Raw genomic sequence first — 64,672 nt, forward strand, 5'->3', positions numbered from 1 at the left:
TAGTAGCACAGAAGCAGCTGTGATTGCCCTAATATTTGTCCTCATAGAGTCATTTTTAAATTGAAAGCACACCTGGGACGATTCAGTTCCAGAAGAGGCTCGACCTGAGCCTGGGATGTTGACAACCCCAGAGTAACCTGAGCTACAGCATTGCCTTTAACAAAGTAAGAAAAAGTAAAATGAAGAGAGTCATAGATTTTTTTAGAAAATGTAAAGCAATATGGATAGATTCAAACCTTAAATAAAATACCAGCAGCCATGCAGCTTTCCCTCTTCGTGAGAACAGATGTGGAAAGCTATTATTATAATTTGCAAATAATGTTACCCCCCTTATGTGTGTCATTGGAGCTTTTTTATGACATGGCTTCAGCTAGACAGTTTCTTACCTAACACTGTTACTCTGTTTTTATTTAGACGTAGTTGTTAGGTGATAGTTTTCCATGTATAGGTTCTATTAATAAATAGCCATTAGTTACACAGCTAGTTATCTCTCAAAAAATTAGTATTTTGAAATTGTGAAGACATCTCCTAGGTTAGAATATTTGCCAAAAGTTAAGCCCAGGAGCAAGGACAGATCCCTGCAGGTATGCCATACACCTTGCAGCGATGACCATTATTAATACAAATCACTTCAATTAATATTGACATGTGTGATAATTAATAGTATGGTGGTTGATAAACAAGACCTCACTCATTTTATCCAGGCATTTGTTAATCACCTGCCTGACGCTGCAGCTGACCGGTGAGGACACACTCCTGCTCTAAGAACGTTGTGGGTTTTGTGTGCTTTCCAGTTTACTAGGGATTGGCTGTACCTTGAAAATAGCAGTATTTCTGAGCCATGGGATATAAAGTTTTGTGTCTACCTGCATCACAGCTGGGATATAGTATGCATCAGTCCACGCACAATAAGGTAAGTATTATCTGCCGTGCGGTGCTACAGTAAATTCTCACATTATTTGCTGATCTTTTTTTTTTTCTTTCCTTCTCTCCCCTATTCCCCCCCCCCCCCCCGACATCTGACAGCACTGGCAGCTTCCACAGTGCTCTGTAACAGCAAGCACACTGCGACACTGTTGCAGGGGTTCCCTACAGCAGAGCTTTCCCAGTGCCATTGATCAAGCCACAAGCACTAGCTAAGTAATGCAAGGTTGCTCTAATTCCCTGACTCATCTCCTGTTCCCCCTGGAAATCCTAAACGTGGTTCTGGAAACTAAACTGCAGTTCTCTGGCTGCAGCAGGGTGAAATAACTTTGATTGCTGAGTCACCACATTGACCCTCACAGCTCAAATTTCTGTTTATGGTTAGCAATAGTAAAAAATGCTCATTGTAATCTTATCACGGTTGAGGTACTAACTGGACACTCCCTGGAAATGCATTCAGCCTGGCTTTCGGCTCAGAGCTCAGATTCCCCAAATCAATATTTGCGTAATGTTTACAAAAACACCTTTCGTTTTAAGTAGCCTTGAATTATTATATTCTTGAGGTCCTTTTTTTATGCATATGTCATCTTAGAGCTAATCAGCATTCTGCTCTTGCATTTGCAAGTGCTGAGAAAGTCAGGTCTTAAAAAGCCATAACTCCTCGACAATTTCTGCCCGTCAATACCTCGTACAAGCTGTTTGGGTGTAGTAAGTAGTGTGGAAGAAAACCGAAGATCAAATTATTCTCAGGTATGAATTAAATCTATTGCTTTGTAGCCGCTGACAAGTCTCCTTGCTCTGCATGATGAAATTCTCCTCATTATGTACTGCATGCTTTTACAAATGCTGCTGTCCTTCTGAGCATGATATATGTTTCTCCGATAGAAATCTGTGTTTTACTACAGTGGCATCACTATGTAACACTTCTGATAATGTTAGCTATGAGTCCCACCGGTTTAGATGCAAACCTTTTGTTCCAGTCCGTGATGTGGCGTGGAATGTATTTGAAGTGTGCCTGACTGCAGAGACAAATGGAAGAGTAGAAACACTCGCGTGCTACAGTTTGTTTCTAGAATTGGTCTTGACAAGTCAGCATAAAATGCATCGTGTCAATGAGATTGCCCTAATGCTCTTTCATTAGGAAAAATGATTCCTCTCGGACGCGGGGCAAACAGGAGTTGAGTGGGGATGCCTCCACCACCCCTTCAAGCTGGCTAATAGAGAAAAGTCTGCCTGCAATTCAAAGCAAATTATGAAAACAGATCAATGTGAATAAAAATGAAGGAAGAGGAGACTCACATCAGAGAATGAAAAGGCATGTGACCAGTTTAAAATACGAATGGGCTTCTGTTAAAAGAGCTCTCTTCAGTGACCTTCTTTCCTGCCATGTGACCAAATTCTTCAATCAGGCACTGTAAAGGAATGCTTAAATTGTCTTTATTTTCACTTCAGATCTGGCCACGTTAGCATGTACTTGCTGTATTCATTTATTGCCCAAATAATCTCACTTTCTGCTGAAATCAAAGGGAGTTTTCTTGTAACCCCTCTCCTGGTTCTGCTCTGGGCTGCAGTGGTGGTGCCTGCAACCTTTTACAATTCCGAGGGGCTGTGGCCAGCCAGCTCCCTGTTATCAGGCCCATCTGGGAAGGGAGCAACTCATTTTAAAGCCAGCAAGTTGCTCTGGAAAAAAGCTGGTCTTCTCCGCAAGGTCCTGGGCTGAAGGGCAAACGCCTCTGAAAACAGCCAGCCCTGGGGTGAGCAGAGGGACCCTCTGTTTGGAGTTTATATTTAACCAAGCCAAACGTCCTAAAACAGGCGTGGAGAGGTAGCAAGGTGGGTACCTGCATCTATGCAGCCTCTTTAATTTATCAAAATCCCTGCTGAATCACAGACCCAGACCTGGAGGCAGCATTCACTCGGTTGCACCCGGTGCCAAATGCAGCAGTATGGTAACTCCTTCTTCTCCACTCCCCCCACTTAGACTTCCAAGGTTCACAGAAGAATTTCTGACGTGCTTCAACATTGAACAAAGCAATCTCTGATCTTAAGGGGGAAAAAAAAAAAAGGTTCAGTTTAATACAAGCAACTGGCAAAGATTCAAATTGCATCTTATTTTAGCCAAAGCAGTTCACCAATCCTGAGGAAAGATGTGAATTTTCATCTCCAGTCAGATGCCTAATTATTCATTTCTCCTTATCTTGCTTTTAAAATCTTGCCAAGGCTGCGCCCATCCCTATATCTCTAGGCATTTGAATACCACTCAAGAAGCATCTGAACTCTTTGACGGCAGGCCTGTTTTCAAGTCACCAGGTAACCTCTCAGAAACCCCTGCAGATGACGGTGTGCTGACAAAGCACACCTCTTGCTGGAACGATGCTGCCTCTTACCTGTAGAGGTACCACTCCCTCCACCATACCTGAAAGGATCTCTGGGACTGTCAGCCTGGTCTCACGGACAGGAGCGTGCCCTTTTCTAGGGGATGCTTAAGCAGAGCTGCTGTGTGTGACAAATAGTATCCCCTTTTTTGCTCTAGGCAGGGCCCAAGATTGACTCCTCAATCTGGTACTGACTACACAGTAGGGGCTCCCTCCAATTGCTGAGTCTAATTAAAGTGAACAGGAAAGAGGGTAAAACATGCAGGTTGTGCAGCATAAAATCAGACTTTTCAAAAATTCCGGTTTTGTTTTCCTCCCAGATTTGTTCCAACTTCCTCATCTTCCATTCCCTCCCCACCCACGTTTTCTGCAAAGACCCCTTTCAGAGGTGCACCGTAAACTTGTTTTCTTCAGAGCTTGATTTCAGCCTCGCTGAAGTCCCTGTCAGTTTTGAAGAAGGATGTGAGAGGATCACATCTGAGCCCCAGAGGAAGGACAACGCTTTGGCTTCTGGCAGGGCATCAATTATAAAGCCAGAAGAGACTTTTTTATGTGCCACTTGCAATTAGAGGAGTGACCTGAGTGATGGATAACTCTTGTGCAGGCTTTCCACAGGGGACAGTTTCACCCAGGTAAGGGTTAGCCCCACCAGGAGAGACTGATGGCATCTTGTCTGGCCTGGGAAAAGTGCTATGCAAGCCACAGGATCAGTTTCTTAGCATATCATGTAAGAGGACACTATGGTTTCCTGCATCATCTCCCACTTTCAGATCTACTTATACTGTATCGCTTATAAAAGTGATTATTGTTCATTACCCTTGGCTTCAAAAATGGCCTCCTGCCACTTTGGACTACAGGACATGTTGAGAATTAAATTTATTTCAGTTCCCTCTCTTTTGTTGGTGGCTTTGTGCAGGGGCTTCAGGTTTGGACGAGGAAAGCTTAAATGAAATTTGGATTGGCTAATGCAGAACCAAAGTGTCTTTTTTAACCTTACAGACCTTTCTGAAACACAGCATTTTGTGTGATCCCTGGAGAACATGTGACACCAAAGCCCCTCTCTGAAGAGCCTGGCTGCGTTTCTCTTATGCTTTAGACAGAGCAGGCATCAGTGACATTGATACATAATTTAGTCACCACCTTCAGGGTACGTTAAATTAGCAAATTCTCTAATTTGCTAGGAATTCACATAGATGAACTGATGATTAAATAGGTGATTGAACTGAAGAACCCAAATGTTGCTAATTTAAATGCCATCTATGTCTAGACCACTCTCCTTGTTACATTCTAATTGACCTAATTATTGCCAAAACCACTCTTTTTGTCATTTCTTTTGCATTGAGATCATTCTGTATGGGGGCTGGATGTGGGAGGAGGGCTGTTCTGGTGTATTCCAACAGCAGAGAGTATTTTAAGCAGCGACTGTGGATAGCAGCAGCAGTGACTGGTTATGAAGCTGGAGAGCTTCACATAGACCCGGGGAGAAGATTGTGGGCTACCTGTTTAAACTTCTCCACTGCAAAACCACATCCATTTTTATGATGTCTTAAGAATGAACACATCTCCAAAGAGGTCTTCTCATTTTTAGTGGAGTTTCAATATTAGTGCTCAGACATTCGATTGAGTTACTGCCATTTGACAAGCTAGTGCTTGTCAGCCCAACTGAGCTGGGCAACTCTTACAACCGTGTGCATGCTTGGTCTCTTGTGAAGGCAGTGGAATGGCACTTCTTGTGGTGGGGAAAGCAAAACTGAAATAGCACACGGTTGCTGTAGGGAGCTATTGTTATTGCTTGTAGGAGCAAGTACGCGCGGAGTTACCACATCTCAGCTAACATGAGGTAGCTTGTTTGCTTGCAGTAACTGGATCGTGTATCTGAGCCCTGCAGAGACCTGGGTTTCCCTCACATAGTAGCATTATCTTTAATTTAATAGTAGCGAGGACATCAGCTGTTGGATGAAGGAAAGCTGAATGTTAAAACACCATTCGAGTCCTCTAGAACCTCTATCTTTAATGTCAGAAAAACACCCAGACTGCCTGTAGATACTCTGCGTGGAGAATCCACCATGGACATTGGTAAGCCGTTGCAGTGGTTCCTCGTCTGCCCTAAAAACATGCTCTACACATTCAGACTGAACTGAAAATGTTTCACCTTCCAGCTCCTGGTCCTGTTTTACTTTTGGCTGTTGGATGATCACCAAAAGTTACGTACAATCTTCAATGCAGCCAGAATGGCTGTAATTACGTTCAACTCTTCTACACTGCTCTGGCAGATATCAACATGTGTGACCAAAGCAGTCTCTTGTTTCCCTCATTTAGAGAGAGAAACTGAAGTGAGGGAAAGAAAAAATGACTTGCCCAGGGTCATACACAAAATCAGTGATGGTGCAAGTAAGAGAACCTGGATGGCCTGGTTCAGGGATTGTCTCATGAGGCAGCAACATTTTAACCAAAGTTCACACTATCTTTAGCCTGTCCTTCACTGACTTTAGCTGAATTACCCCTGGCTCAGGTCTGGTGGCTGAGAGAAAAGAATGAGGCTTAAGATGCATAAAAATGCATTTTGTTATCTCTGGTGGGTGCTTTGATTTTTCTCAGCTTTCTGTAGTTGGAGACGTGTCAGTCAGATGCTGTGCCAGATGTTTCCCACAAACTGTCACATAAATGAAATAGCTGGAGTGAGGTAGGAACGTACCCGACTGCCGACCGGCTGCCAGCGTCCGCTGACTGCGTTCGGCAAACCACGGCTCTGCTCTCCTTCCAGTCAACCTCAGGCCACCTGCCCGTCCAAGAGACCCAGAGCGGGTGGTGATGGCCACAACATCTGGGAGAAGACAACCTTAAGTGGCCACCCTGGACCAGGCTGCCCCTTTCCTTCACTCCCAAACATTCAGGACCCCTCAGCAGGGGCTGGTTGGTGTGGGACTCATGTAGGGGCAGCGCTAAAGACCTGGGCAGAAGGGCAGTGGCACAACCATGAGGAGGAAATAGCCCAAAGCTTGTTGGCATGAATGGTCCTGCTCCAAAACCCTTCCGACAAGTTCCCCGGTAAAGTTTTTTTTCCAAATCTGGAGTGCCAGGCGGGTGTTCCCTTCAGATAGGACTACACCTGGGTCTGGGGCTTTATAGGAGGTTTTCAGCTTATGGAGCACTGGATGTTTTCTGTTGCATCAGGCCACCAGAAATTTGTCGTGTATTCTTTTCTCAAATTAAGTGCATAAAAAGATGGTGCAGGCAGCCAAGTCTCACACAGATCCGGCCGCGTGCTGCCAAATCTTTAGACGCCGACACTGACCGATGCAACCGGCAGCAAAAAGCTGCTCGCTAAATCCAGCAACCTCCTCTGGAGGTGGTGCACGATGTGCAGATGCAGAACGTCCCACCTCCCCTGCGTACCACCGGCCAGAGGATCCCCAGCCTGGTCCCAAATTTCCTGATCCCACCGTGCTACACCGATAGCAGGCAAATGGGTCTTTTCCTTTCCTCGAGACAGGCTCTCCCTTCCCACCCTCGGATCCCTCAGTTCTTGTGGATTTCATCCAAGAAATAAACCCTTTCTTAGCAAATTTAGAGATAAAAATCGGTGTAACAGCAGCTCTGCCCTTCCAGTGCCTTGTGCATTATTATTCGCTGCACCTTCGGATGTATCTTAGGATGTTTGTGATTTAGGAAATCAACCGTCACCTGAAACAATATCCTACATAAACCCTCCGACCGCATCAATGATCTCTCCTCTGCCCATCACAGACTCCCCTCCCTCTTCTGGTTCTTCAGGGAGCTCTTCAGACTTTTCCAGGTTTTCTGTGTTAGTCCTCTGTCATTTGCTATGATCAACTTGCAGATAAATTCATGAGGCATTTGCAGATAACTTTTTCTTTTTTTTTTTTTTTTTTTACTTATAACATGATTTTTCACTTATGATTTTCCCCAAACCTGGGAACTAAAGTTCTTTTTGTGTGCACAGTATTTTTCTCTGAACAATATTTCTGCATGCAATTAAAAACCCCTGATTCTGTACATTTTATAAATAAAGCCTCTAGACTTATATTTAGATTACAATGATCTCTTGGGCATGAACTGTCTTTCCAGTCTCTATTTATGAAGCACACAACACAATAGTAACAATAAAAACAATGTCATCTAGTTGCATTCAGACAGTAAAGATCTATTATCAGCTATATCTGGATATCCTCCTTTCATCAGCGGCATGTGAAAAAAAAACTTCCATGAAAATTTCTTACTGGGAAAAAAAAAAAAAGATTTCCAACAAAGAGAAATATTCTTGGGAAATTTCAGTTTTATTCGTTTTGTTGTTGTTTTCACTGGAAAATGGGCACCTTAAATGCCTCGCAAAAAGTTATGTTCAAACAAAACTTAGGGGTTTGGCTCGTTGAGGTAAAAAACCCATAATTTTTGGTTTCAGCCCAAAACTACTAACAACAGAGGATGTTTTCTAATTAAAAATCAAAATTTCCTCTTGCTATTCTTTTGTTTTTCAACCAAAACTGCCGAGCAACACTTTATTGCCAACTCTAGCACAAATAACCTCTCTTCTGGTTTTGACAACTTCCTTGGGATTATGTTGCTCTATTTCAAGTTCTTCCTTGTTTTCTTTCCTCTACCTTAATGCCAGCGTTGGCACCGAAGCTTCCCTTAATGATGACATATGTTCCTCACTCATTCAGAATATGATCTAACTCTTTATATAGAGCATCTGTTTATTTATCTGTGGGACATGTGGCTCGAACATAAACTTGAATGAGCTGTGGGAAAGGCCAATTTTAAATATGAAAATAGACTAGCATTGGTGTACTTACAGACACTCGCAGCTCCCTAATCTGATTACTAGTCACAGAAAATGCTTAGACATTCTCATGACAATTAGTATAAACATTATTCTTTCCACTGGAAAAAAATATTATCATAGCTGGACAAATAAACTGACCCGCAACTTGAAAATGAATGTCATTTCAAAATTGCCTTTGAAGGCATAATTCAGTAGTGGTGCTTAATATTCTCAGCTGTCATCAACCGTGCAGTAATTAGTTTCAGTTCTAATGAATATTTATTTATATGAACAAGGTATAAGCATTGCAAATATCATATGTATTTGACCACAGTTTATGATGATGATATTGTATGATTGCATGTATGTATTCATTATTATTACATGAATATTTTATAGATCAGTGTAAAATGTAATTACATCCTAGTATGTTTGCTTAATGTCAGTGTCAACAGTTTGATCGAGATTAGCATAAGATCAAGTCATTTTCTCAATACGGATCCAAGTTTCTCATCTCTGGTATCAGGATCAAGATTTTGGGGATTATAAATCATAGCAAGGTGCTCAGGGTACTTGATGTTTTCTACAGCTTGAATCACTTGATAGACAACTTCTCAACTCAAAGGCAAACATAGAAGAGGGGGGAAAATCATGTTTAGTTTTCTTGAATGTTTTATCCTAGAAGAATCAAAGAGACAGAGCGTTTAGTTGAGTGTGATGCAAAGATCTGCAGTCCATTTAAAGACATTTATCCATCGTTCTTGCTAGTTTCAGGAAGAGTCCTAAATACAATAAATTTTTGTATCCTGCTGTCAGTAAGAATAAGATATTGTTTCATCGCATGCTAACACCTAAACTCTCTATTACATCAGTTGTTTAAAAATTTCCCATTTGCCTGAAATGTTGGAAGTTCTCCGTAATCAAAAATATCCCCTAAAAATTAAAGATCAGAGAGAAAATAAAGCACTGCTTTCTATTTTTGTCAGTGTTTACTTTGTTCCATTGTTCGCGTGTCATACACGAAGCCATTTCAGTTTCCTCTATCGAGACAGTTTCTCTTGCAGTTTCAGCGTGTTTCTCGCAAAGCAAGTTGGCAGAGAAAATGTGTTTTAAAAATCGGAAAATGTGATTGTGAAACCACAAACTTGTGTTTTGTACAGATGAGAGGTGAAGATGGTCAGAGAGCTACTGCATAGAAATCCCTTTAATCTAAGTTTGGAATTGACAAGTCTTACTAAAGATGAAACTCTTCACTTTTATACTCATACCAGCCTTCGTATCAGAACCTGTGTACATATGTGTGTGGGAGATGATTTCTCAATATTATTCAGCTACATAATTTCCCTTTTTTCTTGTGATTCCCCATTTTCAGCACCTTTCATTTGCTAGTACTGCTGCCCCAGATTGTCGATCATTTCTGAACTACTTCTGCTGAGATCCTAAATCATGAAGATTTCACTTGATTAATCCGCCAGCGCTGCAACGCCCAGGCAGCACTGTGGGGCTCGGCTGAGGTCCGTTGCTGGCTTGGTCCATTTTGATGTTGCTCAGGATTTGGGCGTTTTTGTAATGTTGATGGGATGGAGGGGAGCGTGAGGTGGGAAAGAAACCCTTTCCACGGAGAGGTTCACAAACAACTTGGTTTTCTGAGCCTCTTAATTGTGAAGTGCGTGCTGATATTTTCTGCTAGTTGCTCTTGACGATCTCTGAATGATGTATATGGTTTTGCTTATGACTTGGCATTTACTTGCCTTCCTTGCATGTAAGGTAGAACCTCACGTGTTCTGCAAGGGGCATATTGCCACCAGCAAAACCTGCCGATGCTGCTCCGGGTCCCATTCCCCTGAGCTTTAGAGACCCAGACCATGCATGGATTTCATGAGATGTGGGTAGCAGAGGCGTGGGAAGGGCTCCTGAGGTTCCAAGTGCTGAGAAACCCCGTGGAGGGAGTCATCTGATGGTCAGAAATCTCTTTTGAGGCTGAGTGGTGTGCTCTCTTGGAAGAACTGATAGATTTTTGTTGCTTTTAGGAAATTATTTGGTTTGGAAAAGTTCTGGAAAAGGAGGCAGGATTTGTCTTTGCCTGAAGTCCTTCTAAATCGTGTTGGCTCATGAGTTGAGATGGCTTCCAAGTGTTTGGACTGAAACCACCAGCCAAGGTGACGGTACGCACAGAGTTTGTCACAACATAATGTGCACAGTGCCGGGCACAGGCTTCGTAACACATTGAGTTATGGTAAGAGAGTGCCCAGACCCAGCGTCTCTGATATTTCCCTCTAAAAGGCCACCAGCTACCAAAGCCTTGAAAGATGCTTGGCGGAGGGGTGACAAGAGCCACAAGCTTTCCGGGCACTGCTGATTTTGGGGCTGTGTAGCACTCTGTGTTTCATGTCACGTGGGCTCTTTTTCTTGGTGTAACAGGTTGATTTCAGCACTTCGCCACCTTGCTTCTATCAGCCGTTCCCGTAATTGCCGCATAGCCAGCACTGTTGTAACTTTAGCTGCTAAGCCTTCGGCTCTTCTCGGTTTTAATCTTCCTATCCTTTTCCCTGTTTCAAATAGCAAAGGTCTGTCCTCGCAAAGAGTGGTCCTTTTCTCATTGCGCTACTGCTTGTTCTGCAGCTGAATCTTTCCCTGATGCTTCCCTGGTGCTTTGCATCTAAGGCACAACACAAAGACATGCAATGCAATGTGCTCCCTCCTTATTATTATAGATTGATGTTGAAAGGAGTGCTGCATCTAAGATTTTAATCAAGAAACTGCAGCAAGTTTATGAGCAATATATATCTCTCTTAATTTGGCCAGCAATGAAAATATGGTTGGCAGGGGGAAAAAAAGAGAACTCCTTCTCTCTCACCAATGTACTTTCCAACATGAAAAAAAGGATTTTGAATAAAGTGGCAATATGGATGCATTTGAAACTGTGAAATGTGATTCTTAATTGCTCATGATTGTCTCTCCAACAACTGGTAGGTTAACCACGGCAGGCTGACAGCCTGTACTAACTGACAATCAATATTGTCGAAGCGCAGAACCTTTGCCTGCGAGACACAAAAACATTTCATTTTCAAACACTACAGGACATCTGCTTCTGGAGAGAAAAAGTTGCTGCTTCTCGGCAATATGCACCGACTTGTAACTTATTCTTCCTCCTTGCTCGGAGGAAACAAAAGTCTTCTTTATACCATATCCTTTCCACTAATCTGGCAGCTATCCAGTGTGGGTTTAAACAGATGTTCTGGAAAAAAATATGGCATATACAAATGAGATGGAATCCAGCAACTCAGTCATGGATTATTACAGATATAAAATACGAAGGGCTAAATTCTTCCCAGATACACATCCTATATAATATTGGCACTAGATGTAAGAACAGCACACAAATAAATCATTAATACCCTCATTATAATAATTATTATATATTTAGCACAAAGACCCCAGGCTGGCTCAAACCCTTCGCATTAAATACTGTACAGATGCACGTTCAGGCTGAGGAGTTTATTCAAATGGCTGCATGCACCAAAGATTTAGATATATAAGTAACTTTACTTATGCATGTTTACAGGATTAAGCCCCACATGTGATTATATTATTGGCAACAACGGGCATTTCTTACTTTCCATGCTGCAGCCTTTGAATAAATCACACAATAATGAATGATTTGATGTTAAAAGGAAAGAATTTGAGTCTTGCTGCGTGTAAGTCTACTAAGCCTTAGGGCTGCCACAGGGTTAGAAGCTCAGTGGTAGAAATCATACGGACACACACTTCATAAATATATATTACACACAAGGCAATGAAACTGATAAAATTATCTTTTTAAATGCTGAAATGCATCATATGGTCTCCTGATGAGAAGGGCAACCACCTAAGCCCTGAGCTCTGGTAACGCTCCCGGGACAACCTGTAAAAGCTGGGAAGCAGAGCTTGTACCGTGCGACGGGCCAGCCACAAGGGGGGAACAAGGGATGCCAGCAACTTTGGGAAAGGCACAAAGAAATTGTTTTCAGCTTTTACTGATATCGTAGAGGGAATATGGTCTGATGGACAGAATAATATCAAAGAGCAAGTGTACCTGCATGGTACGTGCAGACCCCAGTCTTCCCATGCTTCTGGGTGAATCCTTGTCTCCCATATTCAGCCTGAGCTCCTGGCGGCTGGGACCATGCCTACCATAACCTGCTTTTCTCCAAAGCTTTTATTTTTAACTTTTCCCATTTTTCTCCTCCCTCACCTTATTTCTTCTGAATTTGAAATGAATTTGCTTCAGGCAGCTCTGGTGTCCTTTCAACTAAATGTGTGCTCCCAAAAGACAGCCCCCCTTTGGAATAGCCCTGAGAATGTATAGCAACGAAGCCCAATACTTACGGAAATAAACTAAAAAAATCACTTGTTTGAGCATTCACAAAGGCCATTTGATTACTTGATAAATAATTCTGTTTCCTATTGTTGTTATTGCTGAACAAAATAAAATGAAAGATGTTGGGGAGATGCCAGGGTGAGGAGTGGGAGGGATTCATTTGTCCCCATTTTCCTGACTGCTTTTCTTTTCAGTCTCTAACTTCTCATCGTTTCATCAACTTCAGAAAAGTTACAGGGAAATGAAAGTACAGCAAACTCTAGCTTTTCTACCCCCATACTTTTTGAAACGAGAGTTCACTTGATGGGTTGCAATGAAGAAATAATGAGAAGTTGTAAATGGGGAAGACAAAGAAGCGGGCAGGTTTCTTTCTTCCCTTGGAGCCAAGGTGAAACACTAAATATCAGAAATTTGTGAAATCCAAGGATATCAGAAAACTGCCATCTAAGAAATATCCCCAACACAACCAGAAAAGCTGCTGCATTTGAAGTGCCCTGAAAGAAAAGCAACCTGCCCTTTTCTTTCCAGGAGTGTGACAAGTCTGTTCTTTCCCCACTGCTGCCTGTTGCTGCCGCGTGTATTTTTTTTCCCCAACGGCTGCAAAGGGCTGGGCTCACCCCGAGAGCCGGTGCCCTGTGCCAGGGGCAGATGTTCTGGTGCTGGGAAAGCAGAGATGCTGGCACTGCCCGTGCCAGCCCACATCGCTGCGCGCACCCTCCCCGATACGCACAACCGCACAGACGCACCCAGCATCCCCGCGTATTTTATGCCTCCGCAGAAATGCTGGTGAACAGCCACGCAGAGATGGTTTCATTACATACTCTTGAGCAATTTTAACAAATTTAACTACAGAAGAAGGAGGTGAATGGAACGTGTGGGCTGACTGCTGCAAACTGCCTGGTTCTGGTTATAAGCTCAAGAAACTGAGTGAAATAAAGCGCGAAGCTTAGTGTATCCTCTCTAAGCCAGTGAGCAAGTCAGGCTTAGTGGGTTATTGGATGATATTTGACTCTCCTTCTATATGAATAACATCTGCAAATACGCCGAGTCTCTTTGGAATTGTTTTTGGTTTAAAAGAATTTATTATTTAGAGCGTTTCAATCAGTCACTGCCTGGCTTGCTGTTTTGGCTGGTCACAGTGTCACGTTTGAGCCTTCCCATCCCCTGCCTCAAGGAACATCATTCTCATAATAATCAGGTGTTTGTTACAGAAGCCTCCAAAGACAACAGGAGAGAGCCCTGATACTATAAGCCTACTGCTGGGGGTTAGAAATGAGGATGACGCGAAAGCAGGGAAAGAAGACAAAATTAAATGAAGAAAAAGATCCAATTTCCGAAACTCCACTGGCTACATTTAGATTTCTCAGCAGCAGCCAGCTCACTGTTAGGCTAGTTCACGCATGCGTCCTGCCCCGTGTCAGCGCATCCACCCGGCTGCTGTGGCAAGGCCAGTGACACCAGCAGCTTTAAGCATCCCGGCCATCCCAAAGGCTCCTCCTGAACAAAGATGCCTGATCTTTCTAGGAAAAAGCTCAGGCAGAAACATTTGCCTTTTTCACACCAGTCAAGTCACAGCGAGGAATTAGGAGGACAATGCTAGAAAAATCAGTGGACACCACACCTGCCCCCATCATCTCCACCGTACGTCTAGAGGGCTTCTGCAACTGCCACCAGTAGCAGAGCACAAGCAAGCTTTCTTCCCTATCTCAAGATAACAATAAAAAAAAAAGGCCACCTTGGGGCAGACCAAGGGTACACCTAGTCCAGTGCCTTCTCTCCAACAAAGAACAGCAGTGATAGGGAGGAACGAACGTAAGAACAGGGTGAGCAATCAGCGATACTTCCCCAGAATATTCTTCACACTGTCAACACTGTGTGGCTTTCTAAGCCAAAACGAATGCATTGAGTTTAACACCTTTTGGTGAATTTATTGACCGTGAAATTTTCTCATGGTCCTCCAAACCCATGCAGTCTTGGCACCCTGAAGGTGCTGTACCAAGGAGATCCAGGCCTTAACTACAATCCCATAAAGAATCACCTCCTTTAATTCATCCTGAACCTGCCGTCTTGCCAAGTTTATCTGCTGTCCCTGGTTCTTATCCTGGAAGAAAGAGGGAAAGGCGGATCTCCCCGCACTGATCCGATCCTCCGGGCTCCTGCCACCCCTCCCCGAGTCGCCTTGCACCCAGGCTGCAAGAGCCGTCCCTCTGCAACCACCCTGAGGCTACGCGGGCAGGGGGGTCAACATCCCACCAGCCTGGACGGCAGCTCTGGGATTGGGAATGGTCTCGGACACAAGCTCAAAGACAGTCTCCTGTCTGGTAAGATCTTAAGCCTCACCCAGGCGGTGTGGCTTAATTCATCAGTGCCCACAAGGAGTGCAGGTACACAAGCGCGAGGCACCGCACGAGCGCCAGCAGCGTGGCAGCAGGCAGATCAGCCTTGTACCCCAGCCCCTGTATGTGTTTAGACAGACAGCCATGTTCTGCAATCATCATTTTTCCACCATTTGTCCAACCTTACCTCCTCTTTCCTTCCAGACTTTAAGGTAAGCAACCTTAAAAGCAGCTCCAGAGGTGGGCAGAGGCTGAAGAAGAAAGTCCCAGAAAAGACATCCGGGCAGGGAGAGGTGGGAGGCAGGCACATGCCTGTACGTACCATCACCAGCCTTCCTGAAAAGAGAACTAATATCATTTGTGTGGGATTTTCCTCCCCCTCCCGCAGATCAAAAGGACAGCAGCAATGCAATCTGCTGTTTGTGTAGGAAATGTGTCAGAAGAGGGAAGGAGGGGATACACATGGGAACATCTGCTCCAAGAAGCCACTTGAAAATTAACCATTTAGGTCCTGATCCAGAGAGCACCTGCCTAGCATTAAGCCTCAATGACACTGGCGCTGTGCACGTTCACGGCACCTTCTGCAAAGTCCTGGAGGAGGACGAACGAGGGCGATGAGCAATTCTTCCTCCAGCTTCCTCGGACTGGGCTTACGTAGGCAGAGCGGAGCCCTTCCTGGTGCTGCCGAGCAGGCGCGAGCAAGGGACACTCCGACGGCTGCGCTGAAGATGTGGGAAGCGTCGTGCTTGGCCAGAGTTATTCATCTCCATCCAGGCACACCTGGACAAGTGCAAGATTTGCAGCTTGGCTCCCTGAGTCATTGGTGCCAAGAGCAGGGCACGGGGTAGACGGGACTGTTTATCTCATTTGCCTATCAGGCTTTAAGCATCCAAAACCTCCCTTCTTCTGCTCCGCTCATTGCTCTCTCCCTCTTTCTGTGTCAGCTGGACCTGGCAGCCCCCAGCTGAAGAACCCATTGCAGAAAGTTAAAGGTGGGGGCAGCACATCCTGGGTTTTCTCTTCTGTCTGTGACTATTACAGGTGCCCTGGTCACTCACAGTCGCACCTCATGCCCTTTGCACAAAAAACTCGTCGCTGGAATAAAGTATTTGCTGACCTGGCTTTGTAGCACTGCCACACACAAAGACAAGTACAGTGGAGAAAAGGAAGAAAAAAAAAAAAAAAAAAGAAAAAAGGTTGCATTCTTTCTTCCTTCTGCATATAAAATTAAAAATCTCACATTGTCCCAGTGCAACGGAGTTGAGCACAAAAGGGAAAAAACAGCCCAGTGTTGTTCTAGGCCAGGCGCCAAAACAACTTGTGCGAGTTTGTGCTGGCAGCAGCATTCTCCGGCCGAGGGTCCACACTCGGCCGCGGCAGAGTCGTAACCACCGACCCTGCCTCCCAGGTCACTGAGTCACCTTCCTGTTAGCCCCCCGCCACCCCGAACCTCCCACGTACTTAGGCAAAGGGTTGGCTTTTTTTTTATTTATTTGGTGCATCCTGTAAAACGTGTCCCATGATTGTCGTTTACTACCCCGGGTGGCATACGAAAGACTGCCGTCTCTGTGAAAACATCAACCTTAACCGGGTTTTGGATGCAGTCCAACGAATCCTTTACCCACAGAAATACTTTTACACAAGTATTTAAGTCAACAGGATTCCTTGCATGAGTAAGGGATTGTGGGATTTAGCCTTTACCCATCTTATTTTTCCAGTAAATAAAATGTACTTTTTTCAGCCTCTCTAGAGAACTTCACCATTTTCATCCTTTCACCGCTTTTCAGGTTTTGCCTATTTCCCCAGAGTTCCCTATCACTTCAAACACCATTTAACTTGCAATTTCTTTCTTTCCAATCTCTCCTCTACATAAATCTCTCTCTGTTTGCCCACCTTACCTGTAGACATGAGCTAAATCGGCAATCTGATCTCCTAGTTAGGAGAGGGATATTGTTTGGATTTCAGTTTCTGCATCAGAGCTGGTCTTCTCAGTATTGATTCTGCATCAAATGCAGCGCTGGAAGGGCTGGGAGAGTTCAGATGTAACTCCCAATAACCAAACAAAACCCCCAAATTCAGGGTTTTTTTTATTGGAACTGATCTTAAAAGGACATGTGCTTTCCTTTTCTTTCCCCGCCTTCTTACAAGTCTGGTCTAAATGCGTGTAGTCACAAATCCTCGCCCATATTCATCCCTGAGACACAGCAGAGAGCCTGAGAGTACCCCAGTTACAAAGGTGTAGTTTGAACGTTGCTCCGGACTTGAGCTGGAGGCTATCTCTGCTTCACTCGGCTGCAAATAAGTACTTAGCCTTTTGGACTATGGAATTAAAGGCAGACATGAGCAGCAGCACATCACTTTGTGTACGCTGCTGGCTGCGCAGACTAGGGTCCTACAGTCACCCCAGCCAAATGGCCCACCTAGGCACATCCCCAAGTCTGGGTCTTGAAGCTCAGCCAAACTAGGGGAGATATAAAAGCCACGGAGTTTTGGCCCACTGCTACTTCTTCAGCAACTCTCCTAGTCCGTTGAGTTTTACTTTTCGTTTAAGTCCATCTTTTAGTTTCTGCAAAGGAACATTTCACCATCGTGCCAACTTCTGCAAAACCCCTTTGCATACCGAATGGAACATACTGTCACCAGCACCATTTCCACAACAGTGGTCCTTCTGTTTTGACCAGATGACATCCTACCAGTAACGCCCACAGGTCCCCGGCAGGCAATTACCGTTCCAGGTTGTTTCCTTTCACTTACTGTTTCAGGCTGACCTCCAGTTAAGCATGGTGCCGGGGGTCTTTTGGAAGCCTTTTTTCCAAATACTCTTTACAAAGTGCCACCGGGTTCACCAGACAAGACCGACACTTTGCAAATGCATCAGGAGTCCATCTTAATGAACTGGTATTTCTTCCCAAGGTTTTGCACATTTTCTGACATCTCTACCATCCCATTGTGTTTCCAGGGGCAAACTACTGAAGTTCTTCTCCTCCACGGGTGCAGGTGGAGCTCAGGCTCTTCGCTGGGCTGCAGGAGGAACTCAGTAACCTAATAGCCTGGATCTCCAACTGCAGCCTGAACCCCCGATGCTGTGAATTCCGTCACTTCATTGCACGGTGAACCCGCGATGCAGGAGCAAATTGTCCAGTACACAAGTAAGGGCTCCGAAATCAAAACTCTTCCACAAGCAGAGGGGTCTACCTGCAGCTAAATTCAAATCTCTGCCCCAGTTTCAGGGAGTCCCTTCCCCCTTACTACACCTTCACCTGGGTGCTAAGCGCTCGTCTCCCCATAGACCCCGCCGGGCGACCAGCTTCCAGCATCCAACTCTGCAGACGTATTCTGAAGCTTAATGTTATTCACGTATTTCAGTGATTCATTAAAACAGGACTTACTCTGAGAGTCTAATTAAGACCAAAGTTCCACATTCATTTCCAGAGTAGTAAAAGGCAAGTTATGTAAACTCGCAGCAAGTACTTCTTCTTTTACCAGAAGAGCAAGATAAAAGCATAAATGACATCCATAGGCAAAACAGTAAAGGAGGGAAGCGAAGGGTTTGGCAGACAGTACATAAGAGAAGGAAGTCTAGAAAGACATTTTTATTTGCATTTCTTACATGACATTCTCTGGACTTCCCCTCTACCTGGAACACACCAGAGGGGAAGTGGAGCGACCAGCGTGATGGCTACTATACAGCCCTGAGACAAGAGCAGCTCTTTTTGACTAGAAAAATGGTCTGTCTTGCTCTGCCCAGCCCCAGCCTCCCATTTCTCTCTCCATCCCTGGGGGCTGGACCGCTCTCAGAGGCGCGGGTTTGGCATCCAGGCTCCCAAAGGAGTCAAGCAGAGGCTGGGAGCACACCAAACCCAGCTTTTCTCTGCACAGAGCTCCCAGACTCACGCCAAAATCCTTCCTATCCAGTGCCGCCTCTCCCCAAATCCTCATCCCAGCTCCTCTGACTAGACTGAGGAGAACGCCACCAAAGAACGGTGGAGGCATGGCTAAGAGCAAGACAGACGCCCATGACGAAGTTGCCCAATATGACAGCACAAAAAGGATACAGGGGCGAGGGAAGAAGAAAATGCCCAGGGAGGTTAGAAGATGGTGCCAGCGTGAGCACTCCAAATTACAGAGGGTCCTGGAGGTGGGAGCAAGGAGGTTGGGTGCGATTCAGTACCTGATAAAAGGATAAATAGTAGAGATGATTGCTGTAGTTATCTGGATGGGTTTGAGAGGGCAGAAGCAGGCATCGCTAAGGCCAACAGCAACGTGATTGTAGCCACGATGGCGTGAACTGCGTAGCACGTGAAGATTTTAGTATGGGGAATAGAGAAAAATGAGATGTTTGGGATTTTATTATTTTAACTGACATCTGGGATGCTTACGCTTGCTTGTATTTGTTCAGGCGGGGTTGATTTGGAAACCCCATGGAAAAGCCAAAATCAAGAGAAGACCCAGATTATATGCCACGCACATGGGAAAAGATAGTCTTTTATGCCCTGAGATTGCAGATTTATCTAATGAGGATCACAACACTTGTTCTAAGAATATGTTCAGCCAACCCCACAAGTCCCAAGAGAGGATCCTGCTTAAGAGACCTTTTGCAGACAGCGGGATAGGTACACCAACTCTCCGCCCTACAAAGCTCAGGGTAATAGTTGGAAGTAAAGTTGATTATCCTGGGACAAAATATTTTCTGAGGAACTGTTGCTAAACTGGCACCAGAACCTTGCTAGTACGAAGCCCTTTATTCTAGGTTATATTTTTGCTTAGCAAGTATTTCCATTGTGAGCTTTCCCAGTCCTAATCTAGCAAAACACTTCTGCAGTATTTAGCCCTCTTTTCTTCTGGGAGTTACTAAAATAAAGTGCATTGTTAACAGGGTGTATTATTTGCTTACAAATAGAGCAACGCCAATTAAGAGCCTCTTCTTTGACAAGAAATTAGTGACTCTACACTGGACCCTACCAGTGCTGCTCAGCTTATCTGAGAATACATCAGCTTCTGATTTAAAGACTTTTGTCTGGGCCTGATAAATCTTACGCCTGGTCCCAAAGCAGGCACCAATTTTGTCTCTTACTGGCCACTGGTATTTATGGCCTTTCACTGTCATTCTCTATATATCCTGCTACAAACTTCTATACACCTGTTAATTTATAACGTGGGCTCTCAGATTTCCTTCCTGGGGATGGATAAATAAATAAAGCAAATATTAAAAAGGAAATAACATGCTAAATTGCATTAGATTTTTTGAAGTAAATGTATATTATATTCTGAATGCGCCAAAGAAAACCCAAGCAACATTAAAATATGGCTGCCAGGGTGAGTAGCAAGAGCGAAAGGAAAAAAAAACCCTCTCAAACAGGAGAGTGTGCCTTATCCATGCCATGCAAATTTCCTTCACCGCTGCAAACCAAGAAGTGTGCTGTCTTTATGGAAAAAAACCAATGGATTTTTAAAGGCGGAAAAAGCACCTTCATTTACCATTTCTAAAAATCCAGAACACGGCAGATTGTAACAAAAACAACCAGAAGTTGAGGGTTAGGCAAGCTGAGTGAAACTGCGGAAGATGAATAACTGCGAAGAAGCCGTCTCCCAGCCGCTGACAAGGGAGCTGGAGTACAGGTGTGATATTAAATGCCTGGCTGGTTCGGACAGGGATGTTGCAAGCTCTTGCTGCGGAGTCGAACGTGACCTGTGCCAGCGGTACCGCTGCAGAGCCCTTTACGCTCTTAACGCGTGTCGCTAGATTGGTGTATCCTTACTGGTAGCCGTGTTATAGCAAATACAACAAGTTAATAGGTAATTTACACATGCAGCTTAGTGCTACGAGCCTATCCATTTGGCAGGACGATTTGACAATGGCCCTAGCTGCTACAATATATACTCACAAATACTCCAGCGCACACAGGGTCTCGTTATCGGGGAGAAATCAGCAGGACCGCCATAAAACAAATACGACTCGCATAAGCACGCTGCTGAGGAGACTGTCTGCAATACATGCTCTGATTAATGTCTGGAATAGCAATAGCGCAAGTTAATGCTTCCTTGAGTCTTAGATGACGTGCTTGAAGAGATCTTTGGGAAGGTCATGCCCAGTTTTATGACTTGACTGCAAACTGAGCAACCCCCCGAATGCTGACCTTGGATTTGACTGCAGGGTATGTGCTGGAGTAGATTGCTAATTGGGGAAGATCGTGGATGCCGATGGCAGCTCCTTCTCTTACCACCACAGGGCTCAGCATCCTCGGGGGTTAAAATCCTCCCTGTTTCACAGGAGGGAATGAAGCATTCAGTCCTTCTAATGCCCGCTGCTGTCTGCATGGGATAAATCAACCTTTGGAAAAGTTTGAAAGAACTTCTGCAAATAAACCTTGCTACGACCAATGCACTTAAAATATCTTCAATCCTGCAAGTATCAAACAATCTCAGGCCCTGACTCTCCCTCTGAAATGCTACTGGACTAACACAAAGAAAATGCCCTACAAAAAAAAAAAAAAAAAAAAAAAAAAAAAAGGAACATAAAAGCACTGAAATCATGTAGAAACAAACACAAAGAGGCTTCTGCCCAATGTGGTGAGAGAGAAAACGATTAAATCACATGAAAAACCTGTTGCTACCACTTCTGCATTTGGCCAACAAAGAGGGCTAGAGAGGCCCCGCTCGGTAAATACATACTCTTGTTGGATCAAAGAGGTAAGAATGGAAGCGAGTCCTCAGGCTTTATGGACCTGATCCAGTTGGTTTTTCTGCTAATTTCTGTGGGCTTTGGCCGGCATCCAGGCAGCATAAACAACCAGGAGCGGGGCTAGCCTTGCTTGGCAAGTGAAAGCCCTGCCAGCACCACCGATTTTTACTCTCTCTGCCCTAAACCTGGGTTTCTTCTCAACTCTAGAAGGCTCCATAAGCAGCAAAGGGCTCGCTGGCGCCCAGGAGGGTTTTAGCCGGACGCAGGAACGCACGTGGCTGCACAAGGATGCCTAACACGGTGGCTCCCGACGCCTTCCATCAGTCCTCGTCCACGTTGAGCCATCCTCGCGTTCGGTGGCGCGATAGTCGTGATCTCCCCCGAGCACGGACGCCGGTCGGAGAGCTCCGTTATCGGCCGAGCAGCTGCCGCCTGGCTCCGTTCCCGCGAGGAAGGGCTGAAAACGGAGCCTCTTCGGGGCTTCGCGGTGGGGGAGCCTTCAGCCTGCAAAGGGCTCAGGGGCCGGGGAGATGAAAGCAGACGGTTTGCTTACCGTGTCGTGCTTTCAGGAGGGCCTTCAGACACACAGGAGCTCTCGGAATAAAGTTTCTGGGGCAGTTCTTCCTGTTGCCTTGCCCCCAGTAATGACTTCGGGCTTGTTTACATTAGAGAGTTGTACTACCAGTATTTTATACAACCGTAGTTAAATCCGTACGACACCTGTATTGTACCTATCGTTGCCTCGGTGTGAGGGCGAGTATAGTATTTCCGAGTCCTGAAAAAGCAAGCCAACAACGCGCAAAATGGATACCTGCTGTTGCGTTTTCTGACATTTCAAACTCGGTAATGACCACACACATACTGTGAAATTGTAATTGGTTTACTAAAAATAAGACACTGCTAGATTGTAGACAATTATTCCCAGCTTACAGCACCCAAACAGGAATTAAAACCTTGGTTCTTTCTTTGTCTTATTTTTTCTCCCCTCATTATTAAAGAGGAGGGGGGGAAAATGAACAATGAATTACACAAAATAAGGGATTTCTGCCAAGCGGCATAAGTCATACGAGTACAAGAGACTGCCTAACATTTCCAGTGTACAAAGACAGCGAAACTCTACAAATCGACAAACCCACAGAGTAACTTTGTGGAAACTGCACCCGCACTTTGGGGAAGAAATTGTTCCACTTGTGGTAGAGCCTGTATTACCAGGCTGCGACTGCAGGACAGTAGCATCTTTAAAAGGACAGAGAGCTCCCGTTCCCAGATCGCGTCTGCCATTGTGGACAAACAGATAAAGCTTTCGGCTTTACTGAATGGTGACAGATTTAACCCCAGCACCTTTAACTCTTTTGCTGGAGCTGGGCACCTCCACATTCTGGGCTGGAGTTTCCCAATTTGAATGGTATGGGTGATAGTATTACCAAATACCCGAGGAGAGCTTTGTGACAAGGCAGTCATTAATGCTCCAAAAACCCCTAAATATCCTGGCGTTCGCTGCCAGTGGAATTAGTTGAGGTCTGTGGGAAAAAAGGGGTGTCGGCAACGTAGACCCTGACTTCCGCGACAAAAAGCCTAAAGATAAAGTATCAAAGAACGGGATTAAATGAGTAACAAATGCACCAATCGATAAACCCAATGTTTTAAGGTGCTAATTCTACCGTCGTGCCTTGGAAAAGACATAGAGGGGAGAAGGAAAAAAAAAAAAAAAAAAAAAAAAAGTTGCTATCCTGCGGATTTTATCATCTAGACGAGGCAACCTAGAGGAAGGAAGAGAAAGGAGTTTCCCCGCTTCACTTGTCGGAGGCTAAAGCAGGGGCTAGAGACTGCGGCTGGCACCACGCAGCGTGTGCGCAGGGAAGCTCTGAAGTGACCCCAGTCCTCCTCTCCCAAACCTAGCAGCCCTCTCCATCTCACCCCTTTTTCCTTTCAAGGGCAGCAAACCCCCAAGCAGCGACCTCGACCCTCAAAAGCCCCCGCTTCAGGTCTGCGGCCACCTCCACCCCCGCCCCCGGCGCTGCTGCAGCCCGGAGGTTCCCGGGACAACCCACGGCACCCACGCGTCCCCCCGCGGGGCTCGGGGAGGCACCGGGGGCCGGAGTTTTGCGGCGGATTTCGGGGGCGGCCGGGTCTGCCCCCCCCCCCCCGTCCCCCCGTCCCCCGGGGCGCTGCGCTGGGAACCGCGGCCGGGCCCCCGGCCCCGCGTTTCTGCGCTCTGTCCCTCTTGACGGCGCTCACTTCTGATGGGATTACGGCTAATTAAAATTTAAAATTCAAATCAACTCCCGAAAAAGGTCATCTTGAGAAAAATCCGTAGGCATCTGGTATTTATCCGCTGACGCGCAACTAAAAGATAAATCCGGGGGAGCGCCTCGCCTCCTCGCCCCATCCCCGCCGCGGGGCAGGTTCCGCGCAACTCCCGCCGCCGCGCAACGGCCCCCCCCCCCCCCTCCCCTCCCCTCCCCTCCCCACTCCGCGGGCGCGGAGCCGGCCCCGCTCCCCGCCGGCACGTCGGGCTGCAGCGGGCGGGCGTGCGCGCCCTCTCCGCGGCGGCGCAGCGGAGTTGGGAGCGGGACGGCCGCGCTGCCAATGCAGCGGCCGGGAGGGGAGGAGGAGGAGGAGGAGGAGGAGGAGGAGGAAGGGGAGGAGGAGGAGGAGGAGGAGGAGGAGGAGAAGGGGGGAGGGCGCAGCCGGCAGCGCACACCGGCCGCCGCCGGCGGGGCTGGCCGGGGCGGCGGGGGCTATTGTGTGCACCAGACGGGGACACACACGCACACACACACACACACACACACACACACACGCACTCACACGCACCCGCGGCTCGGAGGGAAAGTATCGCGAGAGCGGCCGGCTAACAACCTGCTCCACAACACCGCCGCGCCGCCGGCCGCCGCGCCGCACCCGCGGAGCGCCGCGCACCGCCGCGCACATGCGGACGCCCAGCCCCGCCGTCGCACGCCGGTGAGTGGGCGCTAAGCCGGGCCGGGAGGGAGAGAGACGGCGAAACCCACCCCCGCGAAGGGAAAGTCCTTCCCGCAAAGTTGGAGAACGCGGCTGTAAAGGGCGGCGGGGAGCGAGGGGGGGGGGGGGGAATCTGAAAAGCGGCTCCGCGGTGCCCCCCCCTCCCGTTCCCGTACCCTCCCCCCCGCGCTGCGCGGAGCCGGGCGCCGGCGAAGGTCACCGCGGCGGGCTGCGGGGAGCAACTTTGCGGCGGAAGGTGGGATCCGGGGTGTGTGGGGGGGGGGGGGGTGGGAGTATGTAAAAAGAGGGGGGGGGGGCGGGCTCGGGGCAAGTTTGTGGGATTTAATCGCGGGCTATAAATGGGGCTGCTGGAACTTTAAAAGGCAGCAAGCTGTGGTTGGCTGGTAGCGAGATTTGGAGTAACATATGGCATTAAAAGGCGCACAGCTGGAGGTAGCATTTCCATCGCAGTGAAGTCAGAGCAGCTGACTCTCCAGCTTGCGGTGTAATTAGCAAACCGAGCACTCCTCCTTCCCTCCCTCCCTCCCTCCCTCCCGCCTGCCTTCCCCCCCCCCCACCCCCACCCCCCCCCCCCCTCCCCGCCGCGCCTCGCTCGCACTCGCGCCCGCACCCGCGCCCGCGCTCCCTCCTGCCCGCCCGGCTCCGGCTCCGCGCCCGCGGCCGGCTCCGCCGCGCCCCGCGGGAAGGTAAGCGCCCGGCCGCCGCAGGTAGCCGGCTGCAGCCTCAGCCCTGCCCTCCCGCCGGCCTCCCGCAGCTTATTTCCCTCCTCGGCTCTTAATAACTTCGAGGGAAACTTTTTCCCTTTTATTCACCCCCCCCCCCCCCCCCGACGCCCCCTTTCCCCTCCGCCCCTTTCCGCATGCCGGGGCCGGGGCCGCTTCTCCCCGCCCTGCTCCCTCCCTGCAAAAAAAAAAAAAACGGCTCTTCCCCAGCGCCCGCCGCCGCTGTTTTGTTGTGATTCGGTGCATAACGACTGGGGATAAAGTTTAAATGTGCGTGTGTGTATGTGCGTGACGTGGGTAATGTGCTTTATTAAAAGATGCCCCGAGTTAGCGTCGCTGGGAAGACAGCCTGGGAGTTTATGCTTTTTTTTTTTTCTCTTCCCCCCCCCCCGCCCCCTGTGTGTGTGCGTGCTTTCCTCCTCTTAATTTTATTAAAGTGCTTAGTGAGAGAAACAAAGGTTGGAGGGGCTGCTGCTTTACTAGCTTTTGTTTACTTACAATCAAGTTTTTCCTGTTCGGAGCAGGTGCGAAAGGATGAGAAGCATGTTGTGTTGGTTTTTTTTTTTTTTTTTTTCTCCACGTTCCCCCCCCCCCCCCCTTAATAAAACTATTACAGACAATTAACAGTAAACGTTATCTCCAAGGCTGTTTCTTTGGCTTGTGTTACCAAAAAGCCGATCTGTTTGTTACAGCTGCTAGGAGGCTTTAGTTTACAGTAGCATTCAAGTTTTTCCTGTTTTGAACAGGTTATGAAGGAAGAATGGAGTTTCCAGACCATAGCCGCCAGTTGCTGCAGTGTCTGAGTCAGCAGCGTCACCAGGGCTTCCTGTGTGACTGTACTGTTTTAGTTGGAGAAGCTCAATTCAGAGCTCACAGAGCCGTTCTTGCCTCTTGCAGTATGTACTTCCATCTTTTCTACAGGGACCAGTTAGACAAAAGGGATATTGTGCATCTGAACAGTGACATTGTCACAGCCCCTGCCTTCAGCCTGCTGCTCGAATTCATGTACGAGGGAAAGCTGGAATTCAACAGTCTCCCGGTCGAAGATGTGCTGGCTGCGGCTAGCTACCTTCACATGTATGACATTGTGAAAGTCTGCAAGGGCAAGTTGAAAGATAAAGAATTGTGTTCGGAAGAGAAGATTAATGATGAGGCGGCTAGTTTGGAGAAAGCGGAGCGTTTTCTAGACGCCGGAGTGCCCCTGGTCCACGAGTTTGACCCAGGAAACAAACAAAAATTCAGCGTTGCAGAATACGAGAGAGCAGCAGGCAAAGAAAAGGTCAGCAGTCACCCCGCCTGGTCCTCTGATCATATAAGTGTCAGCTCTGTGCCGACAGAGGCAGAACCGTGCGCCGCAGCAGCTGGAAAAACAAAGGCTAATGTCAATAGTTCCACGGGACCTTTGTCCCAAAGGTCTGTTAACCATCCCCTGGCTTCGAGTGATGCGGACTGCGCGCTGGATTTGTCTTTCAAGCCCGTGCCGGGGAGAGATTCCTTACACCCCTCCTATGTCTTTGGACAGCTGGCTTCCGACAGCCAGCAGCAGGGTACCGAGCCACTTGTTAAAGATGAACAAGACTTGCTGTCAGATCAGGAGGACGGCGAAGCCAGGAGTCCGGAGAGTCAGCATTTTGGGAATTCAGCCAAAAGCCTAGTGACAGGGTTAGGACACATGTTTGCGGGGAATGGCAGCTCTCATGCCCGAGAGGAGGATCTAGACCACGAGCGAGACGAGAGCGAGGACGACATGGATTCGTCGGACATCTCCTCCTCCGGCGTCCTCGTGCCTCCCGGGCATATCTGCATTTGCCCCCTGTGCAGCAAGGTGTTCCCGAGCCCGCACATCCTTCAGCTCCACCTGAGCTCCCACTTCCGCGACAAGGACGGCTCCCGGACCCGCCTGTCCCCCGACGGGTCCGTCCCCACTTGTACCCTCTGCGGAAAGACTTTTTCTTGCATGTACACCTTAAAGAGGCACGAGAGGACTCACTCGGGGGAGAAGCCCTACACCTGCGGCCAGTGCGGAAAGAGCTTCCAGTATTCCCACAACCTCAGCCGCCACGCGGTGGTGCACACCAGGGAGAAGCCCCACGGGTGCAAGTGGTGCGAGAGACGGTTCACGCAGTCGGGGGATTTGTACAGACACATCCGCAAATTTCATTGTGGCCTTGTAAAGTCCTTGGTTGTTTGAGAAGCGCGATTTGTTTGTTTGTTTGGTTGGTTGGTTTTAATATTTTTTTTTTTTTTTCCCCTCCGCCCATTGAAAACAAAACAGGAAAAAAAGGCAGCATCTGAATTTTAATTTTTTTTTTTTTTTTTTTTTCCCCCCTCCCTTCCTTTATTTTATTTTGGTGATACTCGCTTCAGGTGCATGATCTTTAAAAGATGCAGAGGTATACACTCCAGAGGCCTTTCAATGCAATCCTTCCACCTCTCCCATCTCCCCCCTTCCCTGCCACTCGCCCTTCCCAGCACTGTTCTTTAGGTCTTCTCTTGCGCACCCGTGTTACATTATTAATGTGAAATGATCTAAGTAATTCTGCAATGATTTAGCATCTGTTTTCATGCTGGAAGTACTTGCCTCGTGGTCAGGGTTTTTTGGGTTTTTTGTTGGTTGGGGTTTTTTTGGTTTGGGGTTTTTTTTTAGTTCGAAAAAAGATTATCAGCAAATTCCGGAGAAAAATTTGGATTCCGTTAAGCTCTCCTAATGCTCTCTGCGTGTTGCGTAGGAACATCCAAAGAGATGAACTATGATTTAAATACATTTCAGTGTAGAGAAACTTGTCCACATATCGCAGAGTATGCAGATGCACTCTTATGTTACAGAGCTAGACGAGACCTTAAATTGGCCCAAATTATAAAGGGGGTTGAGGATTCCTGGCTGCGTCTTTGGTACTGGTCACTTTTTATTCTCTTTATTGTATTAGAATAGTTCTGCAATCGATCAAAAAATCTGAATAAGAAGGTTTTGCCTCAGGACTTGACTTAAATTTTCCCCTTCCACCCATCCCCTTCCCTGGGCTGACCTACTGAAAAGCTGCTTTTGAGCATAAAACGTGGATAGAAAAACTTCCTGTCTGTGGCATATTCACTCCCGAAATGTTGAAGGATGCGCGCTAGCGCGTATGAAAAAAATCATACGATACGTGAATATTTTCATTCCCATATCGACACCCCGGGGCTGATCTCTCCCCCTTGGTGGGGAGGGACAGCAGCCCTAAAGCAGCTAAATAACCCCCCTCGATGTCGGGCTCCTGGGGCGTCTCGGTTCAAGGTAACTCGTAGCACATGTGTTAGGAGATGCCCTGCTATCTTGTCCAAAAAGTTTGCTGCTAAGCTAAAATCAGCAGCTTGGAATTATATTTTATGTTCTTTTTTTTTTTTACGAAGCTGGTGATTCCCTCTGGGCCAAGTTCTGTGCAATCGCCAGGGTTTCAGAGGGGCAGTGTGAAGGTAAACTGCTGGAGGGGAAACGTCGCCCAGCTTTTCCCCCCGTGTCTCCCACTTGTTCAGGGGAGGGGTCTGCGGTATTTTTGGCGGGGTGTTTTTTTTTTTTATTTTAGTTTAGTTTGTTTGTAAACTGAGGCTGCCTGTAACTATTACCAGGTTTACTCCAAATAACTCAATTACTTGCCTAATAGAGCGTTCTTTGGTCTGTGCATGTCGGTAAATATCAGATTATTCCCTTCCAGTCAAATAATCCATTCAAGGTACATGTACAAGCGACTGAAATATAATAATAATAATAATATCTGAGGGTTTTGAATGTCGTTCTGCTGCGTTAGTGTTGCTTCACCAGCTTTCCTGACACTCCTGGAGTTGTTTTGTGGAACTTAAGCATTTATTTTAAAATTAATTTGAAGCACTGAGTTAGATTATTTTTAAAAGTTGTGCTTAAAATACTGTATTTCATCTTATGAAGAAAAAATTTCCCGATGCCTTCCCCCTCTGGTCCAAAAACTGAGCACTACCTACATAAATAATATGGGATTGATTTCTTTTTTTTATTTTTATTTTTTAAAAAATAAGTACTTCCTCTTTTAAAGAAAATCAGGATATACTTGTTACAGCCTCCTCTTATTATTCATCTCTTAAACTATGAATGTACATGTAATGTGAAATTTTGCTTCTATTTATAGTTTTGGGTTTTGTTTTCAGTCTCATTTCTTGACTGTAAAATATTTTTGCTGAACCTGTTACATATGAAAGTTGTGGGAGAGTACTGTATCTTGAACATAAGTGGCTTTGGTACTGTGGTCTTATTCTACTTAATCAGTTTTTTCTCTCTCTCTTTTTTTTTTTTTTCTCCTTTTTGCTGTGATTGGAAATAGCACTGAACAAAATCTACTAAAATTAAGTTATTTTTCTTTCTACTAAAATTAAGTTATTTTTTTTCTCCTGAAGATACTTGATATAGTATTTATTAGATTTTTTTTTTTGAAGTGGAATTATTACTGTTAATCTATTTCAAAACTAGTTAATTTACACTTCACTTTAAATTTTATAACAATGGGGTTTGCATGTTGAACGACATGTAAAGAGCTTAATGTAGGGTCAGCATTACTGAAGCTGGTAATCTTAATTTTGCATTTTTGTGACACTTTTTTGCATTTCAGTCTTCAATTACTGTTTCTTTTTTTTATTATTTTTTAGAAGATCATAAAATAGGATGTGCCATAAGAACATCATTAGTGTATGGAGCAGGGAGAAGTTGAAACAAGTTTGTGTCTGATCTTAGTATAGAAATAATTCATTAAACTGATGCTATGAGCATGCTCTGTACTGCAGTGAATATGGGGCAAAAGTTTTTTTTAAAAAAAAGTTAAAAAAAAAAGACTTTCTCGTTCTTGACTACATCATGAACATGCTGTTCTCATAGTCTGGTATTTGTGTTCCCACTCCTCATAGCTTGAATTTCTAAAGTAAAAAAATGTTTGCACTTATTTTTGTTCTTAAGGTGACTTTTTTTGGCTATCTCTCTGTGTGTGTCTCTTATTTTTAAGTTGCAATAGCTCGGAGCATGTTTTCAAAATGGTTCATGACTCTTCAGAGAAGTACTAAAAACATGGCACACTTATGCTTGTGTCTTCATAAACTATTTCACTGTGGGGCAGTTACTGTTTCTGTAGGGAACAGTCCTGCTCTGCATTTTAAACACTGGATTTGTCTTCTACTACAAAAAAATACTGTGAAGTTAATGTAAAAAAAAAATAAAAAATCATTGATATTTTTAATTGTTTTTAATCTTGGTGCAGTTCAGATTAAATATGTATATTTAAAGACACTAATTTTTGTGGGAGAGTTTTATAGTATACAGTATGTAGAAAAGCTATTGGAATGGAATATATTTTATAAAAACGTTCTATCACTGTTTTATAGTGAACTATTTTTTCTTCAGTGTTAGTGTAATACTGTTAGTCTAGATACGACAATCGCAGGAAGAGTGATTCAAGCTACTGTTAGCGCTTAGTTTTGCGTGGAGTTCTGTTTGCAACTGTATCGGTATGTGCTGTACAATGTGACAATCGTGACTAGGATTGTTGTCTTTATAAATTTACACAAAATAAAACGTGCTAGAGTTGTAAGCTTGAGCCTCCTCCTCCCCCCTTTAGCAGAAGGGTTGTGGTGTTTGGGGTTTTTGTTATTATTTATTTTTTATTAGTAGTGTTTTACAGATGGTTGTGCTGCTTTTTTAATTACGAGTATCTGATACTCTAATAATTTCTTTCTTTTGCAGGGCCATGTGGAATTTTAGGCATGTGAGGAGCTGCAGTATCTCAGTCAGAGCCTGACCGGGCGTTTCCTTAGTCACTGGGCAGGACTAAAACCAGCACCACTTCTGCGTTTTAGCCGGAGTATCGGGGAGGTTTGATGGGGCTCCCCTCTCCCTCCGATGCCCTGAGCGAGCTCTGGACCAGCCCTGCCCCGAGCGATGCTGCTTTACAGCCGCAGGCGGGTGCTGGGGACGGGGCGACAAGCCCACGGGTGCAGAATCGGTGCAGGGTGCGCGGACAGCCCGGCAAAAGGCTCCGGTGCCCGCCGGCATCCCAACGCCGCTGCCGTCCCAACGCCGCTGGGCTGACCGAAGCCACGTCGGCTAACCTGCCTGAAGGGGTTCTCTTAAGTTCCCGGTCTCTCCCAGGCTCGGGAGGGCTGAGGTCTGACCCAGCTCCCGCTAACATCTCCCTTAAAATTTGGGTTGACTTTAGCAGGAGCTGGGATTCGGAGGAAGAAGACGGGAGCTGTCTGTGCCAGCTGCTGCTCAGGGGAGGAGGAAAATAAGCTGGTGGGTAGGTTTGCACCTGTACCACACGCGCTGCGTCCTGCGTTTCTGAATTACTTGGAGGTGAAGGATCCTGGCAGAATCGGACTGCCTTGAAATGGTGCTGGTTGAAGGATGGGCAAATTATAGTTAATGCCGGTGTGGGGGCACAGCTGTCTTTCCCCTCCTGCTATCACGTAGCTGCTGCTTTGCGATCGTTTCAAAATAGGTAGGTGTTCCACGTGTCCTGCTTCGTGGAGCTTGGGCCTCCATCCCCATCTGTGGGGAGGGTGGAAAACTGCTGGAGACGCGCAGCGGTCCTGCTCTGATGTGGTGAAGCGTTAGAAACTATAAATACTATTTTATTCTTATTATTTCTACCATTGAGGGGTGGGTGTCCCTGCAGCTGCTTGTTTGTGGCACTCTGTTTTCTCTCTTTTCTGCTGTTGTGGATGTATGGAAGAACATTCAAAGGTGTTTTGTCACTGCCTCCCCCCCCCCCCCCCCAAAAAAAAAAAAAAAAATAAAAAAAAGAATTAAGTGTGTTCACATCTGGGTGCTATGCTAGGGAAAGGGGAGGCAAAAGGCTATTCTTTGAGGGAGAGGGTACTCGGAAAGAAGCAAGCTTGAATCTAAACCTGGGAGGTGGATGGCTTGCAAACAGGCTATAAATAACCGTGAGTCGATTGAGGAGAGCAGCCCACATCTACTCTGGCATGGGCATGCTGTGCCCATTTTCTTTGTTGATAGCAATTGCTAATGTGAATTCTGGCACTCCAAATCCTGATGCCTGTTGTTCTGATAACATAATTAAATCTTAGGAATGTGAAATATAAAAAGCTTTGAAAAGAAACCAGGCCACTAAGCAGCTACTGGAAAGGGGGTGTGTGGGGCACGTACGTACAGAATAAGCAATGGGATCCCTCTAGGCAGGGTTCCCTGCCCGCCAGCTCGCCGGTACGCTTGGAGCGATCCCACCCTTCCCTGCGGGAAAGGAGGTGACCCCCAAGGGCATCTGCTGTCCGAATCCTGGGCTGCGAGGGCTGTCATCTTCCAGGATTGCACCACGTAACGGGCTCCTTGGGCTGGCAAGGGTCAGTCCTACCAATGCCAGCAGCTTGGGTTCCTGCTGCCCTTGCAAAGCCCAGTTCTCCTTGGGGGTGAGTGTCGTGAAACGTTTTTATTTATTTTTAGCTTTTGTTCTGAAGCGCTAAGTGCCTTCTGGAGGTGGTCTGGCCTCGGTATGCACAGGGGTGGCTGTGGATGGCCGGGTGCGTCTGGCCGTGGGTCACCAAATGCCACCGTGCAGCTGGAGACCGTGGAGGAATGGCTTTTTCCTAGCTTGGGTGGTGAGGTGTGGGCTTGGACCAAGTGCCTCTCAACCACTGAGGAGAGTTCATGCTGACCCATGGGGATGTCACTAGGTGAGGTCCCTGGTGCTGTTGGATCCCACGTTGTGGGAAACGCTGTGCGAGTGGACCGTACGTGCTGCTTAAATCAGATTCTTGCAGGCGAAATAAGCCTGCGAGCATGTTAATGAGGGAGGTCCCCTATGACAAGTAGTTGGGGTGGAGGGGTAGAGGGATCTCTGTATTGCCCAGCTTGGTGGTAGTACCATCACCATCCAGCTTCTACTGGTGCTCGGGGTTGGACGTGCCACCCTGAGCTTTGCTTGCCCGTGAGTATCTTTCTGTGCCGTTTTGCTGAGGAAGGCGCGCAGCAGAACATGAAACGGCAGCTGTTATCTGAGGAAATCAATGGCAGGTGTGACCCAGCAAAAACAGCCTATGTAGGACAAAGCTGGGCTCAAGTGAAATGGAGTCGAGCCTACGGTGCAGTTGGTGTGTGAAAACGCCTTGTCCTGGGAGGAGGAGGAGGAGGAATCACGAACAGGGCTGCGAGTGACCCGCCTAGAGAACATTTTGTCTCAAATGACTCGATGTTTTGTGCTGGGGTGACCTGGCTGGAAGTGCCGCAGATTGAGCAACTTTGTGCAGCGAGGTGCCTTTCATAACAACGGGACCGAGGGATCCTGGTTTCTTACTTAGCATACGTGGGGATGAGCATCTGCAGAAGGATGCCGAGTGTTTTCCAAACGTGCACCCTCTGTGTATGTGCCGTAGCCCTCCACTGTCTCCCTGACTAGCTCTTTTCATCCTAATTAAAAAAAAAAAAAAAAAAAGAAAAAAAATCACTAATGCTGTTTAACGGGAGGAGAGCGAGCAAACACGTTGGTTATTGTTACCTGTTTCCTGTTTGTTGTTCCCTCTCGTACAGCTGCATGCTTCTGTACACAGCTGGCTCCTCTGCCCTTTCAAAATGATCTGTTGCAGTAAAGTACTTGCCAACCTGGCTTTAAAAACAAATGAACAAAACCAACCCCCACCAAAACCCCTGTTATAATATTCTTGGGCCTTGTACGCGTATCAACCTTGTATGTGCCTTACCCCAGCAAGAGGAGTTTGGCCCTAGCAGGGATGAAGGCTGGTGCTGCCGCCAGCCAAAGCAGCCTATGCTGGGCAGTGCTGCCAGGGTCTTCCAGCGGCAGAGGGTGGGCTCCAGCATCCCAAGGGGTTTGAAAGGCTTTTCCCAAGGGGTTTGGAAGGCTTTTCCCAAGGGGTTTGGAAGGCTTTTCCCAAAGGGTTTGGAAGGCTTCTCCCAAGGGGTTTGAAGCAATTTATTTTGTAGACCTCGGGACAGAATTGCTAGGAAAGGGATGTTATCAGTCTTAATAACGTAGGAATTTGGGGAAACAAAAGTTCAAATGATGACCTTATCCACAGGTTACTTCACCCTGAGGATAAGTCAGCCCACACACTAGGTACTCTCTGTTCCCCAACCCTCCTTATCTCTCTCTTTTTCTGTGCTATCCAGGTGGTGTTACGAACCATCTGCTGCAGTGATTCAGCAGAATCCATTTAGCGCTTTCCCAGCGAGGCCGGCATCTGCCAGGCAAGGGGGAGACCGTGGGGAAGCCCGGCACATCTGCCACCGTGTCTGCGAGCGAGGTCCGGGGTCAGCCCCTAACCTCCTCCCGGCCACCCCGCGGGGCGCAGGTTGTGTGGGGGAGCACGGCTATCTTCACCTTCATCGTCGCGGCTTGTCTGGCTCGATCCAGGTGGTTAATTATCAAATGGCTGTTTTGGCTTTGGCCGTGGAAGGGAAGAACCTCCCTTGCCCTTTGTGACGTTCTGCGGTGTCTGGCCGGCGCTTGGCAGGCGCTGGGCTTCCTGGCTGGCACAAGACGGGAACGAGACAGTGCCATCTTCGTTCCCAAGGTCATACTGAGGGAGCTTGGACTCGAGCGCAAGTGTAGAAATACAGTGTCTCCAAAGTGGGGGAAATAAGGCAGCTCCAGTCCAGCAGGATGTTGCAGAACAAGCGCAGCGCGGGGCTGGGCTGGGCGCAAGAGGGGGACGGAAAAGGGTGATGCCAGTTCTGCCTTAGGTATCACAAATTCCACTCGTTCACCTTGGGTAGGTCCCTGAGCGTGAGGATCACTTGACTTTTGCTTCAGGATGCAGGGAGGATGATCGTTCAAATAATACGAAGGAGTTCATTAGCGGTGCTGACTTCCCAACCTATTGGTAAGACTTGAGCTCATGCTTGGCAGTCACTGCCAGCAAATACTGAGTCAGTATAAAAAGTAACTACCTGGCAAGGTGTTTTGAAAGCCTGTACGCATTTGAGTCTCCGGCAGGAAACGTAATAGATCTTGTGTTCAAAACTCTGTTGCATCTGTACAATAGGTTATGGCAGTGAGCACTGAACAAGGACCAGGAATGAGTCATGACATTTCTCATGTACTGGAAGCTATCTTTATTTTATGGAGAGCCAGTGACACTTGGAGGAGCAGAAGCTTCTATCTCCCTTCCTTTGTAAATTAAATAAAAATACCGTAGTTTTGGTAGACTAGGAGTAGTTGCAGTGACTAGGATTTCAACCCTTCTGATGTCTGATCAGCTGTCAGAAGAAGCTGGTTTCCTTTTAATCATTTCCTTAGAGATGTTCTTACACATCTAACAGTTTTGTTTCTGAAAATGTTTTGTAAGCAAACCCCTTCACCCTGTTGCTGTCAAAGAACATCCACAAAATCCTCGGAAGAGAGGAAGAGACTTTGTCTGGGCATCTGGTCCGTCCTTCTGTTCCCAGGCAGGGCCAACTCACCATTAGTTTTACCTGACAAATATGTGTCTAACCTGTGTGTGGGAACCTCCTCAGGCAGTCTGTCATGGTGCCCGCCTGTCCCTTAGCCTGGAAAGCTTTTTTTCTCCCCCTAATGTCTAGCCCAGGTCATATGTTCTGATGCTTTTGTCTTTTAAGGTGGATAAGGAGGGAGGCTCTACTGGCAGTGTGATGACTGTGAGCTGTAAAAATGGGCTTATGTGGGGAACTGACCCAACTTACAAACTTGCAGTCATGGGCAAAGCGGCCAAACTGAGGAACGAGCTTATTCTAAGGGCCCCTGGGTGTTTTATTTCATGGCAAGTAAGGTACAGGAGGCCCCAGGGCGTAAGCTGCTCTCTGTAGGTGGGCAGCATGAGAGATGGGCCGTTGGGTCAACCCATGCAGAAGTTCTTTCTGTAAATTGTGCAAGGTTAAGACCTCAGGACTCTATTTGTTCTTCAGGGAACTCTTAGGGACCAGCCTCTGCTTGGCCAACAGTAGGCTGTGTTCTCCTGGGGTTTGTCTTAGGCTTTTGCTTAAGGTAGAATTTTGATCTCTTTTTAATGAACACCACTGAAATTTTTAGGGGAACAAAATGAAATGTGATCGCCTTCCCATTCTTGTAGCCTTCAAACCGAACGTCTGGTTCTGACTTCAGAAATAACCTCATTAGCCTCTTACTAATGAAAGTAATTTCTCTTGCATTAATTCGGAAGAAGGGTGTTCTGATACATCGTGCTAGGAAAAGGGGGGCAGGGGCCAGGCTACACCAGGGGTTATTAACCTTGTGAGACCCCTTAGACCGGAGCTGGACCGGTGTAGGACAGCGTAGCCTGTGGTGGTGTTGGTAAGTGAACGAGGTAATGAATGTGATGGTCCTTCCTGCGTTCTGCCCTGTAAGGTCGGAGCGCTTCAGCTGATGTAAATCGAGAGTATGGTGGAGAAACTCACTGCTGGAGGCAAAAGGGTCCGATGCTGCTGGGGGACTGCCGGGAAACACCTGGTCTGTGGAACCCGGTGCCGCAGGTACCCGTACCTCTGCCCTGCGCCAGGGTGATGGAAGGGTGAAGCAGGATTAACGCCTGCTCACTGTCGTCCCCTGGGCTGGGCAGCACTTTGTCTCCTGGTGCTTCTCCTACACCCGAGAGACAAACTTTCAGCTCCCTGCCTCTGAGGGAACGTGGAGAGTTTGCTTAAGCTCACGTTTTCCCAGGGGGGGTGAGTTTTGCTCTAGCTGGGGAGCAGGTCTGTGGGAGCCCTGCCGAGCTGCTCGGCTGCCACTCAGTCCTAGTTTCGACGCCGTGAAACTGGAGCACTGAAAGCTGTTCAGCTCCACGTGTCCAGAGGTGGTACAGTCTCAAGCACCCGATGTTGTCTCATCAGGACCTGCTCAAAGCTGGGGAAGGAGGGGAGCTGGAATCAGCGATGCCGATCGGTGCAGTAACCCAGGGGTGGCCGCGCTTGCCCAGGAGGGATGCGGGCAGAGCTTCGGGCCCTTTCACAGCCTTTTGGGACCTTGACCTTGCTGTTCCCAACCTTGACTAGCACCTCATTGCCTTAGGGTGCAGCCAGCAGTGTCTGCAGACGGTTCTCCATCCCCTCCTGCAAGGGCAAGACTCGTCCGAAGAGACGGTGAAGATAAGGACAATTTGGGGGTGGGAGGAATCTGGCGTTGCAAACTTGAACGCAAAAGGGGCAACTGGGTTTTGGAGCAAAGTGCAAGGCTCTGGGCATGGCCTCACCCTAAAACAATGGTAATAGAGCTGCTGCTGCTTGTTGCTGGTGCTAACGGGGCCGAGGTGCTCGGGCTCCCGGTAGCCCCGAGTTCCAGTGAGGCAGAGAAACTGCAATACTTCCCGAGTGCTGCGTTTTAGCTCCTCAGTATCAGCAGAATCAGAAACTCTTGTTACCTCTAAAATTAGGCTAAAAAGTCACCCGAGACTTTCAACAACGAAAGCCACCTGTATTATGGGGCTCGGTTTTTTTAAGCCTTGCTGCTTGTAAAACTAGAATTTAAAAGATCAGATGACGCTTTGTTCTACAGTATTTGCAAACATCAAAAGATGCCAAAACTTATTGAACACCGCTCTAAAGTACAGTATGAGCACAGTGACTTTTTTGCGGTGTTTCGCTGTGCCTCCAATAGCGTACTGGCAAGTTCTTGCAATGTTTTGTTATTCACCTTCAAATCAGAATTTCTGGCTTTTTGTTTCATTTATTTCAAACCCAACCAAAAATGTCAACTGCTTTCAGAATAAGGAAATGTAGGAGATTTACCTTGGCAAATGATTTTTCAAAATATGCTTTTTTGTGTGTGTTTTTCTCCGTTTAGTGGGTCTTCAGGGTATGCGATGCGGCTGTGTGCTGTTGATGGGGCACAGGGGAGTGTGGGGAGGTATCAGGAATGTAACTACAAACCCTGAATCTGTCCCCCAGGACGATCTCACGCACAGTCATGATATCTGGATCTCTTAATTCTCCTCTCAAGTTGACATATCTAAAAGCCTTGCTGCTAAAATGTCAGTGCCGGGAGTTTCCCTGGGAGAGCCTGTCTCCACACCATGACCTGGCACAAACTCCCTTAGCTTTTACAACTGTGTGGTGTTAAAGGGTTCTGTGGAAGAAAAATAGATGTAGGGAGAACTCTTACTGCATCGCTGGCTTTTGGCACTGCAGCCTAAGCTGGCTGATTCAGTGCGTTTTAAAATACAAGTTTAAAATATGGGTTTTTAAAGATTTTTGCTGGGTTTTTTTAATCCGCTAAGTTAAATATTAAATTTGCAGCCTTTCAGGTAACAGTTTTCAGGTTTGCCATCCCCATAGATTTTTACGTGTGGAAGTACAGAATTGCAGAAAATACAAGACGCTTGCTATAGAAAGCGTCTAGTTCGTTGGCCGTATCCTGCAAAGCTCTGCCTCGGTGGGACAATCTCCAGTGCAGCGGTGCAGACTTTTGCCCACGTAAAGGCTGTTGCATGGGCTCTGATGTTGCACAACTTCCAAGCGGGCACAACGGCGTCAGCTACCTGCGAGCCTCTCCCTCTTCCTTGTGTACTTTGAAACCCCGAGGGAGGGAGAGCGGAGAATGAGTAAGACATCGGGAACAGATGTTGCACAGTAGCAGCGAAACAAATATTTTGTGTTTATGCTACTTCCATTCAAGGGTAATGTTAACACCGAAGCGTCTGTGTTAACTTGCCCTTTTCTCAGCATAATCCTGCTGCAGAGCCGTCGGAGCTGGTTACTAATAAAAGTCTGCTTGGAGCGGGCTGAGCGCTGAGCTCCTGAGTATGTGCTGTTTGGTTCCTAATTCTGCAAAGCGTGTTATTCCCTTGCTTATGTGTCATTCTTCCCCTGCCTGACCTGTTTGCTCTCCCCCCGCTGCGAGTGGCAGTTTGCTTTGCATAAGGAGGAAAGACACTACCCAGAAGGACTCTGATGATTTTTTTTTTTTTTTTTTTTTCCCCCCCCCAGCTTCTCCCCCCTAAAGGAGTTTCTGGGTAAGAAGTAGATACCTGGGTGTTTTGGTTTTTTGGTTTTTTTGTTTTGGTTTTTTTTTTTTTTTTCAGAGACCTGCCTATACCTCTCTCTGGGCTTTTTCTTATAGACCTGATGGGTTTGGGGTGCACAGCTGCCCCTCCATCCCCTTTTCCCCAGCTCAGCAGGCTGAGAAGCGCTCGGTTCCCCAGCCCTGGAGGATATTATCCCTGCGGCAGCATCTGGCTCTTGGCAGGCTCTGCGGGCAGCCGCGCTGGCAGGGTTTGGAGTTCCCTTTTAGCTTTGTCGTGTGGTAATCTGTCAGTTGGCTCTTCGGGCTCCCTTGTTCTCCTGCATGCCTTTTCTTCCCGACAAACCTCTTAATTCGGAGTTGGTCAATGAGAGCTTTGAGAATGCTCCTTGGAATTGCTTTCCACGAGGCATTTCTTTTGCTTTGCTCCAAAGAAGGACTTTCAGCAAATCTTTTTTTTATTATAATAGTAGCAAGAGGGGAAAAAAAAAAAGCTGATCAGGTTCCTGGTAGCTCAGTGGAGTCTGTTAGTGTCAGCAGACAGGATAATTTACTCAGCCGATTGTTCTGGCTCTGATTATTTACAGTAACCCTAAAAGCATTGCCTCCCTCCCCAGGAAGGAAGCACTGGTGGTTTTAAACAGCAAGAAAAGACTTTAAACAAACCAAGAGCAAAATATGAAATGCCAGCTCTGCTGCTCCTCTTGAAAATGAGTGTGTTTTAGGGACAGATCCTCAGCTGAAGTAAATCCCGCCTGTCCCCGGGATTGTGTCACCGCGCACCATTTCAAAAACATCCCCCAAGGATATTACTATTCTTTTCTCCATGTATGAATAAGCCACTTACAGTGCATAGCTGCTATATTACAATTTCCTAAGAGGTGCTGGCATCTGGAGAGATTACATTCCACTGGCCCCTGGGATGGAAAGAATGAGTTCAAGAACAAAGAATGAAATCCTCACTTCTGCACTCAGAAATCCAATAGTCGCCAAAGGGTAGGGGTGAGCTGGTAGCTGGACCTCGACATTGCCCGTGCTTGGTGCAACCTTCCCCTTTTCTGCCAAAAATTGGGCTGCACCGAACCGTCCATAAAATTCAACTTAATACCACTCAGGCTGAACTCGGTGGGTGGGGGGAAAAAAAAAAAAATCTCACTGGTGAACTTTGCGACACCGAAATGTGTAGGATTAACAGCTCTGCGATCCGGCGTCTATTTGCAGGACTGGCACGGTTCACGCCGTGGTCTTGGCAGCCGTCACGCAGCCCCGGCACCTTGCTCTGCAGAGACACCTTTCTGGGTGGGAGGAGGATGTTGAACGCCTGGCTGCCTGCCAGCTAGCGTTGAACCGCCACGCAAATTGCAGTGTAGCTGCAAAAAATTGAGATCGCCCACTCCTAGCAGTCTGTGCCATCGGCTGTCTGGCAGGATTGATGGTTGTCACTACCGAACGCTGCTGAGCTGGAGCCAAAATCAAATGAGTGGATGTCCTCGTGAGCCTGCTTAGGGAAAAAAAAAAACCTTAAAAAACCTGAGAACTTCTTTTCAGTTTAGAAACTAAACTAAAGAGGCTTGTTCCACTTTATAATTGCTTAGCTGGGAAGAAGGGCTGGGAAACATTCCTGCTGCATGCGAAACTGGAAGGTCACAGGTACTGGTACTGGTAATTTATTTTTGGGGGGCAGATCTGAACTATCCAAACTAAATCCATGGGCCCTGCTAGAAAAATGTTGCAACATATTCTTGGGTTACATTAACAGATGCAATGCCGAAGGGTGTCTTTGAACCTGCTTGGTGATGTGGCCTCTCCAAGATGCATCCTTATGTTTTCTTCTTGTGTGATTTGAGGGGACTGATCCTGGCAGTGAAGGTGGGTACTGCTGTGGGGACATCGTAGTGCCTGCGGTGGGCAGCAGTGAGGGGACGGGGGCACGCTTCTTTCTGTGGCATTAGCAGCACCTACATTGCTCATTCCTGGGGTACCAAGCTGTAGAGCTAAAATGCACGGTATTTACTGGTTGGCAGATAGCAAGACTGTAGCTACACATGCTGCAGAAATTCATCCGTTTGTGATCTTGCTAAGATGCCTAGCACGAGCTGCGTGGTCCCGCCTGGTACAAAACGAGCAGAGAAATCAGCCAGAAGGATGCAATGGCAGCAGCAAGGCAGGGACCGCGTCCCCTGCCCCGCGGCCCAGCGCTTCTTCAGGGTCGTATCCTCTGAGAGACGAATCCCTCCCTACTGCCCCAGGCAGGAAGGTGAAGCTCTCCTCTTCCTCGCGATCTCCTTCCCCCTCGGCCAGCAAACTCCACTCTTCAGATGGGCTATAAATACTTATAGCTGAAAGCACAGGAGCACCGTGCCGGGCCAACACCGCCATGAATTACAAACCTAAATTACTCACGTAAGTCGAGTTCTCAGTTTGGAGGCTACCTAAACAGCGTGTTTGAAACAAACGCTTCCTACCTCCCTGAGCAGGCGCTCTCTCTCTGTGTTGGCTTCAGGAAGGACGCTTGCCCCACGCCACCTCCTTCCTGACTGCGGTCCCAGGTCCGGCCCGGCTTTGCAACCCCATGGCCACCTTCAGCCTGAGGGATCCCTCCGTCGCTTCTCTGCTTTAGAGAAAACCAGGTCCAAGCGTTGTGCCTACCTCCAGGCAGGCACGCAGAGGATTAACTGGCTGCTTGTTTGTATCCCATCAAAGATGATACTTGGTTCGGTTCCTTCTCCCTCCCTTTTCTTCGTTATGTTGGACGGTATCTTTATATTAAGTGGCACAAGAGAAGAATGAAGATTTAAACTCATTTAACCTTGAACATAGCCATTAGTTAAGCAATTAAAATTAAAGGGTGAGTTAATGGGCAGTGTCAAACATTCGGAGAAACATCTGTTGTAATAGAAGTCTGCCTTTTAGCTGATGAATAATTGATCCGCTGTTCGTCAGCACCTAAGCCCAGCCAAGGCAGCAGTGCCAGCGCTGCCAGAGCATCTTCAGTGCCCCCTCCCCAGCCGCAGGCTCCAGGAGAGCAGGAGGACCCGGCCAACACCACTTGAAGATACATTAGAAAAACCACCTGCGTTGCACCCCGTCGGCTGAGGTCGTCCCTGTTGGGTCTTTTGCTTTCCTGGGATCAGACGTGTTATTTCAGGTCTAGAGGAATCAATGGGCTATTTTAAAGTCTTTATTAATGCATGCGTGGATGGATGCGGTGTCTGTCTGGACACTGAGAGCCAGGGATGTAGATGACTCAAACTGCTTCGGATTGTATCACCGAGTTAAATTAACTTGCTTTTTGGCAAGCAGCAGATGAGAGTGAACATCTTCACTAATGCATTGAGGGCAATACAGTAAATATTGACCAGAGTTTGAGGGGTAAATAGCAGAAAACGTTTGTCTCTTGGCTGTCGTAGAGCCAATAATGCTGAAGTCACATCTGCAATACCGTCATCTCCCGCAGAACGCCCTCTTTCCCTAGAATAACAAACGGCAACAGATATTTGCGTGAAATCTTGGGTCCTGTGAAATGAAGGAGACGTCTGCCATTCCCAGCAGTAGGATGGGATGTTGCCCTGGGTGCCTGGCCCTGCAGATCCGCCTGGGAAGCACTTCCACGCCGCGCAGAAAGAGGCGACGGAGCAAGGCGATGCGGCGTGGATGCACTCCCTGCATGAGCTGAGTTTCCGTCAAACTGGGCTCCGGGTGGTGTTGGGAATGCCTGAACGGGGGCGGTGATAGAGCAGGGTCTAGTCCCCGTGCTGAGCTCCTCCACGTACCCTGCTGCTGAGGCTGGGGCTGGGAGAAGTGCCAGAGCAACCCAGAAACCGAATTGAGGGCATGAAACATTTGTAGCGTGGAACGTGGGAGAAGAAAACCCAGGTCACAGGATTCTTGATGTGTTGTTTTCTGTATTGGCTCTTAATCCCTCAAAAAAATCAAACTAGGCCTGTTGTGCGATTCCTCAAACCTCATGTGTGTGCAAAACAGCGCAACAAGCTGAACTAAACCAAACCCAGCTTCTCGCTCCAGCACAGAAGGGACAGCTGGTTATTAGCAAGCCCAGATGAGCCCCTCCACCCTGGTATTAGGGTGCCATGAGCACAGGCCTCTTTACAGAATGCACTTGGGGAAAAGTGGTAGGAAGGAAACAGAAAAAGCAGAAGGAAAATTAATCTGAAGGTATCTCGGAGACGAATGTTGACAGAAGGCATGTTCTCCCCCAGCCTCAAGCTGAGTCTGGTCAAGTTTTTGTCCTTCGAGGTACAAGGGAATAATATCCATTTGGCTATTTGTTAGAGAGAAACGTAACAAAATCACCTCCACACTTCTAAAGAAACCAGCTATTTGGTTTTCATATACTCATCTTTTTATTTTTTCCTCAAGACTATATGCAGAACTTGAATTTATGCAACAGGTCAGGCTTTGTTTAAAATCATGTTAGTCTGTACTTGCATCATAAGCATAAAGAAAGGGAAATAAACTGGGACGTGAAAATTATCTGCGTGTCTTCAGCTGGTTTGAGCTGACAACAAGCAGAACCTGTAGCTCAGTTTCTTCCCTTGTCTCCCCCTCTGTATGCAGAGGCTGCCTTAGCATCTGCCCCCACTTTTGCTGCTGCTTCAACTTCTTTCTCTGCTTCTTTAGACTATAGCTCTTTTCTCAGTATAAATTTGTCCCTGGATTGTTGTCAACTGTTTGATGCCTTGCTCCACTTCTACCTTTCATTAACTCATCAATATTGTCTTTAATGACATGTGAATGCAAACAGACCTTGCTTTGAAGCCCGTGTACAGCAGGCAACAAATTTGGCTTGTTCTAGAGTTCTTTGAGGTGAGTTGTGTTTAAAAAAAATTTTAACTGCTGAGGTTATGAACGTGCATAACTGCCCATCCGAATGTGTGTGGGATGTGTACAGAAAAGACATTCATGTTGAACTTAACATGGAAACTTTTTTAAAGCAAAGATAACTGTGAGTATGGATGAAGTAGAGAATTTTTTTACCCTAGAGGAATTTTGTCTGAGGAAATGAGACCAGTTAAATAAGGAGATTGTATTCAAAACTGTAATTCAGCCAGTCCAGCTCCCCCCCCCCCCCCTGCAAAAAGAGCCGTTTTCAAACTTAAGTAGCAAAAAACTCCCTCAGAAACTCAAAAAAATTTCTCAGAATTCTGACTTTTGAAATTTGCTTATTTCTATATTTGGTTATATTGTAGAGCCAGAAGTGTATTTTTTTACTTTACCCCAAAAATGCATATCCATAACTCCATCTCAACCACAACTTCGGCATTGTCCCTGTGGTGATATGAGTGACACCGTTTCCGTTATAATAACCTGGTTACATTTTCTTGGCCATAAACCTACAAAAACCTTAATTATACTTTCTTCCACCCAAAGATTTTGCATGAAGGATCTGTGAAGAAATCTCTGCTAAGTAGTTTAGCTGAAGTTCATGTTTATTGACTGAAATGGAAGCAGACTTGAGCCTCAGAAAGGCTGCTGCCCTTCAGATAGCTTCCCCAAACATCACATTTTCATGTGTAGTAGCCAGATATTTTCTGAGCTGACTTCTTTTCAGCTTTTCTGTTCACATCTACAGATAATAAAAGGAGATTTACTGCAGAGCTTTCTTGCCTCTGATGAGCATTTCTCCCCCACATACCACATATTCTCAGGGAATGGAGCAAAGCAGTGCCGGTTTATCTGAAGATGCAGGTTACAGGAGCAGCTATTTTAGAAAAGTGGAGTTTATGCACATGAATACAGGATAGCTGGGAGCTGCTGACTGATCTGCTGTAAGCTTACCCTGTACATTGTTACAGCAAAGGATTTGGGTGGTAATGCTTAATTTTTAATTGCATTTTTATTAGGATTATCAGCTAGTTATTTCATCCCCGTCAGTAGTGGCTGGGCAGGGAGGAAGGTGAGCAGAGCTACGCGCACAAGGGCATCCTCTGCCTTGCCTGGTCCGAACGAATGCCGCGGAGCTCTCCCGGTGGGGACACACTCAGGGTCTCTGCCCGAGCTCTGCAGAGCCCAGATACAGGAGTTATCACCTGAAGGAAGGAAGGAAGGAAGGAAGGAAGGAAGGAAGGAAGGAAACTTTCCGGGAACCCTGTGGGATGGGCTCTGCTGCTTCCCGACCTGCCTGATGCCAGTTTGCCTTTTCTTAAAGTTTTCTTGCTTCAAAACTGGGAGAAAAAACTGTGTTTAGAGGCCTGATACGGGGATGCTTGGCATAGCTGGCGCTCTCCTGGCTCTTAGAAAGGCTGCATTTGGGCGCGTGACCTCTTCTACAAGGCTGCTTTTGGATTTCTTAAGGAAAAGGTGGGTGTGCTCCACCCTGCCCCATCCCTGGGGACCACCTCTGCCATAGGGCGAGGGTTGAGCACCTATAAGCAGGTGGCAGCAGGGAAGGGGGCCTGAGCCTGGACCCCCCTTGCTCTGGCATAGCCACAGCCAGGGTCCTCCACCCCCTGCCCGCAGGTCGATGTGGGCTGCCTGGTTTGAAGCTGCCTGTTGTGTTGCCGTCCCAGCTTCACTCCCATGAAAGACAGGCTTGAAGCCGGTCAGACCAGACTGGGCTGGTGGGCTTGAACCAACTTCTGTCCAGGGCTGCTGCTGCCCCTTAGCAAGAGCAAAGCAGGGACGCTGCCAGCTTTTCCCTTCATCCCTTGGTCTGGCTTTTCCCAGTGCACCCTTAGAGCCACCAGCCCCTGCAGGCACTTGGGAGGACAAAGTGAATTTGGGGAGGGGGGAGGAAACCTCTTCCCATCGCAAAGACATCCTAGAGACGCTGCTGGGGAAAGTCAGAATAACTACTGCTTCATTTCAAACGAAAAGAGGATGGATTTGGCATTTTCTTCTGAAAAGCTCTTTGCGATATTAGCAACTACCCAGGCAAAATAAAGGTGAAAGGTACAACTTCCCAAGCCTTGCGTGTTCTCCTCCTGCCAGCGACTGACAGCTCCACTCTGCCTGTCATCTGCAAATGAGCTGAATTCCTCACCGTAACAACAGTTGGGAGAATCTGTTTTTATAGCCTAGAAATAGGGGTTTGGCCTTGGCCTTTTTTGGTAATCTGTTTGGAATTCAGTGGTGGTGGTGATCAACAGTTGTTTAAAGCTGCTGGCAGCCCGCTGGTCTTCACGCAACGGCTCGGTGGTCTTGGGCTCTTTCCAGCTCTGTGCATTAAACATTGCTTTCCCATGATGCAAGGAAAAGGGTGCAGTCGACGCTAAAAGGCAGAAAATTTAAACCTGATGAAAGGAAATGCTTTTCCACACAATTAGCCTTTGGGATTTGTTACCACATGGAGCTGCTTAGGCCAAACATTTTGCACTTCTTTGGGGGAGGAAAAGGTATCTGGGGATTTATATGGAAAACATTTTCCAAGGAAAAAGGTTTGAATTCGAACGAGGGGTCTGAAGTTCAGAGCAGGAGTTTCAGATGCTCTCCAGACTGCAGCAAGGTCTTGAATTGCAGCCTGCAGTCCCAGGCAAGCGTCATGACTACTGGTTACACCATTAACCCTCTTTTATAATTGGTTTTCCTACCCCCAGTTCACTGAGCAGCATGAACTTCCCCACCGGAGGAGTTTCAACAGCGGTACAGTTTATGTTACCTTCCTCCTCAGGACCATACCAGCACTATGATGGACTGGGCTTAATGGTTTTGTGCCTGGGTGGCAAAGGTGTTGGTAGCTTCCCTTGTCGCTCCAGCTGATGGGTGACTTTGTGCTGTGGGAGAGGTCCAAATCTACCTTTCCTTCAGATAGGAGCAAAGTACAGAAAGTTTTGCGCATGAAATAAGCTCTGCTGGATGGACTGCCAAGGCTGAAGGCTGGAGTGAGCCTTGCTCCCGGGACAAATCTCGCCTGGCTGCAGCCTCGCAGGCGCTGGGCCCCTGAAAAGTGTCCTGAGCTGGAGTTTTAGCATGGTTATGATGGACACAGCAACCTCTAGTCACCTCATGTTGAAAGTAATGGGGCATTTTATGGTAGGTTTTCCTTTCTCTTTCATTTTGAGAATGCCAGGACTGGTTTTAAAAAAACAAAAAATTTCCCCCCTGGGTTTTCCAACTCCCCCTGAAATTGCAAGCCCTTCATTTAAAATCCCTTTTTTATTATTACTTTGAATCTCACCTGACAGTCTCAATTTGCATCCAGGTGTTTCGTTACACTGGATTTGTTCCAATGCGCAGCAGTGGGTTTCATCCTGCAAAATGAGGCAGTTTGCTGAAAAGGGGCCTTTTAGAGAAGGTCTTTCAAACCAGCAAAATAAAACCATAGTAGAACAAGAGACTATTGCCATTATAAACAAGCATTTGGTACAAACACAAATCTCTGCAGAAGTTCCCTCGTTAGCAGTGCGAGGGAAGGCACTGCTGCGTGTCTGGATTATACATATAGTTGTAATCTTGGATCGATCTCGGGTGCTTAAACTTTCTGCTGGTCTCCGTCCTCCAGGCTGTTGTGTGAGAGCATCCTGGACCCAGAAACACCCCAAGAGCTGCCGGGAGGATGGGGGCTCCTGCTTGCGCCCAGCAGTCTGAGCACAGAGAGCCCCTGAGGCTGCAATTCAGGATTTTCGCCGAGTCCTGGGAGCTCCTGCCCAGTGGGAGATGGGTGCTGTGGTGGAGTGGGTGCTTCTCCACAGCGCTGCAGAAACGTACAAAACAGCCCCAAATTTCCTCCTTTCCTTCCTTGTTGTCTACAATAACGATTACAGCAGGTGAGGAATTAGAAATGTCCTTTATCTGATATTTGCCCCATACTCTCTGTCAAAATTATGTCCCACTTGATGTATAATGAATAAGTGATTTAGAAAAAAAAAAAAAAGAAAAAAAAAAGAAACTATGTCTAAGTCCCTGCCTGCATGCACGCGTATTTTAAATGTATATTGAGTCGTAATAGCATTGCAAAAGCAGGGGGGAGTAGTTTTTGTCGCTACTTTGTCTTTTACATCATTACACTTTTATCCCTAGGTGAACATTTTCTTCTTATCTTTTCTAAGCTTTGAAACACCGCCTAAGCCTTGGCTAAGCCTTGAAACACATTCTGAGCCTTGAAACGTGTTGAAGCGCTGCAGGTTGAGAGTAGAAGGAAGCAGTTTGTCTCTCACTGATGACCCAAGAGCATCCTCTAGTGTATATTTGAGGTAATACTTACCCGTCCCCTGCCTGGTTGCCTTATAAAAAATTATATCGTCAGAGCAAAGGAGCAAAACACCTGCATGAAGTTCGTGGTAAAAGGCAGCACAAGATGCTAGCTGAGGAAGTAAATGCAAACGCAGGCAGTAAGTGCTTGCTGCCACTCAAGGCTGGCTTCAGGAGGAGATACCAGCCCTGAAAACCCCACAGGGCTGAGCCTTTCTACGGGGCACTTGGCAGCTCTCATCTTTAAAACTTTGAGCAAAATTGAGCGCCAAACATTTCGTAATGTTAAATGCATTGACGTGGCCAGGTATATTAAAAATGGAAGACTTGCTGCAGTCAAACACCTTAAAATGCATATTATGTGCTTATAGATTACAGCAGTGTCTGTAAAGAGTGTGTTTTGACTGTAAATGTATTTTGCTAATTAGAAAAAGTAAGTGAAACCACCTTTGAGGTTGTGGGATTTTGTCTTTTGCTGTGAAAACCTACTTTATATTTTCTGTAATAGTAAGCAATTTTCCCGCACTGGTACATTTTGATTTTCACCACACTGTGAAAAATGGTGCATAATGAAGAGTGCAGCTAAAGATTTTAAAATAGCCATTACATGGCTATTATGTGTATTTATGCTATTATGGTATTATATAACACAAATCTAGTCCCATTGTGCCTTATTTTTTCTACTGTAAAATGGAAAAAAGGCTAATTCTCCTGCCGCAGAAGAGAATAAATCTATTATCCTGAGCGCTCAGCTAAAAGAAGATGAGAAGCTGTATAAATATTACAGGTGGGTGGACATGTGGCCAATGACAACATATTACCTTCCGATGTCTGGACAGCAGAAATGATGCCATACTTTCCTTCCCCACCTCACTGAGCCTTAGTGTTTTGGCTTTCCTCAGCTAGCAAACTACCCCTCTCCAATAAAGTCATGACACTGACATGGTTTCCTCTTGCCACCTCCTTTTACAGAAAGTCTACTGCAAGGCGGACTCTGCGCATGCATGTGTGCACGTTCGTAGAATAGAGCATAGCTCATAGTATGGTTTGAGTTGGAAGGTACCTTAAAGATCATCTAGTTCCAATCCCTCTGCCATAGGCAGGGACACCTTCCGCTAGACCACATTGCTCCAAGCCCCAGCCAACCTGGCCTTGAACTCTTTCAGGGATGGGGCATCCACAACTTCTCTGGGCAACCTGTTCCAGTGCCTCACCACCCTCACAGTGAAGAATGTCTGCATAATATCTAACCTAAATCTACCTTCTTTCAGTTTAAAACTGTTACCCCTGTCCTGCCACTACACTCGCTGATAAGGAGTCCCTCCCCATTTTTGCTGTAGGCCCCCTTTGAGTACTGAAACCATCCTGTTACCAGGGTGGTTGGTTTTCTTGGTTGTTCCTGTGGTCTGCTAAAAGCCTGTGGCAAAATACTGCTGAAAACCTCTGCAGGAAAGGAAGGCAGCACCTAAGGTCTGATTTGCAGAAGTGCAGGTATTAGGACAAGTAACACATCCATTTGTGTGCAAACTTGAAAGGAATAGAGAGGAAGGGTGAGATCAGGACAGCCACAGGTTAGAATAATCTCACCTTGGTGGGATGAAAGGCTTTGAAAGAAACTTTGAAGGGATGAGCACTTACTGACAAGTAAGTAAATAGAAAATGAGATAACATCCAACAGAGCTTACCCAAAGTCAACCATGGCAGCCTAACCTGTTAGCTTTCTTTGATAAGAGAACTGATCTTCCAGATAAGATCTACTGTATCCATGCATTACCTGCCTTGTCTCTCAGAGCAGCTGATAAAGTGCCATTTGGGAAATTATGCATTAAGAACAGAATTAGTAGGAGTGTTTTGGTGGGGTGAGGAACTGGCCAGGGCAACCTGAGTAGTAGGGAAGACCTTGGGAGAAGCTGCTGGAGCAGTTCCTCAAGAAGGAGACTGGGAAAGCATTGCCAGTGCAGGGGAGCTGGTGTGTCCCGGTGGGGCACAGACGGAAAGAGTAGGAGAAGGGGATAAAATTCAGTTGCTGTGAGCATAAGCCCGTGGAGTAACAACAGAGTTTCTGCCGTGAAACCTGTGCTCGACGCTTGGGAATGACTGGGAAGGAGAACACCTCAGTGCCTCCTCTGAGAGCAGGAGGACTGAGCTCCACCACCATGCCGTGGCTCTGACAGTGGTCTGTTCACGCCTAGGATGTAAGGGGTAGGGGTGTATTTCCAGTAGACACAAGGTGGGATAAAGGCCATGGTACAGAGGTTGGTGAGACTTCACTGTTGATACTCTGCTCAGTCTGGTCCTCTGTGTGAAAGGAAGATGAACGTAGGAGGAGGCAATGAGAGAGGAGCACTTGAAGGTGGTGTGGCCACTGAAGGGAGCAGTCTTGCCATTGAAGACCTGTCCTGGGCTAAACCAATGTGGTTTCTTCTTCTTTGTTTTTCTCCCCTCTCCTTGTTTATGCGCCCCATGGGAATTTTGCACTAGCACAAGCAAGGAGTATCTGGGATGGGAAGCAGCAGCCCTGGGGAGGAAGAGGTGGGACGACTATTTTTTTCAGGATGGTGTCACACTGCACAGTATGGAACATGCTCTCACACCATCACCTCTCATGCAAAAGGTATTGGAGATGGCCAGTGGGGCCCAGTCAAGCAAACTGGAGCTGAAGGGCCATGGCCACGTCTCTGGCCACACTGCTGCGGCACAGCGTGGTGCGGGGACCATGCGCTGGGGAGGGTGAAGAGACTGGTTTCTGGCTTCAGTGTTGGCACCGGGATCAGCAGATCCAGGCTGTCCCATGAGTAGTTTTGGCTGGGAATGAGCCAGCTTCTAACGCTAGGGGCTGGAATAGTGTCCTTGTGGGGATGAATATCGGGAAGAGAAGCCCAGAGTGATCTTCAAGGTAGAGCCCGATCTGTTTATATGTGGGGTGTTGTGATGTAGTTGCCTGAGGCTAACAGAGACCCAGGCTCAACCTGGGAGGTAGCTAAGCTTTATAATACACCTAAGGAAGTCTATGCTACAAAAGCGAAATGGGGAAGGGAAAAGGACCTGAAATTTGAGAGCATTTGTTTTTCAAGGGAGTAACATGAGTTCATGAGCAGTAAGAAAGTAAAATAAGGCAATTTTGAGTGAGTGCTCTGAAAGGAAGCAATCATCTGTGTATCCCACAGCAAGTGGGGCCGTCACAGGAGGGCTCATTTTAAGGCATTCCCTGTTCCTGTTTCACCTCTGTAACATCCTAAGTGCAATCATTTGGGTGCAGAAGGAGTTTCCGTTACTGTTTCTACCTCTTTAACTATACTGGCATTAACACGAGAGACAATTCCTCACCCATCTCCTTCCTTCATGCAGACACAGTTTTCAGTAGAAAAGGGATTGTGACAATTCTTTAATTTATTTTTGGAAGGGAAATGGCTAGACAGGTATAAGCTAGCCTCACACTGGTGGGCTGCATTACAATAAGTTTATTTAGCTTTCAAAAAATAGAGTTCACATTCTCAAAGATTCTTTAAGGTTGGGGTTTTCTTTTGATTAAGCACACACTAGTGTATAGAAATATTTACGTATTTGTATTTAAAGCCAATCGTTGTGGTATTCATGTGCTGCCCTGTGCGGAGTCAGTGTTGAAACAGCTGAAAGAATCACAGCAAAAGCAGGAACTTAGAAAGTCCATTACACATGAGGGAATCTCAAAATCCCTTATCTCATTTAGACACTCTCCAAATTATTTTCTAAATATTAATATCTCTTGATGTGATCAAATATATGAAGGAACAAGTTCACAGCCTATTACAAATCTTGGAGAGGACTGAAACCACAAAATGTAGAGCTCAGTTGACATAATACCTTTTATAGGTGAAGTTGGCAGTGCTACTTCTAACTTCCTCTCATAAACCCGTTTTCACTTAGTTCACTTAGTATTTGGTTTAAGGCTTAGTCATTTGGGTTAAACCCCTCCATCCTCTCTTTGCCTTAGGCCCAGAACCGAAGCCAAGTTTCTTTTTAGTTATTTCTAAGAAAGACTGGAAGGGAAGAGAAATGCTTGCAACCCACTCTCTTTGGAAACTCTAGCGATGTGCTGTGCTTCAACAAGGTGGTGAGATCTGGCAGGAGCTTGGTCTTCATGCCTGCCTCTCTTCCACACCTGACCCATCTTCCTCACTCAGAGACACTGACGTATGACCAAAGGCAGATGGCCAGGTTGCCACCTATGCCCCTTCACCTGCCATTTCCCACTCCTGAGTCTTCAGAGCAGACTCGATGATCTTAAGGGACTTTTCCCACCTAAATGATTCTATGATTCTTTGACTACGAAGGAGTGAAACAGCACCGGGATGAACCCAGGGCATCTGAATATGGCCCAGTCCTTACACCTCAGGCTTCCTGTCCCCGTCTACTTTTACACCATTTCAAGCCATGACAAAGCAGGATTTCCAGAAAGCCATCTTCACTGGCATCAAGGAACTTAAGTAACTTCAATCTAAGGCACGTGCTTGGCATGTCAAATTTTAAAATAAATGCTTCTCATGATAAAACTACAAGTAACTGAGTAAAGCCCAGTCTACTGGGAGGTACTGGGCATATCTACTAGGCAAGGCAGGTGGCTCCAGGGAGAACATGCATAGTTTTTTATAGGTTAATATTGCAGTTGGACTAGATGATCATTGTAGATCCCTTCCAACTGGAACTATTCTATTCTATTCTAATACCTTAAAGAGAACTGCTGGGCATACACCATAATTTTGAGCTTACCTCTTTTGCTGACTTGTGATTTAATCAGGTCATGGAGCTAAACACAAGATAAACAGGTTCAAGCAACACAGATCTTGAAAATCAAAGCAGAAATGTTCACGTCACCGAGGCCGCTCTGAATTTTGCCTGTTCCAGATGCTAACTGAATCGCAGGTTGCTGAGTTTTGTGGACCGATGCCCTCTCATCTGCAGCTGGGGTGGTTCTGCGCATTGAGAGTGTAGGTGTGTGTGATTATTTGCCTGGGAACTTACAGGGCTGATTGCTCACCTCCTGCCCTGCCTTGATCCTGTATCCTCTGGGTAACCTGTTGCAATCCCACCTTGAGAGCACACAGGCAGCAATCAGTTTATACTGGCAGTGGTTTCAGCAGGACAGTATGGATAGTAGAAGCATTGCAACAAATATATATCACGAACACACACAGGTGAGGCCAAAGGATGTGTCATTTGGTCAATAGAAAGCCTCTTAATGTCTGATCTAAATTGTAGAGCTGCTGCATTAACAGTGGTGAGGGGAGTTGTTGCCGGAGTTATTCATCCAACCTTATGCAAAATCTTGCAACTCCCTGCCATGTCCCATCACGCCCTGCTGAAAAGAGCAGTGGCTTAGCTGCTGATCGAAATGGGCGTTGGATCAGGTGCTGGTGAACACTGTATTTTCTTCCACTCTGTTTTAACTGGTAATGCCACCTGCAGCACTGACTGCCAGTTTTCTCCCCAGATATCGAGTGATGCTGCCTTTGCTGCTTTCTTGGTCTGCCTTCTGTCTCTCTAACCAGGTTTTTACCCATCCACACAGCCTATGTTATTTGTCCCATGCCTGTTGCAGGAGGGTAGGCTCTGGAGTCACTTCTGTGTTGCTCTTTGGCTCCTTGGCTTCTGTCATTTTTGTGGAGATCTATCCTACCTTCCCAACATCCAGCCCCATCCCCCAAACCAGCCTTCTAGCTATGCCGTCTCCCTTCAAGTCTTAGATAGCCAGAAGCTGCTTTTCTCCGGCAAAGGAGCTAAACTTGATTTATAAACTCTATGGCTGTGATCAGTGCAGGCGACTGCTGAACTTCTTTTAAGCCTCTCCTTTTCCCTAGAAGGCTTAGCAGTTGCAAGATCCTTTGTATTCACCTCGTGGACTTGCTGAGCGCAGCGATCGAGATGGGAAGCCTTCCAGAGCCACATTGCCTTGTGCATGACTCAACTCAGGTGAATCATTAGCGCTCAGTGCCAAGAAATCTCAGTAATTGCATAAAGGCGTGAAGGAAAACTCATTGCAAGCTGATCTATAACAGCCTTCAGATGCAGTGAGCCCTTCGAATACAGGTGTCCTAAGTCCCCCCTGCCTCCACCGGTACCAGGGAGCTCACTGTACCCTGGTAAAGGAAGGCAAAACGTGGCCCCATGTGCCTTACATCCCTTTGCTGTGATATTATATTGCAAATGATAAAAATTATTCTGAGTTCAAGGAGAGGCTGGGCAAATTAGCAAAAGGCTGTTTAGCAGAGGGAAGCTACGCAGACCTCAGGAAGCCCCTGAGCTGCGAATGGCTGGCAGCCGGGCGATACCCAGTGCAAGTATGTATTTTTGCATTTTTCTCCAGGAATTCACTTTGGCTGTGGCCAGAGAGGCACTGCTGCCTAGCCGGCCCCTTGCCTGATGGGGTACAGCCATTCCCAGGAAAACTGTTGCTTCCCAGAGCACGTGTGAGCTCTTGGGTCTCTTGCTCATCACACGCTGGCTCTGCCTGCACATGGCTGCCCTCGGTGGGAGAAGGTCCCCGGGGAGTCGGGAGCCTTTGTAGTCTGGACCTTCCCGCCTCACGTCAAGAGCAAAGCAAAAGCTGGTGTGCTGCCCGAAACGCAGCTGGCAGTGCTAATTTTAGGTCAAGAGCGTTAAGTTTCCCTTCAAATAGCAAAGGTTGCAGTTTAAACCTTTCCCTGAGCACGGAGCGATGTGTGTCCCTGACAGACAAGGACACAGTGTGTTAAAACTTGCCTTGCTGAAGTCAGCAGGAATTTACCCCTTCACTTGAACGAGGGGCTTTTCTGGCCATCCCCTACCTTTCCATCGCAAAGGAGCAGAGACATGCCGTCCCACGCAGCTGTTTGCAGTCAGCAAATCCTCCCATTGGGAGTAGTGAATTTATGAATTTTCATGGTATCCATTAGTAGTAAGCAGAAGTTGCCTTGAGACAGACTTTTTGTTAATTAACCTTCTGAACACGCACTTTTGTTTCTAGCTGGTGAATGTTAGGTTCAAAGGTTCAAAGTCCTTCCCACATGCCCCTGCTTTTTTCTGTTTCTCTTCCAGGTTAATGGCTTTGTAATCCTTCATGGATAGTAAAATAATTACTAAGAGGCAAGAGCGCTAATTACACAGAGCAGAATAAATGCACGTGGTTGGACCCTCTGCTAACGTAAATAGGTTTTGAGGGATCTGTTCCTACTAGATGAGGGTGTTCAAACCTCTCCTGCCTTTCCTCCTCTCCCAGAAGAGGAATTTGGAGCTTAAGTTGTCAGGGATATGAAATCTCTCTGTGTGAGGATGTTAACATCTCCACGTTTACTTCTCGGCTTTTTATTTTTACGCTGTCTAGCAAAAGCAGTCAGAGCACAGACAAAGCACTCAGCTGTGCTAAGTACTCCCAGCATGACTTCTTTGGTGAGTGAAAACCAGGATCCCGAATGCCAAGTCTCTGGCGCTCCAGTGGGTCCATGAAGCTGGACCACGGCACGCAGGGCTGGGAGGTTTCCAGGAGCAATGCACGAGAGGACACGGCCCGTCTCCAACCAGTGGGCAATCTCCCGATCTGAGAGGGTCGGAGGAGGATCTGGGGGCTCCACATAGGTGCCGAAGTGGAGCGATTCAGATTGACTTGCTTCTGCATCCGACTGCTACAGCCAGGAGAGAGGCCCCAGGGCTGAGCTCCTGCCCAGCACACGCTCTGGATTTTGTCTACCCGGAGGGACCAGCTGCAGCCCGGTTACACGATATTTTTTTCATAGCCAGTTGCAGAGGAGGCAGTGGTACAAAACCAGCTTCAGCTGGCACTCCCAGAAATCATGACATTCCTATTTTTTTAATTGCAATCAGTTTTACACAAACTGCACAAACCACTCACCTTAGAAAAAGCAGCTGGGTGGTGTTGGCTGTAGCATCAGGACCTGGTTACACTTCCGTTTCTCACTGAGTCTTTACTGAAGTCTGTATTTTACTTCAGACTTGCCATTTTGTCAGTTCTTAATTCACTTACCTGATACTTTAATGTTATTACCTATTGTGATAATTTATAATGAGAGTATTGCAAAAGCAATCTACGAAAGGCAAATATCTTACATCTATTTAGTAGGTGCTATCAACCAGACCAGTAATTTAAGAAAAAGGGAAAATCAAGTTTCCTTCACAAGACTTTTTCCCTGTAAATTGTTTTGACCCCTATTATTTCCACTGACATTCTTTATTTGCTGCCTTCTGTACTAGTATTTCATCACTTTGCCCAGAACGGCTAAGCTGACTGGCTTAGAATTACTTCAGTTGCCCTAGTGATATTTTTTTTAATGATTTGCCCAAAATGCAGCATTTATGCAGTTCTCTAAAACATTTGCAGTCCTCCAATATTAAGTGGGAGTGAGTCAGAGGTCCCTTGAGCCAATTCATTTCAGTTGTGAGGGTGACAGTTGTCTGGACCTCTTAAGGTAATAATGTTTATCTCTAGTAATGCTGTTTAATAGCCTCCTTAGCTACTAATGAGATGGAAAGTGCATTGTCCTTGCGACATCAGTGCATGATTCTTCTTGTTTCCAAATTCGGAACAAAAATATTTATTGAACACCTCAGTGTGTTTCACATCATCAGCAACGATTTTACCATTTCCATCTAGTGATGCAAGAGCTTTTGAAGCAAGCATCATCTTAAATGTAAACTAGAGCCAAATGCCAGCTTATTTCCCTGTTCTATTTAATGTACTTGTGACCGATTTTAGGACCTGATTGTCCAAGACTGCAGCAATATGAAGATCCTAAGGGATCTTCAGGGGTGATCTTCAGGGGTGAACTCAACCTCCCAGGATGTTGGTATAGAATCACAGAATAATAAAATGGTTTGGGTCGGAAGGGTAAAGGTTATCTAGTTCCAACCCCCCTGCCATGGGCAGGGACACCTTCCACTAGACCAGGTTGCTCAAAGCCCCATCCGACCTGGCCTTGAACACTTCCAGGGATGGGGCATCCACAACTTCTCTATTATCTTTGCTACTGCCTGCCAAAATGACTTCAAAGATTAAAATGGGCAATGACTGACGCAGCGTATGGTCTTATTGATTTTGTTAAAGCTAAAAATGGCTGCAATTCAAGTTTTAAATTAGTCGGAAAGGCAGCACAGTACTTTCCTTAAGCCAATAGCATTCTTAAATTTCTTTTACAACAGCGGGCATCTTTCGTACGATGTTTTTAAAAGCTGGCTTCCACTCTAAGTGCTTCTAAAGTAAAAAATTAACCAGCTGTAGCACAGACGGAAGAAAATAATGTCTTAACTCTGACAGCACAGCACAGAAATGGCACAGAGCTACAAAAGGGCACCGTGAGGAAGTGCCTGATGGCCAATGACATCATCGCTGTCGCTGTTAACGTCTACAGTCTATGACCTGACCTTGTGATTAGGGCTCTAAAGGTACCAACATCACTTCACGTGGGTTACGTTACATCAGGTAGACTTCTCTTCTTGAACACTCTTGGGCTTAAGCTTTGCGCTGCTGTGAGCTGGGCAGTGGAGAGGGGACTGTGCTCCTGCTGCTCAGAGGGTTCCTGCGGTGAAAGCCCCCCAGTCCCACCAGTGCAGTGCCTCTCCTCCCATTCACTGTGCGTGGGGCTCTGCGGCATGCCAGGAATGATACAGTTGCTCTCATCCTCCAACTCCATCCCCCTTTTTGAAAAGGAAAAAGTGTACTTTAAAAGATAGCTATTTTAGGTGTCATTTTGAGGTTTTTTTTGCTTTAAAGCAGGAATTGTCATCTCTTTGAAAGCTATTGTGCCCATTTCTGTTTGCAAAGGCTGATCTGTAGGGGCGAGGAAGCCTAAGCCGTAGTTCTGTGTGACTTTTTATCCTGGAGGGTGGAACAAAGAAACCTGGCAAATTATTGGCTAATGCATTAGTCAGAGTTCAAAATGCTTTCAAGTATTAACTGGAAATTTCAAAAGTCTTTTTGTGGCACCAGGATAGTATCGTATTGCTTTTTTTCCTCCCTTCAAATACTTGCAAAAGACATTTGCATAAAGTTTGCTGAATTCACTGTGAAAGGGCATAGCGAGCTCTCCGCAGAGTGTGGTTAACCTCAGCTCCTCTCCTTGTCCAGACGTGTCCCAAGCAATCAGCTTATGGCTGAAAAACAGATCATAGGACCAGTTGAACTACACGCTGGAGAATTTCCTATTCATCTTCTCCTTATGTTAATAAGATGACTTGTTATGAATGTGATCATTTGAGTAAAAGGTGTTGCTCAGTTTCTTTTTTTTCTGCTCAGCTATTACCAGTCTATCAAATAAATTATAGACTGTGTCATCAACCTTAACTATACCATCGTCTCTCTCCCCTCCTCACTTTATTGTCTTCATAGCTAAATTCTAATAAGAAGCTATCTCCAGTTTACCTAGGGTCTCAAAGGGATCTGATTTTCAACCTCGGCAGGTATACATTAGCTTCTGTTGAATGATTATTTGTATTGCAGAATTGCTGAGAAGCTCAATGCAGAGTACAAAGTATAAGAGACAGTCCTGACTCAAAATGCTTGCAGGCTACTTGGGTACCAGACAACAGGAGGGAGAACAGCTGCAAAGTGGGACAACTCTCATGTCCAACCTGTTCTCGGTCTTGTACAACACCTAGGTGTATAGTCTTCAGCCTTTTTTTTTGCTCTCCTTGCATTTTCTTTCACACTTGTTTTTTCCTGGCCATCCAGTCTCAGAGCACACCACCTGGAGGACCCCTTCATGGCATCTCTCTGCTGTGTTGGCTCCTCCATTCTCCACTATGTGTTTGAGCTGATGCATATGCAAGCCCAGGTATTAAGAAATATCTGACGTAGAGTGGGGAAAATAACCCTTGGGAATGGATGAGAAATTAAGATAAAATACAGTGCTAATGAATGTCACTATTTAAATTCAACTCACAGTGAGTGGGTGGAAAGCTCTAGGATGTTTCTTCAAGATCTCAAGTGAAGAAATTCGACCTGTAGCAGCTAGTGGCAAAGGCAAAATGAAGCTAGACTTGACTGAGGTGGTGATGTGCTGTGGAGAAGGCTCTGGCCTGTGATGTGATGCAGAACCTATTCTGCATGTCCCGCTGCAAAAAAGGATGTCTACAGCCCCTTAGTGAGATTTAATAGCATAATCCATTCTCATCCCTAAGTACGTGGCTGTCGGGCAGGTGTGACCAGCAGCGATTGGTGTTACAGTCACTGTTTTTTCCAGAAGGCACCATTTGCTGGTGTTACCTGTCTCTGTTTCTCTCTGGAACCAGTGCCATGGAGGAACTCAAGTCAGTGAAAAAGGGGAAACCTGCACAAATCTGCTGTGCCCCAGGAAAAGGAGAGGCATCAGCCAAAGATGATGACTGGATCCACCTCTGAAACTCCTACGCCCTCCGATTTTAGATCTGGCCAGTAAGTTACAACATGGTCCTTCTGCCTGCAGTGGCCAGATGTGATCAGTTCAGACTTGTTTCTGCTAAAGCTTTTCCTGCAAAAAAAAAAGCAATTCATCCCCAAACACTGAAGCTGATATTAACAACTGCAGTCAGATGGTGCCGTTATCTCCCAGCAGGCATCCATCCTGTAGGTATTGAAAGGGCCCAGAATTTTATTCATCTTGAAAAATACTACAAGAAAGTGAAACTCAGTGGAGGTGAGAGGTATTCTGAGTCTCTTCTGGACAATTTAAACAAAGCAGCCTGTGTGTGTAGGAAGTATGCAGTTGCTTTGTGCTTGGCGGATAACCAATACTGTGGTAAGTCTGGTTCTTCAGATGTCACTTTGCCTTGCTCAATCAATTATCCCACCTACCCACAACCCATTTCCGGGAGTTAATTTCACCAGCACGGAAATACCCTGGAATTTGAGACTTGTCAGGAGTGTTGAAATGATACAATGATCTATGCTCAGCTTACCTGAGAGCTTGTGTCAGTAGGGATTGCTCTGTTTACCTGAAACGGACGGAGCTTCTACTCATAAAATCTGTGGTGAGAAGGACAGCCCTAAGCACATGTGTGCAGTTAGCTAACACATACATTTTGCAGGGTTTTAAGATGATTTAATGCATGTGGAACACATGGGAGTTCATGCACCTGCTGACTGAAGAAGATTATCCCAAAGTATCCTGAAGCTTTTAAGAAGCGGCATGTAATGAATCCACTACTACTACATCTTGAAAATGCTGCTCTGCTGGTCTCCTTCTGGTGGCTTTTATTCTCCGATGGTGCTCCTAATCCATCTGTTTTCCCCAAAGAAATAAATATTGCTCTGATGAGTTCTTAAGAAATGCCTGGCAAGCATATAAATCTCCAACTGATGGCTTGTATGCTATAAATTACTAAAGCTGCCCCTACAGTTGACCCCATCGAAGCAGGCTAGCTCATCCTGACACTGCTGACCTTTTCATCCATATTCATAACATTCTCGAGTGAAGGAAGAGCATTGCTGAAGATCAACACAGTGGAATATGGTTTTAACTTAACAGGGCAGAAAACAGGTGAATCTCCAAGTGATTTAGTAAATTATTCCCTGCAGGCCAGCAAATTATGAACCTTCTCATCCTGTAAGGCCTTTGCTGCTACATTCGATATTACTGTAGACATATCCTTCAATTTAAAGGGAACTATGATTTTTTTTTTAAATGTATCTGTTAAATATTTCATCAAAGCTTTTCATCTTGCAGGCAAAAATTATAATGTAATAGAATGCAAGAAACCAAGAAGATAGTTTCAAGCAGAACTGACATTTTCATTAAACCAGAATGGTATGATCTAGTATTGGTCAGCAGGGCAAACACTTGGCTGCAGAGACAACTGTAATGATTCCTTTAGAGATGTAACTGTCCACTGTAACCTAAAATCTCCCTTTTTTATTTGCCTTATTTATAAGGCCAGCAAAGAAAGTTCAGCAGTCTTGGACTTCCAGTAAAATACATTAATTTGATCAAAACATACAGGAATGGCTTCTTTTTCATGAGTTTTCTTTCACCCCTTGCTGACTCTCTAAGTCTTGTCTTAATAAGTCTCTCAGGCAAGGAACAACTTTGCGCAGTTCATAAATCAGTGAGCTCCTGTTGAATGACAATCTTAGTTTTCTTTAGTATAAACTGATGTTTAAATTTGAACCAGGATTTTCATCCTCTTCATGAATATGAGTCAAATGGCCCCAGGGAATCAAGAGGATTTTCCTAGAAAGGCATGAAATTGATCCAATGGGAGAAGTTCTGTAAAGTTCTATAAAGCATCTTCTGAACAAGCAGACCCTTGGGACAGGGTAGCAGAGGATCAGCTGCATGGAACAGAATCTGCAGCGAATGTACCCCCAAAATAAACCTTGGGCTGGGTCTGAAAATGTGCAAGTGGATGAGCGGAGTACTAGGGGAAAGGAAGGAAAAGAAAAAGAGGTGGCTACTAGAGCAAAACTGCCTTTCTGGAAAATCTGGAAATCTTGCCTTTCTGGTATTCAACCAAATATTCTTGCCTTAGCGTTATACTAACAACCACAGAGGAGCAGGAGAAGGAATTTGCTCATGGTTCAGAGGGCAAAGTACAGCCCTCTGGCCACACATGTCACACTGGATTCTCCAGGCCATGTGAAATCATTTTTCTGTTTAAGTAGGCTTGCAACCTTTCTCGAAATATGCACGCACGTGAAAATTAATTGAATGGATAAGAGGAAAAAACCTGAAATAGAGATGATCTCAAGCTGCCCGTTGTTCCCATTCTCGCACACAGGAGTCCTCAACACCCTGCTGCTTCTCTTATGAAACAATCAACTTTCCCCGAGAAGCTATTTCTTCAAATGTGATATTCAAATCGCTCCAACTTGCCATAAGGTGATTCCTATTTAAGATGCCACACGATACAACCATGTATCATCTGACCTAATCTCATCAGACAGCATGACATCATCATTGCTGAGCCTTCACTAATTAAAAATGCCAAAAATGAGATCAGTTAAGCGTATGTTTTTTATTCTTTCAGCAAAGTTTTATACCACACAAATCCTAGATGAGACATTCTGACAATGTTCACACTATACCAGCTCCACTCTTTTATTGCATTGATATTTCTTCCTGCCCCCCCCCCCCCCCGCTTTCCCCCAAGTTATGAGGGTCATAAATTAAAAATAGCTGTACGATTTCAGCTACATAATAAAAAGAAAATAATTTTTGTGGTATAGCAGGGGAATAAAAGAGGATGGCTTGAGAAGGCCATACTGCACATTCTGAAAAGAAGTGTTAATGCATACAGGGTTTTATTTTAGTAAATTCCATAGCAGTAAAATTAAATTTCATGTTGTTACATAGGACTATGTTGTGGGTAAAAAAAAAATACAGGAAAAATTCTCCAGCTGGTATAAAACAAGGATGCCAAACTGAAGCCATTTTGAGCAATGCTACCACGCTCCAGCTAAGAATCTGTCCCTATAGCTGGTTAATAAATGGGTTAAAAATACCAGTATTGTAAAAAGTCATCTTGTAGAACCATTCAAATGACAGAGGCCTGTTCCAGTCAGACTGTATCTCTGCAAACATTTATGCTAGTGAATAACCATGCACATGAATGGTCTTATTGTTTTCCAGTTGACTAGGCAGGATTGGGGCCTGTTCCCGGCTGTACAGGAGACGGGAATGTTGGCAACCAGCACAACTGAGATATTGGGCAGAGCTAAAGATTGATGCTTGGACAGAGAGGAGGGGCAGACTGCTTTTTGCTGGTCCAAACTCAGTTCAGCAACGTTGTCACACCAGTCTAACTAAAATTAAGATAAACATCCATACTCTTGACAAATACCTAGTCATTTAAAAATCAATCAATCAACACGAACAAAAAAAAACTAAGGGAAAGATTTTCAAAATGGCACTTAAAAAGTACATATTCAGAAGGGGGATTATTTGCATTTTATGATGATTCAGCTCATGCTGATACCCAGAACCAGTGATGAAAAGTTTTGGTCTCAGGCTCTATATGGAATGGCTCCATCCTGCACTTTCTGTTGGCAGGCAACAGCACCATTAGCTGTTTAAAGGACACAGGTTCAGACCTGCAGTGTCCTCTTGCAAAAGTCCACAGATCTTCCTTGCTCACATTAACAATCAAGGCAGAAATCCTGATTCAAAGTGGGAACGCTACAGGCACACACCAGGAGCGCACGGCTCCCTGCAGTGGGGCCCGAAGAACTGGCCTGGCTGCAATTTTGGATTTCTGGGAAAGAAAGTCATCACTGCGGAGCAGAATCCATCTGAGTGAAGAAAGGCGTTAAGAAACCCTGCGTGACCTACTTGTGAACCTCTCTTGATGCATCTCAAAGTAAGTTAGCGAAGAGCAAATGAAATAATCTTGGGGAACAGTGCCTGGTGACTGCTTCTGCAGTCTCTTTGATGCAAAGCAGCCAGGAATTCATGAGCTGCACACGTGCCTGTGAATATATGTGTATGCAGCGGCGCACACTGCATTTCAGCCAGCCTGTGACGGGTTTATCGGGCAGAGTTCACCTAGCAGTCCTGCACGCCTTTACTTATAAGCTACCTGCCATGTTAATATCTAAGCAATAACCAAAATTATTTCTTTCCCTTAGCTCATGCATAGGGAAAACTGCCCTTCAGGAGGAAAGTCACATGGGACATCTGGACCAGGCTATGATCAGTCTGGAACAGAAGCCTCCTCTGCAGCAAGATGCAGCAAGACAGTTCATGTTTGGGAACTCTGTCAAAAATCTCCCTTACATCAGAGCCTGGCAGAAAGAGCTTGATTTAGTTCAGCTCCTCTTGGGATGGTGGGATCTTTGTTTTGAAGCAGCAACCTAAAGCGGTTCTGCTCCAAGTCATGATAGCTGTGGGTTCAGGGTGTCAGACAAAAGATATTTCAATAGAGCAGATGTCCTGCTTCAACAGCTCTGCATACAGAAATCTGGCTTTTCTATATAGCCCTGTGACCTGCTGTTATTCTTCTGCCTGGACATTTTACCTCACCTTCAATCTCCTTGTTTACCGGGAATATGAGTGCTTTGGGACAGGGGCTGGTCCTTACTCTGCATCTGCGCAGTGTACTACAGTACAGTGAGCCTCCTGCCACCTGGGTCGTGCAGGTTAATACAGCCGTGGGCATGTCCCTTGTAGTTGAAGGTGACAGTGCTGTAGATGAATGTAGAGAGATTTGCATGATAAGCACCTTCTGTCACAAACTTAGTGTAAGCCGCATTGTGCTGCTGCTGCACCCAACTTCTTGAGGTCTTTCCCAGGCCTTCCCTCCTCCCAGCAGGAAAAGATGGTTTTAAGACACTTTTATAGTATTGTATTTTCAAAGGCAGTTGTGTGTTTGGTCAGCCTGTCTGTTTGAGCAGCCCAAACGTTGCGGTGGCTGCCAACAGGGCTTGTTCCAATAGGAAATAAAGTAAAAATCAAAGTACAGCCGTGCAACAACTTCTC

The 64,672-nt window shown here is 46.3% G+C and overlaps 1 protein-coding gene across 2 annotated transcripts; it reads left to right on the forward strand.

The window, feature by feature from the left end:
• Positions 1 to 24,241: 24,241 nt before the first annotated feature.
• Positions 24,242 to 30,738, forward strand: ZBTB42 (zinc finger and BTB domain containing 42). Of its 2 annotated transcripts, none has more exons than XM_049828478.1 (2): positions 24,242 to 24,427; positions 25,917 to 30,738. In XM_049828478.1, the coding sequence occupies exon 2, from the start codon at positions 25,931 to 25,933 to the stop codon at positions 27,359 to 27,361; it is 1,431 nt and encodes a 476-aa protein (XP_049684435.1). In that variant the 5' UTR covers positions 24,242 to 24,427; positions 25,917 to 25,930; the 3' UTR covers positions 27,362 to 30,738. The 2 variants fall into 2 exon arrangements, with proteins under 2 accessions (XP_049684435.1, XP_049684436.1); XM_049828479.1 differs by lacking the exon at positions 24,242 to 24,427 and adding an exon at positions 25,065 to 25,134.
• Positions 30,739 to 64,672: the final 33,934 nt, after the last annotated feature.

Source organism: Accipiter gentilis, chromosome 25 (genome assembly GCF_929443795.1).
Source record: "Accipiter gentilis chromosome 25, bAccGen1.1, whole genome shotgun sequence".
Lineage (NCBI taxonomy): Eukaryota > Metazoa > Chordata > Aves > Accipitriformes > Accipitridae > Astur > Astur gentilis.

Bases quoted from the DNA above. Each gene is read 5' to 3' on its own strand.
- ZBTB42 (XM_049828478.1), top strand. From the start codon at position 25,931: ATGGAGTTTCCAGACCATAGCCGCCAGTTGCTGCAGTGTCTGAGTCAG.